Genomic DNA, 72,089 nt, shown 5'->3' on the forward strand with positions numbered 1-72,089 from the left:
TTTTATCTGAGTAATAATCTAAAATAAAAATCCTACATTTTAGCACTAATGTCCTCTAAAATTCCATCATGGCTTTGGACATGTTAATTTTACTGGGAGAAAGCCAGTTTCAAAGTATTTTCCATTGTTATGAATATCTTTAAAATGTTTTGGTCTACACAGGAATGTACAGATCATTTATGTTATTTTTCTCCTTTCTTTGAGTTGACTCTATATTTATATTTCTCACTGGGGAATATGTAGAATGTCCCAGACAATTAGTGGGAAAATAGAGCCAATTTTCTGAGTCTCTCAGATGAATTAGGCAAAATAATCTGCAAAGATTACATGTAACTTCCCAGGTGGCATTACAAAGAGGGAGGAAAACTATAGATTCTTCCTACCTAAAGAAAAAGGAAGAAAAGTTTGGGATATGAAAATTCAATTTCTCTGTAAAGATATGCGAATAACAAGGTACATGACTCTTGGCTTCTCACTGCAGACACTGTGGGTCTCAGCTGAAGCACACTGCAAAAATTAAAGATATCCCCTGTTAATTGGGCTTTGTTGGAGCTGGTCTTAGCCAGGGTTGGAACAGAAATGAAAATTGATGTGAATGTTGATATTTAAAACAAAACAAAACAAAACTCAATCATATTCGTTCACATTGATATGGATGTGAGAATGTTAGCAAAGAAGAGTATTTTTAAAACAATAAAAAATTTTCAGAGCTCACCTTAATATATGTTGAATATTTCTTTCTTCTACCAATCAACATGGAGAAATGGAGACTGGGTTTAATCTTTCATTTAAACTAGAAAAACGAAACCAAAACAAAACAAATGAAAACATATAAGATACATTTATTTTCAAAAAATGACACCAGGCAATAAAAGACAGTTTCTCTAAGTGATGAAAACCAAAGGAAGTGATTCCTGTGATATCTCCACCTTTTTGGCTTCAGAATGACTGAGGGATGCCTAAAAGAATACTGAGGGGAAGATACAAAGCTGAGAACCTGATAAAATAAATTAGCTAGAATTTGCAACAAAACAAAACAAAAACTAAAACCCCAAAATGCATCAAGCTTCAGAGAGATAGCTTGATTATTTTCAGGATAACTATCCTCAAGTAATCAACAGGTGACTGAATGGCACATGCAAATGGCATCCATCCAAAACTGAAGAAAACTCATCTAAACATTGAAAAGAACAGTGTCCAACACTCATAGACAATATGTCAGGGGGAATTAAGTATAGCACTCAAAAAAAAAAATAAAAGCTTATTTCAATAGAGCAGAATAAGTTGCCCTAGAATACTCACTACTCTAGACTCATCTAAGAAATCATGAAAGCAATATCCAAAAGGATTGTTTCCAATTAACTGTATACCACAACAAAGCTCAATAATGTTTATGAAAAAACAGAATTATTCAGGGTACAAAAATCAAAATCACAAAGTATGGGATGCATTTAATTATTTTTAAGCATATGAAGAATCTGGAAATTTTAAAGCATGCTGGGTAGAATAATCAATGAGAATGGACCAAGATAGCTCGGGATGCAGGTCAATAGAGAGTATTTTGCTAGCTTGCAAGAAATTCTAGCTGGTTTATTTTTATTAGTGACCAATAACTGACACACATTACTACTATCAAACAAAGACATTAAATTTCTATGACACTTTATTCTTCCAAATTTGTTAAGTAGAGACACAGATGATATTAGCAACAGAAATTGAACTGCTAAAGATCAATGTATAACGCCCAAGAAGAAAAGTGTTTATTAGTGTATTCACAGCAGTTTAAACACTGTAGAAGAAAGCATAAGCAAAGTTGTTGCTATAACAATGAAAATATCAAAGTGAAGGCCAAAAGAGCTAAAGAAATGGGGGAAAAGAAAGAAAGGAGAAACAACTTCAGGAAGCTAAGCACATTTATAAGTTACTTTCCTAACAAGATGATTAAAATAATTTAAAATGACAATTTCACAAATGTTAAAAATTTGCATGTATAAATATATCACAACAAATTTCACTTTCACATATATTCATCAAACACTTCAATTTAAAAATATAAATAAATAGAGGAAAGGCCAAGAAAGGATAACAGATTGAGTTAGTGTACTGTATTCTTGGTAATCAAAAATACTCTTGTAATTTTGGGATTCTGAATTGGTGAATATTCATGATGTGTGGAAAGCATGACACACACACTAAGATCACAATCACACAAAATGGGATGTTGTGTATATATAGGTATGACCTGGAGGGACATATCCAACTAAGCTGCTTGTGACTGGATGACTTTTTTTTTCCTTCTGTCTTCATTTTTTCTATAATCCAAATGTTAACATTCAAAAGAATAAAGCTATTTAAAAAAAGAAACAAATACTGCATTAAGAATTAAACATTCATTAAAAATAATCTCTCTGAGTTTATATAGTAGTGGGTAAAATACAATTTTGAAAAGTTGTTCAGTTTGACCAGTAAAGTATTTAAAATTAAGTGGCACCTAGTACTTTGACATGATATTTGCTACTAATTCCAGAAAGAGGTGTAATATTGAGATACAAAAAGTTCCTAGAAATGGTTTGAAGTAGCAAAACATCAGAATAGAGATAAATATCAAAGGGTATAAATAGAAAATGAATTACGTAAAATGCTACAATTAATGTATAAAATATGAAATAACATACTGTTTAAGAAAGTTTAAAATGATAGTCAATTCCATACATCAATATTGTCAGAAAAAAATACACAATTTTGGAATATATCTAGGTCCTAAGTCACAAACTTATTAGTACTTAAACTTTAATATGAATGTAGCCAAAAAAAGGGAACTAAAAACCTGATTTACAATAGTCATTTAACTGATTGACCATCCAGGTTTCTCCTATGTCAAGCTCCTATTATTTTTCTTCTTAAAAACACTGTACTTCTGAATAGTTTAAACAATCCATGATTATTTATTTGGAGTGGTAGAGTGGGACATTAATGTCAATACCAGCTTTTAACAGTAAAATCAAAATATTGCATTATTCTGCAGCATAATTTTCTAGAAAAAGTTTCTAGAAATAAAGGCGGTTTTTTTCCCTTGAGTATAAACATCACTATTACATTCCTAACACATGACAGCAGTGGGAAGAAGTTAAATCAATAACAGCCAAGTTTCAATAAGTTGTGTTTGATGCATGAAAGTTGTCCATGGGCTTTTTACATGCACCATGATTGGACATGCACAAAGTGAAAACTAACACTCAATATGTATGGAAGGTGCAGTGAAACATGGATATTCATTTACTCATGGAGATTTTGCATGTTAGTGCATCCAAAAAGAATAAAACATTAAAACATATAAGAATAGAAAGTGTAAATACAGCTTCATATAGAAACTTTTGGAGTTTTTAAAGACAGATGTGTTTTTTTAATCGGGAGACTGTTAATATTGAACTTCTTTCCATTTTACCAAGTATTCTTCTTTCCATTTTACCAACTCTTATCAAAGCCCATTTTATACACTTGTTCTTCAGGCTATAGATAAATGGATTCATCATGGGGCTCACAAAAAACTGCCACAATTCCCTTGCTCAACATATCACTCATTTGCTGGTCTCTGATACGTACAGAAGAGGGATCCATAGAACATAGTGACAGCTGTCAGGTAAGAGCCATAGGCAGAGAAGGTTTTTTTTTTTTTTTTTTTTTTTGTTGTTGTTGTTGTTTTTTTGCTATTCTCCTTTGGAATGTATCCTCATAATGGTGATGAATATGAAGATGTAGGAGATGAGGATAATGAGTAGGGAATCTGTGAGATTAACCTCTGAAGATTAGAACATGGTGGTTTGCTTTATGTGAGTGACAAAACATACTAACATTAAGAGAGGATAGAAATGATTGATGCTGTTGGGTCCACAAAAGGACAAGACAGAGGTCAATATCACCTGCCTCATGTCCACCACAGAAACCCAGGGGTAAGGAAAAATGAGTAGGAAGTTGCAAACTGACCCAGACATTTTGTTGCTATAATGTAGATTATGGAAGATTGTCGTGTATCTGTCATAGGCCAAGGCACCAAGCATGTAATAGTAAGGAAGAGAGTCACAAAATCAAAACACTGGGCCAAACAACCAGTGAAGGAATGGTTTTCTTTTTAGACAAGAACTTAGGAAGCTTCTGAGGGGAAACATTATTGGAATAAAAATTATCTCTGCATGCTACATGGGTCAGAAAAAGTACATGGGGGTTCACATGGACAATGAATCTGATTAGTAAAATGCTTTCCAAGTTCCCAGATGGAGTGATGAGGTAAATCAGGAGAAACACCATGAACAGAATGGGCTGCAGCTCTGCCAGCCTGCCCAGGTCCAGCAGGATGATCTCAATCACCTCAATGTCATTGTGTCCAGGTCTATCCTCATCATCACATTCTCTAACAGGAAAAAAAAAAGAGAGAGAGAGAGAGAATATATATACAATCTGAGAAGAACCCCAATCAACAAACACTGAAACAAACTGGAAAAGCCTCAAAAGATATCTGCAAGTGATTTGTGAAGCTGATTAAACCAGGCCATATTGGAGATTTTTTTTTTTTAAGTTCTTGCATGGTGTCTTTTTGCAGTTCCCACATGGACTCTGCTAATATATCAGTGATTTAATTTGCATATCAGTGTTGCTAATTGGGGTACAGAATCAGGACTCCTGATCCTCCATCATGGTTGCTGCCATAGTCTGATGAGGGAATGGGGCCAATAGGTACTCATGCATAAACTGGTTTTTAACATTGCCAGCTAAAGCAAATCTTCTATAAATTGGGGTGTGAATCTTTCTTGAGAGTATATCCTGTGCATTCAGCTTCTATTTCTTCCTCCTTTCTTACTTACTATTCCACAGCAATGAAAACCTACCTCCCTGATGCTTTGGGTTCTGTTCATTCCAGCTCCTTTGTTCCAAATCAACAACTGCTAATTTGGATTGTTTCTTTGCCTAAATATCCATGTCTGATCTTGCAAATCTCCTTTTATCTCACAACATTCCATTTTAATTCCATATTCCATGTTGATACTTTAATTTGTCTCATATTCTTTAACTCAAACTTTAAATCTGATCCATCAGGAAGTCATGTCATCTCTGTTATCTATCCTTTCTAAGGCAAAATTACCTCCTGTTTAAGCTCCTGCAATGATTTCTCTCCTTTCACAACTAAAATTCCATATTCTCCAACAGTGGCTAGTGGTAAGAGATAAAATGAATCACATCGTGATATTCACTTGGTAAAATAGTCCAAGTTTTACTATCATGCTTGGACTAATATCTACACTTTCTAGGGACCTATGCGATGTCTTCCTACCATGTCTCCTAACTCATCAAATTTTCTTCTCCTGTCATGTTGACCTTCTAGTTGTTCTGAGATTATCCTGAGCACACCTCACCACAGGGTCTTGGCATATGCAGTTATTCTGCCTAGAGTATTCTTTACCCAGATCTTTGAGTGTCTGGTTACCAACTATGCTTTAAAGAAATAAATAATAGCTTATTCTGAATCAAATATGAATGACCTTAGTTTAGGAATATAGATGCACCAAAATTGTGTATATGATTATGTATTTTTATATAACAGTGAAGGCCATAAATCAATACATTCCACAGATTTTTTGGTGGAGGCATTAAGTAGGTGGCCACACAGAGCAAGGGAATTTTTTTCTGATGGTTTCAAATGTTATGACATTTTGGATTTAGGGTCAATGAAGGATACAGGTCTTTTAAGCTTTAACAATATACTCTGTGAGATTTACCTAAAAGTTACAGGAATGTTCGGCTAGATGCAAAGGTTAAAAGTGAATAGTTTTCTTAAGGGCCTAAGATCATTTGGCTCTTTTCTCACCTCATTCCACCTCTCCACAGTCATGGTGTTCTACTTAGGTGAAACTTCTGCAGGACCTTTAATGCACATTAGGTTTCTTAGTAGAACTTCAGCTTCACAGACTCATTGCATACTTTTATTTAAATGACTCTTCTAGTGATACAGTCATCTAATTACTGACTTAGATGGTGAACAAGTGAAGCATAATTGAAGGCTCCTGGCTCTGAATCCAAAGCATGCTGTTCTCCTACATGTTGGATATGGATGTTGAGGCTGATCATGGCCCTGGAAAGAGAAGAGGGAGCAAGAATTATTCTGTTGCTCTCCTGTGTCTATATGTTATCAATTCAAAAGAAAGGAGCAGAAAAGCATGCCTAAGCCACACTGACAAACTCAAATTAACTGCAATACTCTTTGCAATTATAATATCTCATTTCTAAAGTCTTCAATTGAGTTCAGATGCAAAAATATGATGTTTCCCTGGCCTCGGAAGCTCTAACATTGGTGAACCCAGTAATATGCAGAATCTTCTTCTTTTATTAAGAGAGAGAGAAAGAATTTTTTAAAAATATTTATTTTTCAGTTTTCGGCAGACACAACATCTTTATTTTATGTGGTGCTAAGGATCTAACCCAGCACCCCTTGCATGCCAGGTGAGCGCGTTACCACTTGAGCCACATTCCCAGCCCTATCCTAAATCTTTAGCAACAAAAATATTACTATTATGCCTGCTATTACCTCTATTGCAATCTCAGTTGAGTAACTATTGGGACTCATTCTGGCCTAGGTCAGAGAGTTAGAACAAAATTCTGCTCAGATGGGTAAACTTAAGGGCACTAGTGAAAAATATTGAGAATAAAAGAAAAATTAAAGACAACCATTGAAGGAAATTGAAGGTACTGTGGCTAATGATAGGAAACACAATGCATTTCTAGTTATGAGTTATTATTTCTATTAAAAATATAAATATACAAGGTTCTAAATCAGCAAGTAACTAGCCCAGGTACATGACAAGTAAATCGAAATTTCTGTGCTTTCCAGATTTCACAACTTTCTCCGTATGCCATACAGTATTCTGTTTTACAGATTATAAATAAGAAAACTTTATATTTTCTGAAGTTAGTGAATATTAAGATGGCATGAACTAAAATGAATAATGAGCCCTATTGCTTCATCATCCTTGGGAGATTTGATTCTCTGGTGATTGTGGGAATTGAGCAAAGATCAAGTTCTTAATAAGTTGAGAATTTTCAGAATAGCAAGATTGGTGATAGATTATAATCAAATGGTTTTCTGTGTGATATAATTGGACCATAGGGATTAGAATACTCCCTTATAAACTCTTCAGATTCTTCATATGAATCCTGTCATTGTGAAACCACCCACCTTTTCAGGTAGGAGTAGACATATTTTAAATTTTGTATCCAGAAATAAACATTTAAATTGATATAAAATAAACTGAGCTAGATTCTAGTCTCATGAATTTGCAAATTAATTTATTAAAATGATGCTATTGTTCTCAGAACAAGGTACATATAAATAAATGTACAGTAGAATGTTGTTTCTGTAGGGTAAGAAAATGAGGCCAAAGAGAACATCAATTTCATCAATAATTATTGACTTTTCCCATTGGGAAGATACTGATCTAGATGTTAGTCTGTCTGATTGCTGATTAGATACAATTCTTGGCCCTAAAGAGTTTGTGCTTTGAGGCTGGATTTTATACTAGAATATTCTTTCCTCATTCATCATAATACCCGTAGGCATAGATTTTTTTAATGCTTTTACATGCCAGACATATCTTGAAATTATATAATTACCTCCCATAGAAGCAATCACTGTTACTAACCAAATTTCATCAATACCATAATTGAGGCACAGAGAGATTAATAATTTCCTGGAGGCCACACAACTAGGAAGCAGAGAAACATTGTGCATCCACAATGTGGTAATGCAAACTTCCTGTAACTGCTACTTGGTTGACTTTCAATAATTAAACAGCACTGCTCTCTCTTGCTTCATGCAAGAGAAGCAAATTAATGGGTGGTATTAAGTAAAATTTATGATTCCTTCTAAGTTCACCAATTTACTTTATAATTATAAGCATTGTGTATTATAATGTCTGTAACTCTTGTTTGAGAAATAGCCACTTTGGGTTTAAAATCCATATTGATTATTTAAGGTTAGTTAAAAGATACACTTAATGAAGGCTACTTCTTCAAATTTATCTTTCTACTTTAAACTGAGCCATGAAAACATGCCAAGGAGACAATACCTTTATTCAAGCTGAAGACTAGTGGTTTAGATTCTTTCTGGGACTGAGAAGTAGCAGGAAGCATTCTCATGACAGAGTCTCAGAATAATGTCAATGTCAGGAGGGCAAAGCCTGGGATGCCTCCAGAGCCACTTATGCTGCTTGTAAATGCTTTTCTCTGAGTTTTCCTGACAGAAATCATGGAGGATGTTGGGTACTTTTTCTTAAAAGGAAAGCTTTTTACTATAAAGTACTCTGTTAAGCTATCTAGAATGCTTACTGCTTGAATGACTTAAATTCTTCAAAGTAAAGAATAAATAGATATGTTAATTGTTTTCAATATTGATTAACATTTCAATAAAGACATGAAAAACACCTTTCAGCAACAAATATCTGTTTACCTCTTTGGCAATTATTGTGATAAAAATCAGTGGGACCTTGTGTGCCTAAAAGAATAATAAAGGTTTAGTTTAAATATAATTAAAATTCAATAATTTAAATATTTCATTCTGTTAGATGACAGTTTTGCATCTTCTTACCCTGGCCCTTAAGTTCAAAGTTCTCATGTGTGGAATAGGATAATGCAATGAGCAAAAATACTTAAAAGTCAACTTAAAGAAGTGCTTTGCAAAGTGACCTGTTTCCATCATGAAACTGAAGTTACTAAACTAAAGTCATATAACATAAACTCAACTGAGTACACATCATCAAAGGAGAATATTAGTTTTCCATGATGGTCTTCATGGTCAATTCTATCTTGCCTAAATGTTAGAAGATACACTTTATGATATGCAAAGTATGCTCTCAGTTATATAATAATTAATATTGCTATTATTTCTCTATGATGTAAAGTATGAATAGTTTATGTTTTAAGGTAACTATAATATGTTTGTTATAGCATTTACAATTTTTTTTTGCAAGAAATAGAATGAGGCAAAATTATAGCAAACCAATACTCTCGAATTTCATTTATCTTTCTTTGCTTTATTGTCTCCCCTACCATCCTACCATAGCCTATTAATACATTATGTTTTTACTTACATGCTTCATTATGAGTCTTTAATACTGCCAATATAGTTGTGTGCAGAATCAAATGAATAATGTTCATGTGCTGTATATATCTTGTTTTTTTTTTTTTTTTCAAAATAGCTGTTTTATTTTATTTTATTTTTTTTTTTTTCTTTCAGGTCAAGAGAAGAATGTCTTTCTAATAGCTGTTTGTTTTCTTCCAGGTCAAGAGAAGAATGTCTTTCTGACTCTTTACTCTTTTCTGAAGACCTTACTTCGTTATGTCAACCCACTTTTCATAACCTTCCTTTGTTGGAAGGGAACCATAGTTATATCTGCAAGACCACTTTTGCCATATAAGGTAACATAATCAAGTTATTATTTTTTTCTTTTTTTCTTTTTTTTATTGGTTGATCAAAACATTACAAAGCTCTTGACATATCATATTTCATGCATTAGATTCAAGTTGGTTATGAACTCCCAATTTTACCCCAAATACAGATTGCAGAATCACATTGGTTACACATCCACATTTTTACATAATGCCCTATTAGTAACTGTTGTATTCTGTTACCTTTCCTATCATCAACTATCCCCCCTCCCCTCCCCTCCCATCTTCTCTCTCTACCCCATCTACTGTAATTCATTTCTCTCCTTGTTTATTTTCCCATTCCCCTCACTACCTCTTATATGTAATTTTGTATAACAATGAGGGTCTCCCTCCATTACCATGCAATTTCCCTTTTCTCTCCCTTTGCCTCCCACCTCATGTCTCTGTTTAATGTTAATCTTTTCTTCCTGCTCTTCCTCCCTGCTCTGTTCTTAGTTGCTCTCATTATATCAAAGAAGACATTTGTTATTTGTTTTTTAGGGATTGGCTAGCTTCACTAAGCATAATCTGCTCTAGTGCCATCCATTTCCCTGCAAATTCCATGATTTTGTCATTTTTTAGTGCTGCGTAATGCTCCGTGGTGTATAAATGCCACATTATTTTTATCCATTCATCTATTGAAGGGCATCTGGGTTGGTTCCACAGTCTAGCAATTGTGAATTGTGCTGCTATGAACATCGATGTGGCAGTATCCCTGTAGTACGCTCTTTTAAGGTCTTCAGGGAATAGTCTGAGAAGGGCAATAGCTGGGTCAAATGGTGGTTCCATTCCCAGCTTTCCCAGAAATCTCCATACTGCTTTCCAAATTAGCTGCACCAATTTGCAGTCCCACCAGCAATGTACAAGAGTACCCTTTTCCCCACATCCTCGCCAGCACTTGTTGTTTGACTTCATAATGGCTGACAATCTTACTGGAGTGAGATGGTATCTTAGGGTGGTTTTGATTTGCATTTCTCTGACTGCTAGAGATGGTGAGCATTTTTTCATGTACTTGTTGAGTGATTGTATGTCGTCCTCTGAGAAGTGTCTGTTCAGGTCCTTGGCCCATTTGTTGACTGGGTTATTTGTTATATTATTGTCTAATTTTTTGAGTTCTTTGTATACTCTGGATATTAGGGCTCTATCTGAATTGTGAGGAGTAAAAATTTGTTCCCATGATGTAGGCTCCCTATTTACCTCTCTTATTGTTTCTCTTACTGAGAAAAAACTTTTCAGTTTCAGATTTACTTTTGTGGCAGGTAGAGTGGTCCACACCTGTAATCCAGTCAACTCGAGAGGCTGAGACAGGGGAATTCCAAGTTCAAGGCCATCCTGGGAAACTTAGAGAAATACTTGGAAATTTTGTGTGGCTTAGATTTGGGAAAAAAAGAGACTGAAAATGCAGCTCAATGATAAAGCAGCCCTAAGACTAAAAAAAAAACAAAAAAAAAAACAGACTTACTTTTGATATTTTGAATTTTGTTGCCCCCCAAACAATTATATTTTTCCAGCTGGGCAAAAAGGAAAAATTTGATGTTATAAAGACCACCTGAGGAGACTAGATGGAAAAGGTTACCATATATTACATGCTAAAAGGACAGTTTTAAATTGATCTTGGGTTCAGAGGGTGAAGGAAACAAATTCTAGTTCTAGAAGGATGTGCATGATCACTCAGTTTCACTTTTCTTAAGTTCATTAAACTGTGAAAAGGTACATAAGTTTCAATGGCTGGCATTTTGATACCATATCCAAAGTGTATGATAAACAAAGAATTAAAGTTTTGGAGAAGCAACATTCATACACACACATTCAAGGAAATTGTAGATGAACAGATATCACAAAGACATGAAAAATTATAAAGTCTCCTCAAATATGAAAAGACCTGCAGAAAGCTCTGGGAGAGACCTATTTAAAAATCTGACTGTGGAGCTCCATAACACTTTAATTTAACACATCAGTCACATGGTTATTGGGTTTTCTTCTTATGGCACATGCCAAAGATAGAGAGAAGAGAGAATTATCAGATATGAAGGAAGTCTCATATGAAAAAAGACAGAAACAATTTTAATTCCTTTTCTTTAGGCCTTATTTAGAGCCAAGAAAACAGAATGTTGAAGAAAAACCACACAGTGGTGGCTGAGTTTATCCTGCTGGGACTGACAGATCGAGCAGAGCTGCAGCCTGTCCTTTTTGTGGTGTTCTTAGTCATCTACCTCATCACAGTAACCGGCAATGGGACCATGATTTTCTTAATCAGAGCTGACTCAAAGCTTCACACCCCAATGTACTTCTTCCTCAGCCACCTGTCCTTTGTAGATCTCTGTTATGCCATGAACATCACCCCTCAGATGCTGGTTAACTTCCTGTCCAAGAGAAAAACCATTTCCTTCACTGGTTGCTTTATACAATTCCACTTTTTCATTGCTCTGGTGATCACAGACTATTATATGCTCACAGTGATGGTCTATGACTGCTACATGGCCATCTGCAAGCCCTTGCTATATGGTAGCAAGATGTCCAGGCGTGTGTGTCTCTCTCTTGTGGCGGCTACTTATGTTTATGGGTTTGCAAATGGTCTGGCCCAGACCATCCTGATGCTTCGTCTGTCCTTCTGTGGACCCAATGAGATTAATCACTTTTATTGTGCAGACCCCCCTCTCCTGGTGCTGGCCTGCTCAGATACCTATGTCAAAGAGACTACCATGTTTGTGGGGGCTGGATCCAACCTCACCTGCTCCCTCACCATCATCCTCATCTCCTATGTTTTCATCTTTGCTGCCATTCTTCGAATCCGCTCTGCTGAGGGCAGGAAGAAGGCCTTCTCTACCTGTGGGTCCCACCTGACGGCCGTCACAGTTTTTTATGGAACATTGTTCTGTATGTACCTGCGACCCCCTTCTGAGACATCTGTGGAACAGGGGAAAATTGTGGCTGTATTTTACATCTTTGTGAGTCCCATGTTAAACCCTTTGATCTACAGCCTGAGGAACAAAGATGTTAAAATGGCAATAATGAAAGTTATCAAAAAGTAATTGTTTGGTTAATAAGCTGGTGTAATATATTTTTATTATGTGACCAATTTATGAGCACTTTAAGAAATTATTTTGTGTTGATTATTTTTGCTCTCTTATAATTCACATGCAAAAGTTTAAGAATATGTTATTCTCTAGGGTTTAGTTGTATTTTTTGATAAAAAGCATAGAAAGTGAATGTCAAACCAGTACCATTTATAATGCTTTATAAAGTCATTAAAGAACTGAAAATGTCATCCATGGTACTCCCACTGTTAGAAAGTTGTAGAAGATGAAATGAAGAAATTCGGTAGTATGTAATTAATCTTATTTTTCCACGTGTACAGATTGCAGGATCACATTGGTTATACAGCCATGTTTATACATAGGGCCATACTAGTGTCTAAGATTACGTACCCCATTTGAATCAAATATATGATATTTCAAGATCATTGTAATGTTTTGAGCAACTAATAAAAAATTTAAAAAAAAAGCAATTCGGTAGTTACGCCAATTCATCAAATTTTTATGGATCTTAATGTCCATATATCTTCCACCAAAACAACTGTATTAGTTGTGTTTATTTCTTTAATTCATATTATATGGTAATTAATATCTTTTGGGCATATCTCAGATAATTATTCTAAGAAATATCTTTAAACGATTTTTCTGATCCATTGGAGTTCACGCTCATGAGATTAATGGTGGAAATATCCAGAGGATTGTGGGTTGTGTGGGTGGTGCTGGAAATTGTAGAGAGTACTTGCATGGCAGACAAGAGCTCTGCCACTGAGCCACAACCAAGCCTTGGTTCATGGTTTTTCTTATGCATATGCATTCCTATTTATCATTGACCTGTCCTCTCCTCTTTCTTTTTCATTGCCTATTATTTTCTACATAGAGATTTTGTTTTATGTCCTAGGCACATAATATATGGATTTTATATGCATTTGTAAAATTCACAATAAGGGATAACTTTCATTTATTCATTGCTTATTCAAATTTCTCTCATGACAAATCTATATTATTTGCTTTCCTTGTGTTAAAACTGTAAAGTTTATATTTTTAATTTTAGACTTCTTTGTAAAGATATACATCGTTTATTTCTATGCCCCTATGTAATATCTGTTTTCATTTTTCTCTGTTTTTAATGTCATATTTTTGAAATGCTAAGATTTTATTATTTTTACATATTGTTAAATGATTTACATTTCACTCTGTTTTGTCGTTCTTTCCTCTTAGGAAATTAAACTGTTTTTGACAGATGAATAAGTTGATATTTACCTGTATTATTACTAATCATTAGGACTTAACTTATTAAATTCCATAATAAACTGTTTTTAGGCTATAACCAAAAATAGAAAGTAATTTAAAACCCTCCTCTGTTGGCACAACTAATCATTAAATCTTTACATGTCGTATTTGTTTTGGATGCTCACATATTCCCTACATAATTTTCTGCTTCTTTCCCCATTTCCTACAGTAGAAACTAATAAGAATTTAATGCTTCTAATATATTTGTAAAGTTACATCATTTTCCAAGTGTGTATATATCTACAGAATTAATTAGTATTAATTTGGCTAAATTTAAATTGATAGAAATGAAATCACTTTACATATTTTGTGTAATTCATGTAATTTTTTAGTAACATTGGTTTTGTTTTTCAATGTTAATTCATGCAGCAGTGATTTTTATTAACAAAGGCTATGCCAGTATATAAATGTGTCATGATACATGCATCTATTCAACTACCAATGGACAATTATATTTTCCAAATATTTTTCATATTTCCTGAGAATATGGAAAACAAGTGATAACATTGCTTGTAGAATTCTCAAATATGTACCAGTGAGAATGTCTCATGAAGTTTGGTTACTTCTGGGTCATAAAATATAAACATCTTTAAATTTACTACATATTTTCACTTTGTCAGTTTGCACACCTGCCAACTCTCCGTGAATGTTCTCTTTTTTCCACATTCCTGCCAACACAAGGTTGTCAGACTGAAATTTTTCCTAGTATGACGAATGTAAAGTGCATTTTAATTTCTTCTTTAAGGTTGAGTCATCACTACAAATGAAATTAAGTGTTTTCATGTGTATTGACATTAATAGAAGATTTCTCTCCTCTTTTCAGTTTTTTTGGCCACATTCTTTATGTACATTTCTGCTGAATTATTTTATATTTATTTCATCCATTTGTAATAACTCCTATGTATTCTGTACTAGGTCCAAATTTTTGGTGTTATATGCATTACAAACATCTTCAGCCTGTTTATACCTTGTGTTTTATCTTTTTGCATGACATATTTAGTGGTTGACTATTATAGTTCTGTTTTGTATTGTTTTGTTTATTAAGGTGCAGTGATCCAACAGAGATGTATGGCTGCTAGAAAAGTGCTTTGCCACTTGCCGACTTCTTCAGCTCAACATTTCAAATTTAACCGCATTCTCATTGTACTCTCTATCTTATCTAAACAATTATTTTTTATAAGTATATTCCCTGCATTTTCATCCAGTGCTTTCGGGTTTTGCTCTTGCATATTAAACACTTTATTTCTCTTAGTATTGCCAGATTTTCAGAATAAAATAAAATACCACTTAAAATTAATAACATATTTTCTACTTTTTGAATACCTCTTACTTACCTAATTAGTTTTGAGAGCCAAATGTGCCTTATGAGAAGCTTTTAATATTCAGATCAGTCTGCTTATGTGATCTTTATTCTTGGATCAATATGTTATCCCCTTCATCAATAAAAATTATCTTAATATAAGTAGTTTAAGACCACTTGTCTAGAAGTTTGCATTATAGCATTTAAAAAGTATCCCTGAGAGAAATTATCTTTAAAATATATGCAAACATCTGTACCCTGACTCAAGTCAAAATCCATCATGTGGTCGAAAGGCTTATCAAACCTACTTTCATGCAGCGCTGGTGTTGAAGTGAAAGGGAAAGGAAAACAAATTTAGTTGTGGCACATATTTAGTGCTGTATCTACTAAAAACATCTGGTGGCTTAAGATATTTCAGAATTTATAGTGTTTTGCAAATATCAAACTTCAAAAGAAAAAAGGCGAGATGCTTAAATATAGTTTGGAAGACCAGATTATATTGTTCTATTTTATGCATGTATAAATGTGTAACAATGAGTCCAACTATTAGAGACTATTAGGTATAATTATAACACACCAATTTTAAAGAGAGAAGGCTGATGTGTTCCCTTGAATCCAGAAGCAGAGTTTCCTATTGTTGTGGAATTCACTTATCATGTCTTAATCCTGCCACAGTGGATTCCTTATGCCATGTGCATCTTCACTGGAACTATATATATCTTAAAATGGGAAAGAGAAAAATCCCACTCCCCCCAAACCATTGAATAAAATAAAAGAAAATTAATAAATAACATTACTTCTGTTGGACATTTGTTAAGGTCAGAAGATAAAATTTAATATCACTGATTCCCAAACTTCATTTATAAATTAAGAATAATTTAACATCGTTCAATTTCCTGTAAATAACGTAAGAGGGATGATGTTTGACATGTCTTTTTTTTAGAGAGAGAGAGAGAGAGAGAGGGAATTTTTTAAATATTTATTTTTTAGTTTTCGGTGGACACACATCTTTATTTTATTTTTATGAGGTGCTGAGGGTCGAACCCAGCACCTCACGCATACCAGGCGAGCGCACTACCACTTGAGCCACATCCCCAGACCCTGACATGCCTTTTTAAATGCAATACAAATGCTATCTTATTCTGTTTCATTGAATTAAATTTAAATTATGTACACAATGGAAGAAGCAGAATCATAAAAGCAATACAAATTGGATTCTTTATACACACATATACATACATAGAATATATATGTATTACAGAATATGATTCCATTTATGACAGTTCATATGTATGTTATATATCTACACACATATAGCAGTATTAGGTAGATATTATGTACATATCATATAGATATATAATGTACACATAATGTACACATTATGACTGCATTTCTGAACTTAAGGAAACCTCACTTAAAAATTGAGAATACAGGCAAGATTCAAGAAATAAGTCAAAGGAGGTGAAGGGGCAGGGGCTAATGGAAAAAAACAAAAACAACTAAACAAACCAAGAAGCCAACAAAACAAAAAATACTTCTACTCTTCTGGCCAAAGAAGCTAGGGAAATGATTATTGTCACGCTGAGATTTAGAACAAGAAGAAAATCCCTTGCAACCTTCTTCCCCAGGATACAGCCAGTTAGAATTTTCTTAGATGGCTGTGTTCACTCTTATTCATACTGACGCAGGGGAGTTTGAGAAAGAGATAGGACTCTTCTCTGTCCTCTCCACATTTCATTGCTTGCTGATTGGCCAATACCAATTTTAAACTCTATACCAAAGGAGCTTTGCTGATGATGTCCTTAATTTCAAATACATAAAATAAAGTAGAGAAAAATAGACAAGGCCCTTAATGGAAGAAGAGGGGTAAAGGGAGGATCCCCCACACACCTGTATTGTCTGGAAATGCACAATGTTCCTATGGCTATGAAATATTAATTCAATTTAAAGAGATAAAGACATAAGGCCAGATCTGTCAATAGATAATTCAGGAAAAGTAAATTATTTTCCAAGGTTTTCCAAACTCCAAAACTTTCTCCTTATACTACATACCATTCTATTTTGTAGGTTATAGACAGGAGAACTTAATATTTCCCTAAATAAAACAAATATTAAAACACTCACCATAAACTAAAATACGTAATTCCCCTGGCTCCACTATTCTTGGGAGATTTTATTCCCTAATGAAGTGGGGAGTTGGAAAAATTAAAGATCTTAATGAGTTTAAGCTTTCCAGAATGACAGAATTGTGATTTTTTCATAATCTAGATAAATTTCTGTGAGAAATAATTGAACCATAGAGATTTGGTCCCTATGAGGTGATTTTATTATAAGCTATTCAGTTTGTTAACATCAATGCTGTTGATGTGAAATCACTCTCCATTTTGAGGTAGGATTAGGCTTGTTTCTTTTAAAGTTTTTAATCCAGAAATAAACATACCAATTGATAAAAATAAATTGGGCTGAATCCTAATTTCATGAATTAGCTAACTAATCTATTTCAAGATTACTCTTCTTCCTAAAGTGAGATACTTACTAAGAAATGTATATTTGAGTAAGGGTTTATAGTATTAAAATGCCTTAAAAGGTGTATTTCATGAAGGTGCCTTCTTTCAATTTATTTTTCTCACTCAAATTGAGTTATGACCACATGCCAAGAAGATACTACCTTCATTAAAACCAAAAGGAAATGGGTTAGATACTGTGGGAGGCAGAGCAGTGGCAGAAAACATGAGAGAACTTCAGGGTAATGTGAATTTCAAGAGTGCAAAGCCTAAAACGCCCTTAGCTCCACTGATGTCCATTGTAAATGCTGCTCTCTGAGATTGCTGACTTAAACCATCTAGGATGTTTGGTGCATTCTCTTGAAACGAAGGCTAATTTTCTAAAATACTCTGTTAAATTATCTAGCATGCCAATATTTTGCTTGCATTATCGCATTTCCCATAGCAAAATATGAATAGAGATGCTAATTCTTTTGAATATTTATTAGCATTCCATAAATATAGAGAATAAAAGTATCATTCCATCACCAAAAGTGCATTTGTCTCTTTGACAATTGTTTTAGTAAAATTCACTTGGACCTTATGGGCTTAAAAGAAGAAAAACATAAAATATTTTGAATTTCCATTGAGATAGGTGAGTTCTGCCTCTTTCTCTAGCCAATTGTCCAAAGAACACTTCAGTGTTAAATTTATATGTTTTCTTGCAGCTTAACTTTTTTTCCATCATTGTTTTTTTTCAGCTTCTTAAAAGGAGTCATTTTACCATGATCACATGTAGGTATGTGTCATTAAAGAAGGATGTGGGTTTTCCATGGTTGTTCTCCATGGTCCCTGCTATTCTCCCCAAATGTGGGGAGATGTACTTCATGATATTTTAAGTGCTCTCCCATTTGTATAATTATTATGATTATTATTTGACTATGATGCAAATAATATATATTTTATGCTTTGAGGGAGCTGCATTGAATTTGTGATATAGCATTTTTAACCATTTATCCAGAAGTTAGAATAAGGAAGAATGACAGCAAATAGTTATGGTATAGGGATTACTCGTTCAGTTTTTCATCATTATTCTTCTTCTACCTTACCGTAGCCCCTTGTTGCAATGTTTTCCTCAAAACAACTGCATCATGAATATTTAATACCCTCAACATATGTGTATGTAAATGTGTGCTGTTTATGAATTTATAGAAAGATATTTATACATATTCTGTATACACTCAGATGACTGAGATTTATCTTTTCCACTTTAACCTATTCTATTAACCTATTCAACACCCTGCTTCATTTCCCTAAGTTCATTTAGCTGTGGAAAACCTACATAAGTTTCAATGGTAGATAATTTAGAAACTTCACCCAAAGCTATATAATAAGAAAAAGGATTGTGGTTTCAAGGAAAATTATCTTTTGCTACCCTATGTTCCAGAATATTTTGAGTGAATAAATATGAAAAACAATTGCCAAAGATAGGGCCTCTTTAAACATAAAAAGACATGATAAGAGAAATTCATAAATCCATTTAAAATATGAATGTCTGTTTTATATATATATATATATATATATATATTTATGTGTGGAGTCTCATATTAATTTACATGTTTCAAATATTGAACACATGCTATACTGGCTTTTCCTTTGTGGCACATGAATGTGTAAGCCTGAAATAAGGGGAAGAATTATCAGATGGCATGATGGAAGTAACTTATATATGACAAAATTCAGATGCATTTTCCTTTCCTGTCCTTTAGAACTTATTTGCAATCAAGAAAAGATAATGTTAAAGAAAAACTACACCGTGGTGACTGAGTTTATTCTGCTGGGACTCACAGATCGAGCAGAGCTGCAGCCTGTCCTTTTTGTGGTGTTTTTAGTCATCTACCTTATCACAGTAATTGGCAATGTGACAATGATTTTCTTAATCAGAGCTGACTCAAAGCTTCACACCCCAATGTACTTCTTCCTCAGCCACCTGTCCTTTGTAGATCTCTGTTATGCCACTACTGTTGCTCCTCAGATGCTGGTTAACTTCTTGTCCAAGAGAAAAACCATTTCCTTCATTGGCTGCATAATACAATTCCATTTTTTCATTGCCCTGGTGATAACTGATTATTATATGCTTGCAGTGATGGCTTATGACCGCTACATGGCCATCTGCAAGCCCTTGTTATACAGTAGCAAAATGTCCAGGCGTGTGTGTCTCTCTCTTGTTGTTGCTGATTATGTTTATGGCTTTGCAAATGGCCTGGTGCAGACCATCCTGATGCTTCATCTGTCCTTTTGTGGACCCAATGAGATTAATCACTTTTATTGTGCAGATCCCCCTTTAATGGTGCTAGCCTGCTCAGATACCTATGCCAAGAGAATGGCCATGTTTGTGGTGGCTGGGTCCAACCTCACCTGCTCTCTCACCATCATCCTCATCTCCTACATTTTCATCTTTGCTGCCATTCTTCGAATCCGCTCTGCTGAGGGCAGGCAGAAGGCCTTCTCTACCTGTGGGTCCCATCTCACTGCTGTCACTATATTTTATGGGACATTGTTCTGCATGCACCTGCGGGCCCCTTCTGAGACATCTGTAGAGCAAGGGAAAATTGTGGCTGTATTTTATATCTTTGTGAGTCCCATGCTAAACCCTATGATCTATAGCCTGAGGAACAAAGATGTTAAAATAGCAATAAGAAAAGTTTTTAAAAAAGAATTGTTTGCTAAATAAACATGTCAAAGCTACATGAGATTTCTTTATTATCCAATTTGTGAGTACTTTAATAAATCATTTTCTTTCACTGATTTTTCTTTGTCTCTTTCAATTCATATATAGAATTATAAGTATGGAGGCCAGGCAATGGTGGAACACACCTGTAATTTCAGTGGCCGAGGAGGCTGAGACAGGAGTTCAACGCCAGCCTCAGCAACAGTGAGGTGCTAAGAAACTTAGTGAGACCCTGTCTCTAAATAAAATACAAAATAGTGCTGGGGATGTGGCTCAGTGGTTGAGCTCCCCTGAGTTCAATCCCTGGTACCCCCTACCCCTCAAAAAAAGAATTGTAAGTATTTTGTAAGTTATCATCTAGAATTTGTAGCACCATCTCAGTGAATGTTAAATATAGTATAGAAATTAAAATATAAAATCAGAGGCAAGTATTGTTCTCTACATCTGTGAAGAACTCATAATTCTGTGCATAGTGCTCACACTGGTACGAATTCTAAAACAGAACTACCAATTGCCAGATCAATAACAATTATTAGATACCAACAGTGCTTAATAACTTCCAAACTATTTCCAAAATGTTGTCAATCATAGACGGTGATGATATTTTCCTTTTATTCAAATTATATGCATTAATTAAAATTTTTCTAAATGTCATAGGTTATTTCAAATCACATATATTTCAAGTGATATTACTGATTAAATAGAATACTCATGTGAAGTGATTTATAAAAATGTTAAATTTCATTTCAGAGTTTTGTATTTATTTGTTATGAATACACATAATCTTCAATATGTAACCTCTCCTCCTCTAATTCCTTACCATTGAAAGTGTGTTCTTTTTACATAAATAGTTTTGTTTTTGCATATAACATTTTAGCCGTGTAAGTCTATGGGTATTCATATGTGTGTATAAAATTGATTGTAACACTTTTGCTGCTGCTTATTCAATTTTATCTTGTGACAAATCCTTATTTTTTATTTTGACTGTTGACTTTTAAAAATTTCTCTATATTTATGTAGATGTTTTTATATACAAATGTTTTTGCCATTTATTTTGCCATTTACTTTGAAATGCTAACATTTTATTGTTTTTGATTATTGTAAACAGATTTACATTTAATTTTATTGCTTAATCCTTTGCTGTTAGAAATATTTTTCCACGTGTAATTAAGTTCATCCTTACTTATGTCAACAAATTAGTTTTATGATTTCACTTGTTATATTTTATAATAAACTATTTCAAACCTCCTGTAAAAATAGAAAAAAATCCTTTGTGAGCAGAACTAATTACTATTGAAAGTTCACACAAGGTCATATATATTTCAGATATTTGGATATTATAGGGTTGAATCTTCCCCTGCCTGATTCTACTTCTTTCCCCATTTATGGCAATAAATGTTACTATGAATTTAAAGTTTCTCATCCCGAGACTGGGTTACAATATTTTCCAGTGTTTATGTGCTTATAGTTTTATATAGTATGGTTTTACTAGGTTTAAAAGGTGATATAAATGAAATAAATCTGTTTATGAATTTTTAAATTTTTTGCTAGCATTATTAGAATTTTTTCCCATTCTGCTTCACATAACAGTGATTTTTATTACTATAGTCTATGCCAAAGACACAACAAAGGTAACCATGCAACGATTCACAGGCAAATTACATTTTCCACTTCCTTGATAATGGAAAAACCTGGTGACAAGTTCTCTTCTGAAATTTTAAGTATGTACCAGTAAAAGAGTTATCCTGTGTGTCAGTCGTTTCTAGGTCATAGGATATGAGGATTTCTAAACTTACTGTACAGTGTGCGTTTGTTTAGAAGCATATACTCCTGTAAACAGTGTGTGAATGCTCTCATTAGTCCACATTCTTACCAAAAATAGGTATTTTCAGACTTCTTAATTATTTCCCAGTCTGATCAATGAAAAGTGAATTTTAAGTTTGGATCATTACAGTTGATATTAAATAGTTTTAAATGAATTGATTATGAAATAAATCAAGATTTATTTTTGTAAGTGATGTGCCAATATTCTTAGTACATTTTCAGCTGGATTGTTTTGTCATTATTTCATCCATTTGAAATGTATTCCTATATATTCTGTAGTAGCTACAAATCTTTAGATGTTATATGCAATGTGAGTATCTAAAAACTGTTTATAACTTATATTTCATTTTTTGTGCATGATATATTTGATAGTGAAAGTGATTCATTTAAACATGTTAAAATTTATTAATCTTTTCATTCACGTTTTGTTTGTGTTGTTAGAAAGTCTTTCCTTTGATAAAGATATTCTTTAATGTTTTCTTCCAATGTTTTGGGCATGACTTTTGCATACTGAGAACTTTATTTTTTCTAGTATTTCCATTTGTGCATAACATAATAGGAGTGTGCTTTTTAATTTAAAAAATCACCAATTGATTATTTCTTGAATACTCTTTAATTTTCTCATAGAATATGTAGAGTAAATTCTCCATTATCAAGTTTTCATGTATGTATCTGGGTTTTTGTGAAATTTTTATTTTAGAATCAATTTCTCAATTCTTTTGTCAATAAAATTACCCTAATGAAACTATCTTTATCATCCCTTACAGAAATGCATTCATTAATGGATTTTCCTGAAGGATTTCTTAGAAAAGTCACCTTTAAAATAGGTGCCTATACTATATTCCCTCAAGTCCACGTCTATGGTTTCTTCAAAAGGCGCCTTCATTCACCCAGTCGTTATGTTGAAGAGACTAAGTAAGAAATGTAAGTTAATTGCAGTGTATATGTCCTCCTGTATCTCATTTTGGTGGCTACCACTACAGTATTCCCTTCTTATGGTTTAATGTCTTCCATGATGAATGTCATCAGTTTTACATGTTTGATCATCCTTTCTTTCCCACATAAACAGGTTCAATTCCCAAATCAGAAGATATGAGTGTTTGACATGGACATTAGAGGTGCTTTGGAGAAAAATAAAGCAGGGTATGGTTAGGGAGTAGTGGAGTCAGGGTAGGACCCTCTGTGTACATCATATCTGAGCAAGGCCTGAATGAGGAAGTAGCACCTAAGTGTCTGTGGAAGAGTTTTCCAGGCACCCACACAGTAACACAAGAGCCCCAATATATAATAATGCTCTTGATTTTTTAAAAGGTAAATCAAGGAGACAAATATATGTGGACCAGAGTAAGAAATTAAAGAGAAGATAACTTCAATCCCTCAGGAATATGTTTAGAAGAAGTGTCAGATCACATAGGACTTAACTTTTCAGGTCAGCATGTAATCATTGTCTCCCTCCAATTCTAGACTGTAAGCTGCATAAAGGAAGGAACAATTCTGATTTTTCTGGCTGCTCTACAAAAACCCAGCATAGTACCTTTTTTATTAAACAATATCAACTCAATATTTATTGAATGAATGGATAAGCTGATGAATAAAATGAAATGTATGTTCTAGTACTAATGAGTAGGGATTATAGTTTAACTGGAATTTTGAAGAAGGTAGAAGGCAGGGTCTGATCATTTCTTTTGGCTGTAATTCAATGCTGTGCTCAATGGGGCACAGCACATAAAATTGACATTAATAAATCATATTCCACATGATACAACACCTTTAGTTGCCAAGAGAGAGGCAGAGTGGTAGAATGGCAGGTGAAGGAGGCAGGAGGATCAAGGCAAGTAGAGAAAATCTAGAGTTCCATGTCAATTTAGAGTTTCATGTCAGAAAAGTGAAATATTTTTTTTTGTTTTGTTTTTAAGTTCCTAAGTCAGTCAGCTAAGTATAAGTGGTTCGCTAGAGACCATTTAGTGCAATTACTGCAATGAGAAATGTGCGTTTTTATTGTGGATTAAAGGAATATTAAATATCAAAAGTGTACATAAAATTGACATCAATAAATCATATTCTACATGATATATATGCATGCATATGTATGTGAATATCAAGGAAGCCATTTGTTCTGCTTTTGTATCTCTGCTTTTCTATAATATGCACATAACATATTTAAATTAGATTAAATATTTTTGGAGGGGTACGTAGATACATATATACAGACAAGCCTATATATATGCTAAAAAGGGACATTAAATAATGGGTGTAAATTGCTTAAAGTGGTTACTTCACTTGTGATAGCAGAGACAGGAAGATCCATTTAGACCATTTTGGCTCTGATCTTCTTGAATAGGGATGTTGGGACTTGGTGGGAGGAAAAGAGGTAGCAGGTGGTAGTTGGCTTATGGGTAATATTTTAAGGTAAAAGTAACAGAATTATCTTATGAACTGTTATGGAGTGTCTGAAAATGATGAAACAATTTCTGATAATTTCTCCAAAATGCACATATCTGTTTATTTATCTTTGTCTGCAAAAATGAACATAGTACTTTCATTGACTTGAGATGGGGATGCAATGTCTGGAGAATATTAGGTGAAGCCATGAGGAGTTCAGTTGCTATTGATGTTATGTTGGAAATGTAAGCAGTTAAATCCTAAGTTTGGAGTTTGGAAAAGAGGTCAGGTTTCAATATTTAATTTCAGCCTATGTAGTTTTTAGTTGGTATTTTAAACCAGGAAACTGAATAAGATTACCAAAATAGACTAATTATAAAAGAAAGGAGCATCAACAACTGAGCTCTGAGCTACCTAAACATGAAAGTCACAGAAAAAGAGGGAATAAACAAAGCCATGAGGACAAAATCATGTGGTACAAGGAAAATTTAGAGTCCCATGTCATGGGATATAAGAGAAGAAAACTGCTCAAGAAGAAGTTAGTGATCAGTGAAGCCAAATGTTATTGGACGGACAAGAAAGCTGAGCATAGAGACCACAGCAGTGGAATAAGCCGTGTAAAGGCCCCCCGGAGACTTTCACAAGAGCAGTTTCATGGAGTGAAGGAGGGAAAACGGGGTTCAAGTGAGCTTGAAGAAAACAGCACAGGAGACCTGCACAGGACAAGTCCATTCAGCTGTTGTCAACACCTTTAGTTGCCAAGGGGGAGGCCGAGTGGTAGAATGGCAGGTGAGGGAGGCAGGAGGATCAAGGCAAGAAGAGAGAAGAACCAGGAGGATGGTGGGATGTGGGCAAATAAGGGCCACGCACCAAAGACCTCAGACAAGCACACAAATGTAGATTAAGTTTTAAATAAAATATTTTACTGAGGTTTCTTTTGGATTTTTTTTTTACATCAAAAAGTTAAACCCATGTTTCTCAAAAGTAATCTATGTTACCGAATAAAATACCCGATTTTTCATTTCTTTTTAGTTACAATGCATTGTGTTGGTCTCCTTATCTCAGTAAAGGAATCAAACACTCTGAGACATAAGTATGAGCAATCATATAATGGTAACTATGCGTTGTCTTGGAATTCAGGGATAATCAAGAACCAGTGGGATGCGTGTGTGGGTGGGTCCTTGTTTTTCTAATCATCTTCATGATCACTACAGTCAAAATTTTGGCCAATTTCTACTATTCAGGACTGACTTAGAGTTCCACACTGTATTGTTATTTCTCATCAGTAACATGCTCCTTGTTGGCTTCTGTTGTTCTTCTATCATTGGCAATAATAGGCTGTCAATTTCTGGGTAGAGAATCTAGTCATTTCAAATAATACATGTGTCATGCAGTTCTTTTTGGTTGCTGGCATCAAGGTCTGTCATAATCTCTGATCATTTTGTGGACATCTGAAGCCTTCTCCCATCAGTCATGATGTGCTCCCATCCATCATCCCTAGTGTTGGGCACCTACATTGCAGCCTTCATTAATACTGTTATTCACACTGCATTTGCCTAATGCATTTCTTGCTGCTGAGTTATCAATGATTTTTTCTGTCACACTGCCTCATTCTGAAACCCCCCTTGTCTTCAACACCCATCACTAAGTTGTCCTTCCTGCTGTTGCCAGTTTTTATGAATTGAACTTTTTCCTCAGGATTCTCATTTCCCAACTCTCCATCCTCACTGTCCAGAGGATGAGGGTTCATTTTGCAGAAGGGAGGTGCAAAGCCTTCTCTACCTGAACTTCTCATTGGTGGTGCCCCCTCTTCTTTTGAACAGTCAGGTTACTGTATTCACTCTTTAACTCCAGCTATTGAATGGACCAAAACAAACAGTGTCTGGGTTTTATTGAGTGATGGTCTCATGGCAAGTACTCTCATGTGAAATCTGAGAAACAAGGAGGTAGATAATTTAATAAGTAATAATTAAAAAAACTTCTTTATATTTCAGAAAGCTACAAAAATGAGTTTAATTATTTTCATGAGGAAATGGTAAATGTTTGAGAAGATATAAATATATAACATAAACACTGACAATGAACACATAAATCAAAGCAACACATGGAACCTTACTAGTACATACCATTTCTAAGTTTCTATGTATCAGTTAAAAATAAATTAAATGAAAATGAAAAACCCTTCTTTTACTTCCATATTTGGAATCAATAAAGCATAGAATTTCATAATTACTTAGAAAATGTCAGAAATAAGCAAATTCTCCTCCATTCCCTCTGGGTCCATTTGATCCATCCATGAGGCCTTTTTAATGGTAACAGGGATGAACGAAATGGTTCAAACATCCAGAAGAATGTCATCACTCTGAATAAATGCCACTTATTCCTCTGAACCTAAGTGCATTAACATAAATCAAATATTATATTTTAACACTCCATTCATAAAATTTAAAGGTGGCAGTGACAGAGAAAGACTGAATGCCAACAGGAATTATTCCATATTCTTCAACATTAATGGCTTAAAATTGGGGGGTTTAAATGCCAGAGGAGACGTGATGAAGGGTAGGCTGACCAGGATATGACCCGGGACTGAAACAGAGCTAAGAGTGTGCCTCTTGCTCTTAGTGAACCAGAAAGAAATATCAGAACTAAATTGTGATAGTATTGTTGAAGTCAAGAGATCCTAACATTGGAAGGTAATCTAGGATTCTGAGATCATAATGGGAATCAACTACAGAGTTAAACTGAAATAATATGTGAATTGAAATAATAACATCTAAATGATCATTGTGCAGAAGGTTCTGGTATTCAGAAAAGAAATGTGCTTCATAATTCCTCACCATAAACTCTTCAATTGTTTGATTTTTGCATAGGTAAGCAATTTAACCTTAACTATCTAGGTAAAGACGAACATCCTCTCCTTTGTGCATTGCCAAATAGACATACACATCTACTTTATGGATACATGCAGTTTCATTGGAACAAGTAAAGGTTTCAGTTGATTTTACTGAGACTTTCATTATTGGTATAGTTTTCTTTCTCTCTCTCCCTTTCTCCTCTCTCTCTCTCTTTCTCTTTCTTTCTTCTTTCTTATATTGGGAAATAATACAGAGGTCCTTTACCACAGAGCTATACTCCCAACTCTTTATTTTTATTTAGGATCTCTTTATGTTGCTGAGACTAGCCTCAAACATGTGATTCTTTCAAAATCACTGGGATTATAGGCCTGCACCACCATACTCAGATCAGTATATGTATTTTATGCAATAGGACTGATATTCTTTACACATAGTGAACACTGAAATATGCCCATAAAATATTGGAAAGGTTCTGGAGAAATTACAACCCTTGCACATGATTAATGGGGATGGTGAAGTGGCTATGGAAAATACTTGAAGCTTCCTCAAAATTTGAATACAGACAGTATCATCCAACAATCTACCTTCTGGGTACATGTACAAAAGAACTGAAATCAGAAACTTGATTTTTACGTTGATTGCATTATTAATAACATAGCCAAGAAATGGAAACAAATTATATGTCTATTGTTGGATGGATAGATAAGAGAATGTAGTGTGTAAACATAGTGCATTATTATTAGGCATTATAAACAAAGGCAATTATGCTCTATGTAACAACATGGATGGATCCTGAGACCATTATACTAAGTGAAGTAAGTCAGTCACAGAAATACAAATACTATAAGATTCTATCTAGTAATTTAAAAGAAGCTCAAAGTCAAAGAAGCCCAGTGTGAAAAAGTAGTTGCCAGGGACTATAGAAATGTAGACATTGGGAGCTCCTTTTCAATGTGTATAAAATTTTATTTATGCAAGATGGTTAGGTTTCTTATAACCAATATTTAAAACGTTTGTAAAACATATTTGGCTGAGTGATATTCAACAACTTTTTGACCTACAAAAATGTTAATTTCACTTGGCTCAACTTATAAGACCTTACCAGATACATGGTCCCAGATTATTAGTCAAAAATACAAATGGCTTTAAACAGAAAAATAAGTCATTTTACCAAAAATCAAATCAACTCAACTAAAAAAGCAAAAGATATCCATTTTCATCTATCATGAACTACAGAAATGTTTATAGAGCATGTAGGAAAACAAGTGTCCCTTTACAGTGCAGAGCAAATGTAATTTGGCACACATTTTTAAAAAAATATTTTATTGGCTTTAATTAGTTATACATGAGAGTAGAATGCATTTATGCACTTTGATATATCATACATAGATGGGGTATAATTTCTCATTTTTCTGAGTGTACATGTTATAGAATTACATTGGTCATGCAGTCACATATACATAAAGTAATAATGTTTGTTTTATTCTACTATCCTTCTGATTCCTACATCCCCTCCCTTCCAGCAAAATTAAGTTTCAGATTTGAAGATGAAATTAAATCTTTCATGATAAACAAAAATTAAAAGAATTCACAACTAGAAAGCCTACGCTACAGAACATTGTCAACAAAGTATTCCATGAGGATGAAATGAAAAAATAAAAAGTGAAAAACCAAGAAAGGGAGGATCTGAACTAAAGGAATATTCAACCAAAGGAGAAACTAAGTCAAATTGATAACCATAAATAAATCAAAATGACAAGGAATACAAATCATATCAATAATAACCTTGAATGTTAATAGCCTAAACTCATCAATCAAAAGACTTAGAATGGCAGATTGAATTAAAAATTAAGACCCAACAATATGCTGTCTTCAAGAGACTCACTTCATGGACAAAGACATCCACAGGCTGAAAGTGAAAAGATGGTAAGACTTATCACTCATACTGATTGCATAAACAAGCAGGGGTTTCCATCTTCATTTCAAAGTAGACTTCAAACCAAAGTTAATCAGAAGAGACAAAAAAGGGCATTTCATACTTCTTAAGGGAAGTATGTATCAGCAGAACATAACAACTGCAAATATTTATGCCCCAAATAATGAAACATCTATGTACATAAAACAAAGCCTTCTCAATTTCAAGAGTCACATAGACCACAATACAATAATACTGGGTGACTTTAACACACCTCTAGTGCTACCAGACAGAACTTCCAAACAAAAATTAAATAAAGAAACTATCAAACTAAATAACACAATTGATAATTTAGATTTAACAGACATAATTAGAATGTTTCATTCATTAATGAGCAAATAGACTTTATTCTCAGCAGCACATGGCTCCTTCTCTAAAATAGACTGTATCTTATGCCACAAAGCAACTCTTAGAAAATACAAAAAAAGAGAGATAATACCCTGCATTCTATCAGATCACAATGGAATATAATTAGAAATCAATGATAAAATTAAAAAAAAAAATAGAAGCTACTGAAACAAATGGAGACTAAATATTACTCTGTGGAATGATGAAAGGATGAAATAAAAAAATTCTCAGAGGAGAATGAGAACTTTGATACAACATATCAAAATGTCTGGGAGACTATGAAGGCAGTACTAAGAGGAAAGTTTATTGCATTTAGCACATTCATTAAAAGAATAAAAAGTCAACAAATAAATGACCTAACATTATGTCTCAAAGCCATAGAAAAAGAAGAACAAATCAACACCAAAAGCAGTAGAAGACAGGAAATAATTAAAATCAGAGCTGAAATCAATGAAATCAAAACAAAAGTAAAAATTGACAAAATAAAATATTGGTTCTTTGAAAAATAAATAAAATAGATTAATTCCTGGACATGCTAGTGAAGAGAAAAAGGGAGAAAACCCAAATTACTAAAATACAAGATGAAGAAGAAAATATCATGAGAGACATGTCTGAAATACAGAGGATAATAAGAAACTATTTTGAAGATGTACACTCCAATATAATAGAACATATCAAAGACATCGACAAATTTCTAGAGATATGTGACCGACCCAAATTAAATAAAGAGGTCATGCACCATTTAATTAGATCAATTTCAAGTAATGAAATAGAAATGCCATGAAATGCCTACCAACAAGGAAAAGCCCAGGATGAGGGGGAATTCTCAGCCTAATTCTATAAGACTTTCAAAGAAGAATTAACACCAATACTCCTCAAAGTATTCCATGAAATAGCAAAGGAGGGAACCCTTCCAAACTCATTCTATAAGACTAATCTCACCCTGAAACCAAATCCAGATAAAGACACATCAAGGAAAGAAAATTTCAGACCAATATCACTGATGTAAAAAGTCTCAATAAAATTCTGCCAAATCACATACAAAAAATATTAAAAACATAGTGCACCACAATCATGTTGGGTTCATCCCAAAGATGCAGGGTTGGTTCAACATATGGACATCAATAAACATAATTCATCATATTAATAGACTAAAAAACAAGAATTATATGATCTTCACAATAGATGCAGAAAAAACATTTGACAAAATACAGCATACCCTCATGTTTAAAACACTAGAAATACTAGGAATAGTGGGAACATATCTCAACATTGTAAAAGCTATAAATGTTAAACTCAAGGCTAGCATCATTCTCAATGGAGAAAAATTGAAAACTTTTCCACTAAAAACTGGAACAAGACAAGAATGTCCTCTTTTACCACTTATATTCAACATCATCTTTGAAATTCTGGCCAGAGCAATCAGACAAAATAAATAAATAGATAGATAAATAAAATGTTACAAATAGGAAAAGAAGAACTCAAACTATCATTATTTGCTGACAACATGATTCTATATCTAGAAGATCCAAAAAATTGCACCAGAAAACTTTTAAAACTAATAAATGAATTCAGCAAAGTACCATAAAATCAACACCCATAAATCAAATGAGATTTTATACATCAGTGACAAATCCACTGAAAGAGAAATTGGGAAAACTACCCCAACCAAAATAGCTTCAAAAAATAAAAATTTAAAAATTTAAAAAACTGAGAATCAGTCCAACAAAAGATGTGAAAGATCTCTACAATGAAAACTACAGAACATTAAAGAAAGAAATTGAAGAAAACCTCAGACAATGGAAAGATCTCTTGTGCTCCTGGATACTCAGAATTAATATTGTCAAATGGCCATACTACCAAAAGCATTATACAAATTTAATACAATTCCTATTAAAATCCCAATGACTTTCTTCATAGAAGTAAAAAAAAATCATAAAATTTATTTGAAAATATAAGAGACCCAAAATAGCTAAAGCAATCTTTAGCAAGAAAAATGAAGCAATATCAGTACTTAAACTATACTACAGAGATATAGTAACAAAAATGGCATGGTGTTGGCACCAAAATAGACTTGTAGACCAATGATGCAGAATAGAGGGCATAGAGACAAATCTACAGAAATACAGTTATGTCATAGTAGACAAAAGTGACAAAAACATTCACTGGAGAAAAGACAGCCTATTTAACAAATGGTGATGTCAAAACTGGAAATTCATGTGTAGCAAAATGAAATTAAATCTCTATCTCTCACTCTGCACAAAAATCAACTCAAAGTGGATCAAAGACTTAGCACCAGAACAGAGACTCTGCACCAAATGGAAGAAAAAAATAGGCCCAAATCTTCACCATGTCAGCTAGGAGCTGACTTCCTTAACAAGACTCCTAAAGCACAAGAAGTAAAATCAAAAGTCAATAAATGAAATGGACTCAAGTTAAAAAGCTTCTTCTCAGCAAAGGAAACAATCCATAATGTGAGGAGAGAGGCTACGAATTGCAAGAAAATCTTTACCACATGCACCTCCAACAAAGCATTAATCTCTAGGATATACAAAGAACTCAGAAAACTTAACACCAAAAAACAAATGAACATGGTGGCAGGAAGCAGAGAGAGAGCCCCACTTACATCTAAACTGTAAATCCTAAGGACACACCCCAATGACCTACCTTCTCCACCCTACCTGCCTACAGTCACCACTCACTATGTTAATCACCACCAGGGAATCAACACAGTGATTAGGTTAAGGGTCTCAGAGCCCAATCATTTCACTTGTTAACTTCCTTGCATTGTCTCAAACATTGAGCTTTTGGAGGACACCTCATTAAATCATAACACACATATTAACCAAGAAATCAAGATAAACATCTTTGTGCCCTTAACAGAACTAGTAGTGCAAAAGCTGATAGATTTGAAATTTTGGAAATGTGACGTAGACAATTAGGTTCCTGTTTCAATTAAAACAGAGAGATGATTCCCAATACTACTATTCTTAAGTCCCTCTGAGAATTACCTTGGGTGGCTCCCCATCTCCCACTTGTGTGTATAAATAGGACTACATTTAACAGTTTATAGGAACATCAAGAAAATTCCATAATCAGAGTCTGGGAGAGTAGATGATTATCAGAACCAGAAGTAAGTCCTTGTTCTTTGGCCTCGTTATCATATTACTTTTTAGTAAAGAGGAAATTATGCTGCTGTTTCAGATTGAGGACAATAAATGATCTATACTTGCCATTCTTAAAAAGCAGGGTTTCTGGAGTTTCAAATTAGTGGGGAACAGGAATCTTGATGTCTACCTCTGAACAATGTGCCTTCTCTCAATGGCTGTGTACAAAGAAGCAGATCTGTGTGTAAGAGCTCTAGGACAAATTTAACTTTAGTTTGCCTTATTTCCTAGGAGCATACATATACTCTCTTTGCTGCCTATGGTTACAGAGTTGGAACTTGACTTAATTTATCTGACAATAGGTTTACTTACATTTACTGTGAGCACTTTGGTTGGTATTTTATAGCAGGATCTCTGATGCAAAACCACCAGAAAAAGCAAATGCCCCACCAACTACGTGAAATGTAAAGCCATTTCAGATGTGGAATGAAGCTTACTCTGGGTAGAGGAGCTTGTAAACTTAGGTCCACATGAGCTATGAGCTCCTTATACTTTTGGGGTAAGATCTGGAGCATAGACATTAACCTTCTTGAAGACTCTTAGTCTCATTTGAATTTTCAAGTAATTAATTTTACAAATAAATAAATGAAATAATCCCCCAAATGCTTAAGATTCATTCTAACAATGATTTCTTGCTAAAAGTTTTTTTTTTCATTTTATTTTCTTCTAAATTCCTTTTATATAGGGCAATATAATTATTCACAATATTGGGGTTCATGCTGGCATAATTATATTATATATATGATTATTAATATTATATAATTACATAAGAATTTGCTTCAGTTCAGTCCCCAGTTCTTTCTCTTTCCCTTCTTTCCTTATTTCCATTAACTTTCCTCTGTTCTACTGGTCTTTCTTCTATTGATTTATGTTTTTTATCTTAATTAATGCAGTATAGATATATATAAAGTGAAATTCATTGTGGTATATTTATAAATGTATATAAAATAATTTTATCAGTTTTCTGAACATGTTTTCCTACTCACTTGTAAATTAGCAGATTACAGAATTTCTCCTAATAGCTAACTCCTTGAAAATGGTTATCCCCTAGAACATTCTCACCTGTGCTAAAACTCTTTCTTTGGGGCATCTTTTTATTCTTTTGTTTTTGTTTGCATTTTAACATGAGAGTTCTAGGCTTCAAAGTTGTAGGCTTGACTGGGTAATAAATGAAGAAGTTTGTGAAATTACAACTGTGCTTAGAACGGTTTCAAACTTACTTTAATGCTCTACTCTCATGGACTTGAAGTTTCTAGATTTTTGAACAAGGATTTTACATTTTTTTTTTATCATACTGCACCTGGTGCATTCTGTAGCTGGTCCTGGTTCCAGGTTTTATATTGCCTGGTTTTCTTCTCTCCTTGAGCTACCTCTCTGCTGGTTCTTGGTTGTTGAGTAAGGGCTCCGCTGGTGTAACTAGCACTCCCAGGACTTCCTTTTCAGTTCTCCTTTTCTGTTGACAATATACAAGTAATAAGCCCTGCTGGGATTTTCCTTTTTGTGTACTTACTCATAGTTGTTTTTGCTTATCTCTCTTTCTCTAAATATTCTGCTCTACTTCATTTGGATATTCCTAGATTCCACCTGAGTAAAGTTATCAAATTAGTTTAAAATAACACAGGCAACAAATGATTCCTCTTGCAAGTGAACTCAAACATAATTTTTGGCTCTTTTTCTAATTTGAACTTCTCACATCCTGTTTATCTTCCTTCCCTTTTCCTCTGTTCCAGTAACCACCATCTATTTCCTTTCTGAGGCTTCTCAGGTACAAAGGACTATGAAAAAAAAAAAAAACCTGTGGCTCTTGCTGATGCCATCCAATGAAAATATATATATATATATTTAAGAATATTGCCTGCTTGATGTTCTTCAAGAGTAGCTTCAAATAAACACTGATCCCTGTTCCCCAATAAAGGCTGTTAAATTTGCTTACAGGAAAGTTATAGGTAGTGATAGAGAAGATTTTCAAAGAAGGCAACAAACTCTCAGTTGGAATTTTCTGCATTGTTTACATGAAATCTACAATCACACAATCACTAACACATTCAAAGAGAAATCACAAGGTATCTTGGCATCTTTTCTTTACCCTCACTGGGAAACTTCTTAAAATATTCTTTTTATCAGTTCACTATTAAAGAAAAAAAGTCACCTTTAGAGCAAGCTCTTCCTATTTGTTATTTGAAACATCATTTTTTGGCTTTCTCTTCTATTGGTCTCTGTCCACTAAAAAGAATTCAGAAGGCAGAACCTTTTAGGATTCTTTCATTTCTGTGCCTACACTATATAATCACACTGTCTGTTGAGTATGGAAAAGTTTTCTTCATGAATATTTATTGTGATGAAAAAAAAATTCATTTTGAAGGGTAAAATTTAAGAAAATATGTATTTTTAATGCTCATCCTTTTGTATCTTCATGTCTGCTTAATATCAATAATTGAAGGACATACCATGATTCTCAGAAAATGACCACAAGAAATGGCAGTGTGATAACAGAATTCGTTTTGCTAGGGCTCACGGATCGCCCAGAGCTCCAGCCTGTCCTCTTTGTGCTGTTTCTGGCCCTCTACCTCATCACCCTCTCTGGGAACCTGGGCATGGTAGTGTTGATCCAACTGGACTCTCACCTTCACATGCCCATGTACTTCTTCCTCAGTAACTTGGCCTTTGTGGACTTGTGTTACACCTGCAATGCAACCCCACATATGCTGAAGAATTTCTTATCAGAGAAGAAGACCATCTCCTATGTGGGCTGCTTTACACAGTGCTACATTTTCATTGCCCTTCTCCTCACAGAGTTTTACATGCTCGCTGCAATGGCCTATGACCGCTGTGTGGCCATATGTGATCCTCTGCGCTACAGTGTGAAGATGTCCAGGAGAGTGTGCATCTGCTTGGCCACATGTCCTTATGTGTATGGGTTCTCAGATGGACTCTTCCAGAGCATCCTGACCTTCCACATGACCTTCTGTAGGTCCAATGTCATCAATCATTTCTACTGTGCTGACCCACCACTCATCAAGCTCTCCTGCTCTGACACGTATGTCAAAGAGCATGCCATGCTCATCTCAGCTGGCTTCAATCTCTCCAGCTCCCTCACCATCATCCTGGTGTCCTATGCCTTCATCATGGCTGCCATCCTCAGGATCAAATCAGCAGAGGGAAGGCACAAGGCATTCTCCACCTGTGGCTCCCACATGATGGCTGTCACCTTGTTTTATGGGACCCTGTTCTGCATGTATGTAAGACAACCAACAGACAAGACTGTTGAGGACTCCAAAATAATCGCTGTCTTCTACACTTTTGTAACCCCTTTGCTTAATCCCTTGATCTACAGTCTGCGGAACAAAGATGTAAAGCAGGCCTTGAAGAATGTCCTCAGAAGAAATATCATCAGGACATTGTCAATACCTCCACTTGGCCATAAACCATAACTATAAAGTTTTTGCTCAAATATATTTGCATTTTGATAATGAATTCCAGTATTCTCTGTGGATATTTTAGGAGTTTCAGCTAAATTGCTATTTAGAAAATATTGAGTTTCCTTCATTTTTTGTAAGCCTGCCCCCTTAGCATGTATACATGGACTGGAGGCATTGGCATTATTTTGGAGGCTGTAAGAAGCGCAGAAATACATTCTTGATCTTAGAACTGTTACCTTGAAATCCATGTGTTAATCCAATCCTCAAGTGATCTGTAGGCTTATAAACTTTTGAGAACCTGTGCTCTAAGTGAGAACTTTGAATTCATAGGCTTTAGGACACTGGTGTCCTCTCATTATTTACAACAGTAGGTAAGATAACATGTTCTCAGCTCAGAGCCCTCCAATCATCTTCTAATTTGTATTTTTTATTAAAGAATCTTTAAGTAACAAAACTTTGAGTATTCCTCTCCTGAGTCACTAAGTGTAACCAGAAATTGTGTGTCATGATAGTGGTTTCCTGTTTCTTTTGAATCTGCTTATGTGGTGAAGAGGGCAAGAGGTAAAATGTGGGAAAAACTGTTTGTATTTTTTCCCAAACTTGAGTTTTTGAATCTAGCTGGGTGACACAAACTCATCCCTTCCTTTGACCTCCAGCCTAGGGGATTGCTCTCTGTTTCATCTGCTTTTCAGAATTTAGAAGTAGATTGATTAGAGAGTAAATCATATAATTAAAAGCTGAAATACAGAAACTGTATTTGCAATAAGTCCTACAGAAAAACTACCTTGCTTTAACTTACACTTCTCAATCACATTAGTAACTAAAACTTGGGCCTGGCACATGGCCTTTGTATGTATATGTGGATGTAAAGATGTTTTTCTAGGAAAAGGAGGAAATCATTTTGACATTTTCAGAAACTCCAAGAAAGCATGATAAATTTTTCTTCAGGATTTGTGATAAATTGAATGAAGGGAGAAATAAGGATTCTTCTTCTACCAGACTATAGGTGGTCTTTAAAAAAGAGATTTATTAGGGATTTAACTTGGAAATTCCTATAGAAAAATATATAAGTTTTGGTGTTCAGTTAAGGTCTACTGATGAGTTTTTGAATGCATAACTATTCAATCATGTTAGGTAAATTAAATAACTTCAAAGATCAAGTTCATCATTTTTATTAGTGACCCAATATTGTCTCTCCTCATGAATAAAAGACCACAGTACAAGGAATTGCTTTTCAGCTTCTGGGATCTAATCCAAGATTAGTTTAAATGAATTTCGTTTAGTTAGATGTGTTAGCACAGACTAGTTAGACAAAATATGTTCTGTTTATTATGTCAAGACATTTTAACTTACACAATATTACCTCTATGGATCCTATCTAAAATAGCATTTGTACCAGAGTATTTCTGAGCCAGGTACATAATAACACTATTATGAATAACCATGCTATAATATAAATATTGTCAAAATTGAAATCAGAACAAGTTAGAAAACGTCAAGTGTTTATTGTGCTCACAAATTAAGACAGGAGATGGAACTGAATGTTTCCAGAAAGCCTCCTCAAAGCAGTTGCAGCATAGTTTACAAATAAAATTGGAAGAAATATTTTGACCTTTCTCAAAGTTTTCTTTAACAAGTCTTCCCTCCTAATCATTCTCCTGGTTGATCTGAGAATGTGGGGAACTGTTTCATCTATGTAGCATGAATCTGTCACTCCATGCTGTTTCTCTTCTGTAGACATTCTAGGTCACAAACTAGAATATTTCCACGATTATGTCGTATTCTACTTCTTGTTTGATCCACAAGGAATCATCTCTGAAGTGGTCGGTGGAAAACACTGAAGACTCTTGAGAGGATACAACTCATGGGAGAGATTATTAAAATGACTAAGGAAATAATAGAGAGTGTTTGAATACTTAAAATAAAGTTATCACATTTTTTCCAGAGAGTTCAAAATCTTTTGCACCTGCTGGAACTTACCATGGACCTTGGTACCTTGAGATGCCAGGTTAGCTATAGAAGTTAACGGCTTCTGTTACAGGACCCAGGGAAACACCAATTCTTACTCCCCTTGCTGAACAGGAAAAAATGGCTCACTAATAAGCTTCAGCAAACAAATTCAAGTACAGGTAACACAGTGAGAATATTCAAAATGTCAAAAATACTGAATTTGGCTCAGAGAGACCCATGGAGTCCCCACATGGTGAGAAAGCAAAGAATGTGAGTGGACCTGGGGGCTGGAACTGGTTGCTCACCCCACTCAGGACTCATGAGGGGTGTGGTGAGCCGCTTCTGCCGTTTCTGCAGATTATGGTCGCCATTACAAGATGGCGCTGGCTCCGCTGTGGTCTGTGACAAACAACTTCTTATCTGGGAAAGTTGGCACATAATTTTTCACCACCCTGTGAGAAAGCTCCACGCGGCAGCTTTGCATTGGGGCTTGGGATGCTTTATTAAGGCTGGGAGGGGCATCCGAGAGAGAGAAGAAGAAATATCAAGGGCCTGAATAAACTGCTGAAAGAAGATTCCCGAGTTGCGTCTTCCTTGCAGGCAAGGGGTCGCGACAAGTGGTGCCGAGACCCGGGAACCAGAACTTTCAACAGTCAGGGGTGGTGCACCTGTTAGTCCCAGGTAAGTGGGATCCGCGATCAAAGCGGGGTTAGTCCCAGGTAAGTGGGATCCGCGATCAAAGCGGGGTTAGTCCCTAGTAAGTGGGATCCGCGACCAAAGCGGGACAGCTCCTCTGTAATGAAAGAGAGAGCCTTACATTTTATTGCAGCTGCACTGTGTACTTTTGCTCCTACTTTCGCTTTCTTTTTTTTGTGCTTCCTTTGTTGTTGTGTCATGGGTGCCGCATCTTCAAGTCCGCTTCTCCTGGCCCTAGATGGCCTGTTACGTTCCAAGGGACTGGAAGTGAAACGTAGTACTTTACAGAGATTTTTACAGAAGATAGATATCGCTGCACCGTGGTTTGCATTTTCGGGCAGCCTTACTGTGCCTAGTTGGGATAAATTAGGCAAAGATCTTGACTTTGCTTCTGAGCAGGGCATATTAGAGGGTGGGGTGATACCCCTTTGGAAAATGGTCCGTGGTTGCCTTACAGATGACAGATGTCAGGAAGCACTTACTAAAGGACAGGAGGTTTTAGAGCAACTGCATGAGGAAAAATCTGAAGGATCATGTAGTGAAGTGGCAGAGAGTATTAAAAGTAACAGTAGTGAGAAGGCAAAAGAGCCTGAAGATAAAAATAGGAGAAGGCTCTACCCAGACTTGACCGAATTAAAAATGCCTGAGAACACAAGCGACTCAGAGAGTTCTGAGGACCTTGATATATTGTTACAACAACTACATAAGATAAAAATGAAAAAGAAGAAAAAGGAGACACAGGGCACGCAGGCCTACTGTAAGAAAGGGAAGGGAGTTAACATCGGTCAACAAAACTCTGAGGAGGAGGAGGTAGAATACCTAGAAGAAGATATGGTGCGGATTGCCCCACCTCCATATGTGGGGGGGAGCCAAGGTTCCGGGAGATCTTTTCATGCACAAGTTTGGAGGACAGTTAATACAGATATGGGACTTGCATACCCTGTATTTCAGGACAATAACAGGGGAAGATATCATGAGCCTTTAGACTTTAAGCTAATTAAAACCTTGGCAGAATCTGTCCGCACTTATGGCATAGATGCCGCTTTCACTCTCACTCAGGTGGAGGGACTTACTAGATTTTGCATGACTCCCTCAGATTGGGCTAGTCTAGTCCGCGCTTGTGTTTCCCCAGGGAAATATTAGGAGTCCAAAGTTGGCTGTTTAATGTTTCTGGCAGTACCCAAGACTCGGAGCGAGGTAGGAGGCTTAAAATTTCTGCAAATAATTCACAATTATCTAATGCTACATTACCCTCCGCAGCAGTCCGTCTCCAATCTCCGTTCCTGTTTCTTTTGGCTAATGTTACATTACAGGGGATGCTTAATTGTTCTAATATTACCTGTTATTTGTCTGCGTGTTGGAATGGCTCCTGGACTACGGCAATAGTTATGAAATTTCCAACCTTTGTCCCGATCCCGGTTACTGCAGATCCAGAGTCTTTTCCTATTGTTGAACTGATTGGAGCCCGTAGAGATTTTGGAATTACGGCAGCTATAGTGACAGCTGTGGCGGTGTCTGCTGCTGCAGCAGTTATAGCTGGAGTAGCCATGGCCAGCCAGGTACAAACTGCTGCCACTATTAATCAGGTTATTCAACAAACATCCACCATACTTGAGTCTCAAAGTAAAATTAATCAACACACTTTATCTGGGATTCTGGCTGCTAATCAAAGGATAGATCTGCTTCAAGCTCAAGTTGAGGAATTGTCTGACCTAGTACATTTGGGTTGTGTTGATCAACGTGCACATTTATGTATAACCTCTGTCAGATTTTATGATTCCAGAAATGCCTCCCGCATCATTGGAGAGTATCTATCCGGAACCTGGTCCATGGAAGCAGAAAACTTGATCCAGTCTCAACTAACTCAGATTGCTGTTTTGAATAGTACCCGTGTTGAACCAGTGACTTTGGGTCAATTCACCGATTGGATATCTTCTGCTTTTTCCTTCTTCAAAGAGTGGGTGGGAGTAGGCATTTTTGGTGCAATGTGTTGCTTCGGTGTTGTACTTTGTTTGTGGCTTCTCTGTCGCCTTAAAACTCGCCATGCACAAGAAAAGGCTATGATCATACAAGCTCTTGCAGCTTTAGAAAATGGCAACTCGCCTCAAGTCTGGCTTGCGCATCTTAAGCAGTAAACCTTTGTCATGGTCGTTACACCCCAAGTTATTATAACATTGCACTGGGATCGACATGACTTTCCTTGTTATTCTCTTAGTGTTGGAAAGCCCTTGCACTCTGCCGGTCTTACTGCCATTGCACGCAGATGGGTTTCCACACTAGTGCTTTTCTATCGTCTTGAAGTTCGTGCCTTTCTTTCAGGGTGCTGTCAACTTGTTTGTCATTATAAACAGCCACAGTTCAGCCTCAGCTATCCCCCTTCATCCACCATCGTCACGATACAGGATGCGAGGCAAGGCACTGCACTTGAGTGATCCTTGACGTGGACCTCAAGGAGAGCATGTCCTATTGCATGCGGGTTAGACGCGTTCACGCCCCGCCCCACGAAAAAAGGCGTCGGCTGATATGGCTTCAGATCTGGGGAAGGCGCCTCCTTAGGACTAAGTCATACTATGCAGCCACTTCTGCACAGTGGGATAGGACCTCTACTCTCGCCTGTATTGTTTTAAGAAAACAGAAAGGGGGAACTGTGGTGAGCCGCTTCTGCCGTTTCTGCAGACTATGGTCGCCATTACAAGATGGCGCTGGCTCCGCTGTGGTCTGTGACAAACAACTTCTTATCTGGGAAAGTTGGCACATGATTTTTCACCACCCTGTGAGAAAGCTCCACGCGGCAGCTTTGCATTGGGGCTTGGGATGCTTTATTAAGGCTGGGAGGGGCATCCGAGAGAGAGAAGAAGAAATATCAAGGGCCTGAATAAACTGCTGAAAGAAGATTCCCGAGTTGCGTCTTCCTTGCAGGCAAGGGGTCGCGACAGAGGGGTCTTTTTTTTAACCCACTTCTGAAAACAGAACTGTTAAAAAATAATTCTGATCCAGTTAAACAATCTTGAAAAGATTTCTTGCACATGCAATGGGACAACCTGTGTACTGGAAGATCAAACAAAACCTGTGAAGAAGCCAGGCCAGGCACAGGACAGTTGCACAACATTTCACCAAACATAAAAGTCAAAGCATTGTCATCTTTCTTGTGATTTCTGTCACATGTTAGCATACCTTTTAAGGTAAGCAGAGCTGCTGAGGCTCAGTTTTATGCTGACCAAGTCTTAAAGCTCTTACCTTGTGTTTCCTTCATGATTATGGAAGGCATTTGAGCAATAGTATGACTAAAGTTTGTGGAGTCAGGCAAGTGGCCTCGGTGTTGGCTCCATTTCATTTATCAACACAGCATTTCATCTTCTGTAGACTAAGCCAATCTTCCTCTTATGAACAATTTGCATCAATGATTGGCAAATAGAAAAATGTACATTTTGATGGAGAAAATAAAATAAAAAGTGATCTAGAGGTTCAATAGAATCCTTATTAAGATCTCATTGCTTGCTTTATGAAATATTAAAATCTCTCCTAAAATTCATGAGGAATGAATGGCTCCCCAAAGAGCCAATGTCATCTTAAGAAAGAATAAATCTGGTAGCATCTCACTTTTTTATTATTTGAAAGTATTACAAAACTGTATCAATTAAAACACTGGTATAAAATATATATATAAATGACACTGGTATAATAACAGAAATACAGACCAATGGAAAAGAATAGATGGACTTGAAAAACACCCATGAACATTTGCTAAACTGATTTTTGACAAAGATGCCAAAAATGCAGAATGCAAGAAGGGTAGTCTCTTCAACAAATGCTGGTGGGAAAATTGGATGGCCACATCCAAAGAATGAGTAAAATTGGACCTTTATTGCATACCAAGTACAAAAATCAACTCCAAATGAATTGAAGGTTTAAATATAAGTTCTGATACTGTAAAACTCCTTAAAGAAAAGTTAAGGGAAAATCTTTATGACCTTGGGCATTGCAATGATTTCTTGATCTCACATCAAAGTACAAACAACAAAAGGAAAAAATTAACAAGTGGCATGTCATCAAAATAAACATTTCTGGAGTTCTGAGACCAGTGGGACACAATAAAACCCTTTCTCTAAGTAAATAAATAAGTAAATTAAAAGGAACTACCTCAACCAATTGAAAAAGCAATCTATAGAATCAGAGAAAATAGCTGGGTATGGTGGTCGATGCCTATAATCCAGCTATTTGGGAGGCTGAGGCAGGAGGATGACAAATTGAGGGCCAGCCTGAGCATCTTAGTGAGACCTTGTGTCAAAATAAAATTAAACAGTAGGGCTTGGGATGTAGCTCAGTGGTAGAGTACTCTGAGTTCAATCCTCAGTACCAAAAACAAAATAATAATAAAAAAAATCTAGAGAAAATATTTTGAACCATGTATCTGATAAAGGGGTTACTATCCAAAGTATATTGGGAACTCCTGTACTCAATAGCAAATAAACGAACAGGGGAACAAATACTCAGCAACAAAGAACCCCATTGAAAAATGGGTTAAGGATTTGAACAGAAATTCTTTTTCAGAACAAAATATTCAAATGTCTTACAGATTTAGGAAACTATATTTGACATTTCCAGGCATCAAGAAAATGTCAATCAAAATTATGAGATATTGTCTCACATGAGTTAGAAGGGCTATACTCTGAACAAAAGAAAATAACAGACACTAAGTGGTAGCTAGGATGTGGAGAAATCATAGTGTTTGTAAATGTTTGGTGGGAACACAGAATGTTATATCAGCTATGGAAAACAACATGGAGGTTTCTCAGAAAATCAAAAATAGAGCTTCCATATTTTCTAGCTCTCCCACTTCCAGATATATATCCAAAAATTTGAAACAGGGATCCTCAAGTGTAATATATCTGCACTTCTACACTGATAGCAGCATTATTCATAATAGCTAAGATATGGAAATAATCTAAATGTTCATCAACGAATGAATCGATGAAGAACATATGGTACATGGTGGATTGTTAATCAGTGTTTAATTTAAAAAGGATTTTCCTGACTTTTTCTTTCAAAAAGAAAGACATGGGAAGTTCCAGGCTAATAAGCAATTTCTGTAGAGCAAGATGAGAAAGTTCTAGAAAGATGCTCTGAAATATTGTGCCTGGTGTGAAAAATACTGAGTTGTGCATCCAAAGGTTTAGGAAGGTAGATCTAGGGTTAAGTGATTTTATGAAACAAATAGAGAAAAAAAAGCAGATCAAATGATAAAACAAGATAAAATGTATTTGTGTGCCTCCCACGGAGTTCATAGGAAAAACACTAGCAAATTTAAAATTATATCCCTAGTGCTTTTGTTAAACCCAAGTGGCGTGAATTAAAATTAGCACTCAACACTGTGGGTCCTCAGTTCTTCTGAGATTTGCCTTAAGAAATAATTACCATCTCTCATATTCTGAAATAAATACAACCAGATTTTTCTGCTTAAAGAAGTCTTAAGAATCTGCCTTAATCAGAGGTTGAGAAAGTACTGCCATACTAACCCAGAAGTAAGTTCCTGTGCTTTTAATTTCTTGATTTTCAATCAAAAGAAAATTGTATTAAAGGTTCTTACTGAAGCCCGTGGCTTATAGGTGTTGACAGTTGACATCCTTGAGAGTTAGGTTTTCATTGGCTTTGTGAATCAGTATGTCATATAAACTTTGACATTTAGCTCAAGAAAATAGACACAACTTTTCTCAAGGGCTTTAGGCAGAGAAGTAAAGAGGGGTGATAAGTTATAGAAGGTGTTAATTCTATTTTGGACAATAGTCATTACAAGCTCATTTCATGCAAAATGTTAGTTTCCAAGTACTTGAAATGAATTCACTATTTTGTCCTTCTGATGACCCGTTTCACATTTACAGCAGAAAAGTAAAGATCAGGTAGGTGAGTTAAACTTGGTACCCATGTGAAGTTAGAATTCATAACTAGTGGAGTGAAAACCAAAATCATTTGTTGTAAATACTTTCACAAATTTTGACTTTCTAAATTCTGAAGTGTCAACCTACTTCAGTATGGCAGAACAGTTTCAACTTTTTAAATTATTTATTTCTTTTGCAAAAGCTGCAACTGAGCTAAGTGTTATCCAAGTTCATTCAGAGAATTTATTGGTGTCAAGGTTGTGTGTAAATTCCAGAACCATCCAAAACTATTGCTGATGTAAGTAGATAACTGAGCTCCCTGAAAAAGCTCATTGAGTTATTATTATTTTAGGTGCAAACTGGTTATTTGTATTGACTTTTCAGGGCCATCCAGAAGATGAGCTTGCTATTTGAATCTAATTATAATCAAGGCTGAATTTGTGAACATTAACACAACATAATTTTTTTTTCTTTTTCTATGTATTTCTTTTCTATTGGTTCTTTTTACTTACTCATAACATTAAAATTCCTTTTGACATAATTTAAAAATTAATAAATTTATTTATTCTAATTTAGTCCCCAGTACTTCCCTTTTTCCTCCTCATGTGGATTTTATTTATGGAACCTGCACAAGTCACAGAGCTTTTTAGTCAAAACTGTTTCAGATCCCTCCCATGGTCATCAAGTGACATAAAATGTCATCCTCCTGAAAATGAATCGATCATGTATAATTAATTGCTTTCTCTTTTGTAAGTCTGAAATTCATATATCCTGATCATTTCACTTCCAATTTTGTCTATTCTTGTATTCTCCATCAAGTTTTACTTCGGTGTTTCTTAGGTGCAAAGGAGCAGGAGGAGAACATCTCCTACACTCCCCGCTGCTGTCATATGAATGAATATAAAAATTTCAGAACTCTTTCTGCTAGACCCTCTTGAAAGGAAGCTTCTATTAATCCTGATCCCTGTGCTCCACTGAATCCTGTTGATTTTCTTGATGGGATAGTCATATATAGAAAAGAATTAGACTTTCAATAAAATAAAACATTTCTATATGAGGGAACCTCCCAGGTAGAGTTTTCTGCTCTCCTTTGCATTAACTCTGCACACACAAATCATTAGCAGTTCCCAAGAAGATTGCAAATGATATTGTTGCATTTGCTCTTTATCATTCCAAGGACACCATTCTAAAAATATCCTTTAACTTGTCTTTTTTTTTCCTTCTCCTCCAGCTTTTTTTCCTCAAATCTCGTATCCTCTCAGGGATCTCTTCCTTGCTTTTCTGCTTTAAAATTTAAATACCTATTCTCCAAAACTCCTTTCTTTTTCTCATAGTTCTGTTATTTAAAATACTATTTATACACTTAGGATATCCTCAATCAATATCCATCAGGAATTTTGAAAATGTTCATTGCTGCATCTGCATTGTCGAATCCCAAACTATGCACAGTGACAGGAAGCCTTGTTTTATGAATATCTGATCTGATATCTACACTTACTTGAGAGGGAGCCAGGATAGATTTCTATTTTCTACTACAAAGAGAGAAATGGAGAAGCTTGTTTATAAATTCAAATCTATAAAATTGTAGGTGCAACATGAAATGCAAGGCTCTCAACTGATTCTTATTCCCGAACTTTGTCATTGCTTCTAAGTAATGATATCCCTTGCTGTCATGGTACAGTCTATCTCAGGGTGTAAATGATCCACATAAGAGAAAACAATGGTGTAGGGGGAAGATGTGACACAGCTCTGTGCTCCATGCTGCACCTCATTGGGATGACATTCTTGTCCTCCTTCCAGCAGTTCCTTGTCATCAAACATCTCAATTCTTTCCAGATTCACAGGGAACTTTGTTCTAACTTTATAAAAGTTATAGCAGTTTTGCAAGAATTGGGCAAATTATAAAAGTGTTAGACTTGAGAAAAAAGGCAGAGTATAAAAAGCATCTTGAGTGAAAGAAAGATAGGATTCAGCATTAGATGTGCTGTGAAGAGAAATTAAAAGCAAAATGGAGGGCAGGGGCATAGCTGGGAACATAGATCAATGGTAGAATATGGAAAAAAAGGATGTGTTCAGTAGCTTAAATGTAAACTATACTAACGGAATTTCTTTTAAGAAAAGAATAACAGAACTCTTTTCTATAATCATCCTCAAAATACTGAGTGGGAATTAATTTTGAAGATGCTTTAAAATTTCATTTGGCAAAGGTTTATGGAACTGGAAAATCCTTCATTATATTCCTATTGATAATTAATAGATATGAAGATCCAAATATTCCACAGAAGACATTCTGAAACACATTAAACTTATTTGATTAACAAATCTTGCAAGCAATTTCTTTTCACACAAAATTTCAATAAGCACTAAATTCTACTAAATTTCTGACCTCTTTCAAACCTCTTTTAGGATACAGAGTGCAGTCAAATGCAGCAGGTGATCTATGCTCTCAGTCATATATTATTTTAAATTTTTCTTCTAATAAATAATCCAGTATATAACTTATGCTGGGTAGTCATGATACAATAATAAACTGGATTTTCTATCAGCTATGGAAGAACTAATGTATGACGATTAGAAAGTAGACAAATATCCTGGTTTCATAGGCTAAAGAATAAATGCATATTTATAGAGTGTGCTGGAAACAAGGAACAGAAAGGGATTGAATCACTCATTAAGAGGGAAAAGGTGAGAAATATTTCATAAAGCAGTAGGTTTTAATCTGGGTCTTATAGGATAATTTGGAATTAAAGGACAAAATAATAATAATACCAGAAGAAGAAATGTAACTTACGTGCAATTGTATGTGATTATGTATGTATGTATGTATGAATGTATGTATGTATTTATCTATCTATCTATCTATCTATCTATCTATCATTGAATGGTATGTGTATAGATACGGAGACAGAAATGTTAAGTTGAAAAAAGAAATGAGATAATAATTTAGAAGTTAAAAAAAACACAATTTGATGGTAGAACCCACTGTGTGATATATTCTTTGGAGAAAAGTGATTTCAACTCTCATTGAAACTTTAGGCCTGCTTGTTTTATGTAGTTTCAAGGCAGACGGTGACTATCCAGAAATGCCCACCATAAATGGCAGTGTGATAACAGAATTCGTTTTGCTAGGGCTCACAGATGGCCCAGAGCTCCAACCTGCCCTCTTCGTGCTGTTTCTGGCCCTCTACCTCATCACCCTCTCTGGGAACCTGGGCATGGTAGTGTTGATCCAACTGGACTCTCGCCTTCACATGCCCATGTACTTCTTCCTCAGTAACTTGGCCTTTGTGGACTTGTGTTACACCTGCAATGCAACCCCACAGATGCTGAAGAATTTCTTATCAGAGAAGAAGACCATCTCCTATGTGGGATGCTTTACACAGTGCTACATTTTCATTGCCCTTCTCCTCACAGAGTTTTACATGCTCGCTGCAATGGCCTATGACCGCTGTGTGGCCATATGTGATCCTCTGCGCTACAGTGTGAAGATGTCCAGGAGAGTGTGCATCTGCTTGGCTACATATCCTTACGTGTACGGGTTCTCTGATGGACTCTTCCAGAGCATCCTGACCTTCCGCATGACCTTCTGTAGGTCCAATGTCATCAATCACTTCTACTGTGCTGACCCACCACTCATCAAGCTCTCCTGCTCTGACACATATATCAAAGAGCATGCCATGCTCATCTCAGCTGGCTTCAACCTCTCCAGCTCCCTTACCATCATCTTGGTGTCCTATGCCTTCATCATGTCTGCCATCCTCAGGATCAAATCAGCAGAGGGAAGGCACAAGGCATTCTCCACCTGTGGCTCCCACATGATGGCTGTCACCTTGTTTTATGGGACCCTGTTCTGCATGTATGTAAGACCACCAACAGACAAGACTGTTGAGGAATCCAAAATAATCGCTGTCTTCTACAGCTTTGTCAACCCAGTGCTTAATCCCTTGATCTACAGTCTGCGGAACAAAGATGTAAAGCAGGCCTTGAAGAATGTCCTTAGAAGAAATATTATTAGGACAATGTCACTACCTCCATTTGGCCATAAACCATAACTCTAAAATTTTGGTCCAAATGTTCTTCCAACAATATGGTCAGAAAGGTAAGTTAGTACATCCATTATGAAAAACAATATGGATTTTTCTCAAATAGTCAAAGATAGAACCAAGTATTCTGGATTTTCTATATCCAGGTATAGATTTAAGGAAATAAAATCAGTATGTACAGGAAATATGTATGCTTCCATGCTATTTGCAGATTTATTCACAATAATCAAGACATGTAACCAAGACATGTGTTCATCAGTGAATCAATGGAAAAAGAAAATGTGCTTTATTTTCAGTCTGAAGAAAGAGGGAAGTATTGTCATTTGTGTCAATGTGGTGAAATGAACCAGGCACAGAAAAAAATAATAATAATGCTGCAAGTTTTCACTTGTACTTAGAGTCTGAAATATGTAACTCATATAAACAGAGTGGTCATCAAGGATTGGTGAGGGATGAGGCCTAGGAAATATTGTTCCAAGGATACAAAATTTTCTTTCAGGAAGAATAAAGCCAAGATATCTATGGCATGACATGGTAACCTAGTAACAATATGCTTTCCACTTGAAAATTGCTCAGAGTAGTTTTAAATGTTTGCATTGTGTCAGGAGCCATCCATGGGCTGAGTGTGAGCTATGTGCAGTGGAACTATATAAGAAGACTGATCTGGAATTGCAGGCTGATTGAGCTTTGGGATGCAAGTATGCCTTTCCTCTTGCCCTGCTTGTGATCCCATACAGTACCTGAAGTGGGTGTGACTTGCCAAGATATCAATCAATCTGCTGACCACAAGACATCACAAAGCAAGACTCCACCTTTGAAACATCCCTCTTGCCTTATTTGGGTACAATTTTCTATCAAAGATCTTTCCCTAATAAATAGAAAGGTTCCCGGTACATTCTGTCTCTCTTGCCTCCCAGCATGAAAGAAGACCCTTGAGGTCACCGAGAAGTCCCACTCTTGACCTGAGAAACTCATGTCCGTATGTTGCATGGTTTCCTCACCATTTTCTTAGTTTAATGTTGCAGCCAGCTCCTTTGAACCCAACTCATCTCCATCAGTGCAGGCAGCTGGCGAGAGCACTGGAAGGAAAATAATGAGTATTAGCTTGACCTTAGATGGGGATGTAGCTCAGAGGCAAAGCAACCCTGAGTTCAGTTCCCAGTATCAAAATAAAATTAACTTAATAATGCATTTTTTGTGTTTTGAAAATGAGTTTTAGACATAATGAATCTGTATTTCAACCAGACCAGGTGATTTGTAGGCACATTAAATCTTGGAAAATATTGCTCCAGGAGAGCCGCCCCCTCCCCCTGTGCCGGCAAGGTAGAGGGAACTGTGACCACCCACAGAGCAGGCCCAGCGGCCTGCTGAGGGGCAGAGCCGCCCCCTCCCCCCGCGCCTGCAAGGTAAACGGAACTGTGACCACCACCAGAACAGGCCAGACCTGCAACCGACAGACAGAACAGGCCCAGTGGCCTGAGGAAGGGTAGAGCTGCACCCCCCCCGCACCTGCAAGGTAGGCGGACCTGTGACCCACTGGCAGAACAGCCCCAGAGGCCTGCAGAGGGGCAGTGCCTCTGCATGCGCCTGCAAAGTAGGCAGAACTGCGAACACCGACAGAACAAGCCTAGCGGCCCGCAGAGAGACAGAACCGCCGCCCGCGCCTGCAAGGTAGGCGGACCTGCTACCGACCGGCAGAGCAGGCCCAGCGGCCTGCTGACGTGGTAGGCACATTGCCCCAATTGGAGGAGGGGCAGAGCCGCCACCCGCACCTGCAAGGGAGACTTTGCAACTATACAAGACCAATATAAATATATAGGGGGAAAATTCAATAGCGCAACAGTTTCACCAAGTAGAAAGGAATGCGAACAGTATGAAGAGACAAGGAAAGAAAGGACCACAAGCAATGAGGGTCAACTCAACGTTAGAAGAGGTAATAGCTGCAGCAGATGGAATGTCAGATAAAGAATTCAGGATATACATGCTTCAGATGATCTGGAGTCTCAAGGAATACATCAGACAACAAAATCAGACAATGAAAGATCACTTCAACAATGAATTACATAAACAAATCCAAGAAGCAAAAGATCAGCTATACAGGGAAATAGAGGTTATAAAAAACAAACAAACATAAATCCTAGAAATGCAGGAAGCAATAAACCAACTTAAAAACTCAATTGAGAATACTACCAGCAGAGTATAACACTTAGAAGATAGAACATCAGACAATGAAGATAAAGTATTTCAACTTGAAAAGAACATAGACAGCTCAGCAAGACTGTTAAGAAACCATGAGCAGAACATCCAAGAAATATGGGATAACATCAAGAGACCAAAGTTAAGAGTCATTGGGATACAGGAAGGGACACAGTTTCAAACCAAAGGAATGAGCAATCTATTCAATGAAATAATACGAGAAAACTTCCCAGTCTTGAAGAACGAGACAGAATCCCAAATCCTAGAAGCCTACAGGACGCCGAATGTGCAAAATCATAAGAGACCCACACCTAGACACATTATAATGAAGATGCCCAACATACAGAATAAGGAGAGAATTTTAAAAGCTACAAGAGAAAGGAAGCAGATCACATTTAGGGGTAAGCCAATCAGGATAACAGCTGATCTTTCAACACAGACTCTGAAAGCTAGAAGATCCTGGAATAACATATTTCAAACACTGAAAGAAAATGGGTTCCAACCAAGAATTGTGTATCCAGTGAAATTAAGCTTCAGGATGGAAGATGAAACTAAAACCTTCCACGATAAAAAAAAGTTAAAAGAATTTGCAGCTAGAAACCCATCTCTTCAAAACATCCTTGGCAAAACATTACAGGAAGAGGAAATGGAAAATAACAATGAAAACCAACAGTGGGAGGTAGGACAGTAAAGGGGGGAAAAATAATCAAAGAGGAAAACAAACCATGTTTAGTAACATAAATAAACAAATATGGCTGGAAGAACAACCCATATCTCAATAATAACCCTAAATGTTAATGGCTTAAACTCACCAATTAAGAGACACAGGCTAGTAGAATGGATCACAAAACAAGACCCAACAATATGCTGCCTACAGGAGACACATTTGATAGGAAAAGACATACATAGGCTGAAGGTGAAAGGTTGGGAAAAATCATATCACTGATATGGACTTCGGAAACAAGCAGGAGTGTCCATACTCATATCAAATAAAATAGATTTCAAGCCAAAGTTAATCAAAAGGGATAAAGAGGGACACTACATACTGCTTAAGGGAAACATACACCAACAAGACATAACAATCATAAATATATATGCCCCAAACAATGGTGCAGCTATGTTCATCAAACAAACTCTTCTCAAGTTCAAGAGTCTAATAGACCACCATACAATAATCATGGGAGACTTCAACACACCTCTCTCGCAATTGGACAGATCTTCCAAACAAAAGTTGAATAAGGAAACTATAGAACTCAATAACACAATTAATAACCTAGACTTAATTGACATATATAGAATATACCACCCAACATCAAGCAGTTACACTTTTTTCTCAGCAGCACATGGATCCTTCTCAAAAATAGATCACATATTATGTCACAGGGCAACTCTTAGACAATATAGAGGAGTAGAGATAATACCATGCATCCTATCTGATCATAATGGAATGGAACTGAAAATCAACGATAAAAGAAGGAAGGAAAAAGCATACATCACTTGGAGAATGAACAATAGATTACTGAATGATCAATGGGTTATAGAAGACATCAAGGAGGAAATTAAAAAATTCTTAGAGATTAATGAAAACACAGACACAACATATCGGAATCTATGGGACACATTGAAAGCAGTTCTAAGAGGAAAATTCATTGCTTGGAGTTCATTCCTTAAAAAAAGAAAAAAACAACAAATAAATGATCTCATACTTCATCTCAAAATCCTAGAAAAAGAAGAGCAAAACAACAGCAAAAGAAGTAGAAGGCAAGAAATAATGAAAATCAGAGCTGAAATTAATGAAATCGAAACAAAAGAAATAATTGAAAAAATTGACAAAACTAAAAGTTGGTTCTTTGAAAAAATAAACAAAATCGACAGACCCTTAGCCATGCTAGTGAAGAGAAGAAGAGAGAGAACTCAAATTACTAGCATATGGGATGAAAAAGGCAATACCACAACAGACATTTCAGATATACAGAAGATAATCAAAAATTATTTTGAATCCTTATACTCCAACAAATTAGAAGATAGTGAAGGCATCGATAAATTTCTTAAGTCATATGATCTGCCCAGATTGAGTCAGGAGGATATAGACAACCTAAACAGACCAATATCAATTGAGGAAATTGAAGAAACCATCAAAAGACTACCAATTAAGAAAAGCCCAGGACCGGATGGGTATACAGCAGAGTTTTACAAAACCTTTAAAGAGGAACTAATACCAATACTTTTCAAGCTACTTCAGGAAATAGAAAAAGAGGGAGAACTTCCAAATTCATTCTTTGAGGCCAACATCACCCTGATACCTAAACCAGACAAAGACACTTCAAAGAAAGAAAAGTACAGACCAATATCTCTAATGAACCTAGATGCAAAAATCCTCAACAAAATTCTGGCGAATCGGATAAAAAAACATATCAAAAAAATTGTGCACCATGATCAAGTAGGATTCATCCCTGGGGTGCAAGGCTGGTTCAATATACGGAAATCAATAAATGTTATTCACCACATCAATAGACTTAAAAATAAGAACCATATGATCATCTCGATAGATGCGGAAAAAGCATTCGACAAAGTACAGCATCCCTTTATGTTCAAAACTCTAGAAAAACTAGGGATAACAGGAACATACCTCAATATTGTAAAAGCAATCTATGCTAAGCCTCAGGCTAGCATCATTCTGAATGGAGAAAAACTGAAGGCATTCCCTCTAAAATCTGGAACAAGACAGGGATGCCCTCTCTCACCACTTCTGTTCAACATAGTCCTCGAAACACTGGCCAGAGCAATTAGACAGACGAAAGAAATTAAAGGCATCAAAATAGGAAAAGAAGAACTTAAATTATCACTATTTGCAGATGACATGATTCTATACCTAGCAGACCCAAAAGAGTCTACAAAGAAACTATTAGAGCTAATAAATGAATTCAGCAAAGTGGCAGGATATAAAATCAACATGCATAAATCAAAGGCATTCCTGTATATCAGTGACAAATCCTCTGAAATGGAAATGAGGACAACCACTCCATTCACAATATCTTCAAAAAAAAATAAAATACTTGGGAATCAACCTAACAAAAGAGGTGAAAGACTTATACAATGAAAAATACAGAACCCTAAAGAGAGAAATAGAAGATCTTAGAAGATGGAAAAATATACCCTGTTCATGGATAGGCAGAACTAACATCATCAAAATGGCGATATTACCAAAAGTTCTCTATAGGTTTAATGCAATGCCAATCAAAATCCCAATGGCATTTCTTGTAGAAATAGAGAAAGCAATCATGAAATTCATATGGAAAAATAAACGACCCAGAATAGCAAAAACAATGCTAAGCAGGAAGTGTGAATCAGGCGGTATAGCGATACCAGACTTCAAACTATACTACAGAGCAATAGTAACAAAAACAGCATGGTACTGGTACCAAAACAGGCCGGTGGACCAATGGTACAGAATAGAGGACACAGAAAGCAATCCACAAAACTACAACTATCTTATATTTGATAAAGGGGCTAAAAGCATGCAATGGAGGAAGGATAGCATCTTCAACAAATGGTGCTGGGAAAACTGGAAATCCATATGCAACAAAATGAAACTGAATCCCTTTCTCTTGCCATGCACAAAAGTTAATTCAAAATGGATCAAGGAGCTTGATATCAAATCAGAGACACGGCGTCTGATAGAAGAAAAAGTTGGCTACGATCTACATACTGTGGGGTCGGGCTCCAAATTCCTCAATAGGACACCCATAGCACAAAAGTTAATAACTAGAATCAACAAATGGGACTTAATCAAACTAAAAAGTTTTTTCTCAGCAAAAGAAACAATAAGAGAGGTAAATAGAGAGCCTACATCCTGGGAACAAATCTTTACTCCTCACACTTCAGATAGAGCCCTAATATCCAGAGTATACAAAGAACTCAAAAAATTAGACAATAAGAGAACAAACAACCCAATCAACAAATGGGCCAAGGACCTGAACAGACACTTCTCAGAGGACGACATACAATCAATCAACAAGTACATGAAAAAATGCTCACCATCTCTAGCTGTCAGAGAAATGCAAATCAAAACCACCCTAAGATACCATCTCACTCCAGTTAGATTGGCAGCCATTATGAAGTCAAACAACAACAAGTGCTGGGGAGGATGTGGGGAAAAGGGTAAACTTGTACATTGCTGGTGGGACTGCAAATTGGTGCAGCCAATTTGGAAAGAAGTATGGAGATTTCTTGGAAAGCTGGGAATGGAGCCACCATTTGACCCAGCTATTCCCCTTCTCGGTCTATTCCCTAAAGACCTAAAAAGAGCATGCTACAGGGACACTGCTACATCGATGTTCATAGCAGCACAATTCACAATACCAAGACTGTGGAACCAACCTAGATGCCCTTCAATAGATGAATGGATAAAAAAAAACGTGGCATTTATACACAATGGAGTATTACTCTGCATTAAAAAATGACAAAATCATAGAATTTACAGGGAAATGGATGGCATTAGAGCAGATTATGCTAAGTGAAGCTAGCCAATCCCTAAAAAACAAATGCCAAATGTCTTCTTTGATATAAGGAGAGTAACTAAGAACAGAGTAGGGACAAAGAGCAGGAGAAGATGATTAACATTAAACAGGGATGAGAGGTGGGAGGGAAAGGGAGAGAGAAGGGAAATTGCATGGAAATGGAAGGAGACCCTCAGAGTTATACAAAAGTACATACAAGAGGAAGTGAGGGGAAAGGGAAAAATAATACAAGGGGGACAAATGAATGTCAGTAGAGGGGGCAGAGAGAGAAAAGGGGAGGGGAGGGGAGGGTAGGGGGGATAGTAGAGGATAGGAAAGGCAGCAGAACACAACAGACACTAGTATGGCAATATGTAAATCAATGGATGTGTAACTGATGTGATTCTGCAATCTGTATATGGGGTAAAAATGGGAGCTCATAACCCACTTGAATCAAAGTGTGAAATATGATATATCAAGAACTATGTAATGTTTTGAACAACCAACAACAAAAAATTAAAAAAAAATATTGCTCCAGGTGAAATTTCTCAAAAATTATTGCCCAGAACACTGATGGACTGTTACTAATTACAATGGTAAGCAGGACAAACAAGCTCTATGACTTTTGAATTGGGCAATCTTATGAAACAATCTTCTATTCTTTTTTCTTTGACTCAAAAAGTAAAATGAGAAGCAATAGATCATGATCTATTTCTCACGATTATGTTATGACTGATGACAGTAGAAATGAAAAGGAGCGAATGATGGTAATTTAGTGTGACCTGGGCTATGAATCTAGGCCTGAGCTTTAGGGACCTAACTCCTGTCTCTGGCCTATAGACCTTCAGAGGATGCTTTCTGTATCACTTGCATTTGAATCATCTGGGACAAAGTGCTGGGAGGAAAGACTAAAATTAAGGAAGGAAATAAAGTAGGAATGGATTATCCCATATGGATTATCTACTTTGATTTGAATATTCCTCCTATCCCTAATTATGTGTGGTTAAGTAATGTTAATTCTTTCCTTCCTGAATATAGACCCAATTCATAGCCAGTTAAAGTGTACCATGGGAGTGATAGTATTATCTGGAGGAGAAAATGAAATTGCTCTCTGCTCTTCCAAATGCTGAACAATATCAACTACATTTGACTTCAGGAGATATATTTAAATGAATGATTTAAAGGCAAATGAAAATTTCTTCTGCTCTCCAAATAACTAGTGCCCTCTTATTGATCTAAAATGCAAATATTTCATAAATTCTTTTCTTGGTATAACCTGTTATTCTATCATAAGAAAATTAAAATATTGTATGTACATAAATATGTATTAAACTTATCACAAAATATATTAGGGAAAGTCTGTTTCTCTGTTTTTCTTTTTACAAACAATGAAAAATTCTTAAATAAGATAAGGTAAAATGCTAATTTCTTATAAGCATAATAATATCTCATTTCATCCCAGGAGTACAACTGGATCTTTAGAACCAGAATGTGGGATTCTATAGCCAGATTCTATAGCCAGAATTTGGGATTCTGGTGGGATTCTTGCTTCATTCTCCACCTATATCTATCTATCTATATTTTTTGGCCAGGCTTTATGATAATGAGGTTTCTTTTTTTCTGATAATAAAATAGAGGAATATTTGGAATGTCAAGAAAATATCTGAAACTTTATTTTTTCTATAATTACAGATTGATGTTCATTTAACAGGATAATAATTATTTCATAAAACCTCCATGAGGTAAAAAGAAAAGATATCAAACTACTGTCTTCCTGTATATTTAACTCATGCTGTGCACTAGGAAACCCCACAGCATGCTAGGCAAGCTTAGTGACTGTTGAAAATATCCCCAGGATAAGGCTGTTAGGACACTCAGTATAGTGTTAACTATATGAAAAAATAAAAAGACACTGAATGATTTTTAAGACACATATTGTTCAGCCTTACATTTCATTTTTTTTAAAATTAGTGATTTGTGTAAAGGAGGTTTAACTGCTTTACAAACAAGAAAAATAAATCTGTGCTACAACCAGCTTATTCATCACCATGATCTTCCTCCTTTTCTTCCTTTCTTTGCTTTTTTCTGCCTTGATAACACCTTTTTTGTTGTTGTTGTTGCGTTTGGGATTTCTTTTAGCTAAGCATGCAGTGGTGTGTTTTCCTTCTCGGCAGCCTTCTTTTTCAAACTGCTTGTCATTTGTAGCAGTGTTATTCCACATCTCTCCCAGTTTCTTTGCAACCTCATCAAAGGAATGTTAGGGTTATTCTCAGAAGAGAAGAGGAAAAAGGCTCACAAAGAAGCAAGCATCTGATGTTTCCTCTTCTTTTCTCCTTAAGGTTTTCACAAAAGAATGTATATGAGGTCATTTTGCTTCTCAGCTCCTGGGGTTCAAGTTTGCTCATGGTTAGTTATTTTTCATAGTGGAACACAAAGCCACCCATTGTCCATCTGATTCTAACTTGCTCCAGGGATGTCTCTAAGAAGTTCAATGTACAGCAAGGGCTATGAGAGGGGGAGACAGATGCTGATAATGGATTTTTAATATGAGCCTTTTCCCTTGAGATCTTGCTAATTTCTCTGTTGATTCTAGGTTTCTTGTGATGCATCATTTTCCCCAAATAGTTGCTCCATGCCATCTACAAATTAAGACTTCTTTCCAATATTTGTGAGTTTTTTATTGTGTGTCAGACTAATGTAAGTTTCAAAATTAACACAAATATGCTTTCTGGGGCAAAAAGTAGAGTCTTCCACTCAGCCAACAGGAGCACAGGAACCTATGTGATTAGGACAATGCACAACTGTGGCTTCTGCTCTTGCAATTTCAGGATATAAGTTGTTGTCTCCTCCCCCTTCTCCTTCCCCTCCTCCTCCTCCTTTTTCTTCTTCTTTCTCCCTCCCCTAATTATGTCATCTTAGCGCTATTGTCATCATGTATGTGATCTTTTGCTGACCTTTTTTAGGCAGAAGTGATCATTTTCTCTACACTGTCCTACTTTGACTCTGTAACTAGAAAATCTAATCCATTCTGCACTACATACATTTCTGTGACCCAAAACACAAAGTCCTGAAGTTGAGCTCATTACTGTAGGACAATAAAGCATGCTTAGAGGTTTTTGTCAAACCGTGGAGCATTGGCCTTTTAATGGGAGGAATCTGCTATTCATTTCTGATCACTTGCTTCCCTGTCAGCAAACCAAGAGAAGTCAGATTATTGTTATTTTTATAAGAATTTCCTAATATTATAATTAATTTGAAATTTTTAAACATCATGTGAATAAAAACAAAATGTCTGTGGGTAAAATCAAGCTCCATTCATTAATGATAAATTCACTGAATAAATATTTGTGATCACTCAACCCAATCTAGATACTTGTTCTGGTTTAGATATGGGGTGGTCCCCAGAAGCTCTTGTGTGAGACAGTGCAAGGAAGATAAGAGGTGATATGATTGGGTTTTGAGAGATTCCCCATAATCAGTGCACTAATCTGCTGATAAGGATTAACTAGGTGGTAACTGTAGGTGAGGCAGGTCTGGCTGGAGGAGGTGGGTATATTAGGGGCCAGCCTCTGGGGCACATATTTCTTCCCTGTGAGTCTTGCATTTTCTCTGCTTCCTGGCAGCCGTGCCCTAAGCTGCTTTCCTTTTCCACCAGGATATTCTGCCTCACCTTTGGGCCCAGAGCAATGGAGCCAAGTATTGAAGGACAGAAACCTCTGAAACCCTGAGCCAAAATGGACTATTTTTCCTCTAAAATTGTTCTAATCAGATTTTTTTTGGCCACAGAAATGAAAAAGCTGACTAAACAACACTGTTCTGAGTGCTATGTGGACTGTAGTTACATAATATCAGTTCCCTTTTCTCTTGGGCAATGGTTTGGAAAGGAAGGTATTATCAATAAATTAAACCACATTAAAAATTAAGATTGCAACATGTGTCATTACAAAATCACTGAACTTGAAAGAGGACTATTATGCTGTTTTTATGTAAATTTATTTATTTATTTAAAATTTTTTATTTAATTTTTTAATTTTTTTATTATTAGTTGTTCAAAACATTACAAAGCTCTTGACATATCATATTTCATACATTTGATTCAAGCAGATGCATATAGAAATAGTGTTCCCTTAAGGATTATCATCTAAGCCCACATCTGAATATAGAAGGCAAAACTGGAGAAAGTTTTAGAGAAATAGAATTCACATCAGTGCATGAGGACTTATGGTGAGGATCTGAGTTTGAAAAGAGTTTGGCTCAACTCAGTGAATGAAGGAGGGAATGACGGAAAAGAGGACATAGATGAAGACTATGGTGAGATCTCTGATTCCAATATGTCATTTGGAAAATATGCCTCTGATTAAGTATTTTTTTAATTTTTTATTGTTGGTTGTTCAAAACATTACATAGTTCTTGATATATCATATTTCACACTTTGATTCAAGTGGGTTATGAACTCCCATTTTTACCCCATATACAGATTGCAGAATCACATCAGTTACACATCCGTTGATTTACATATTGCCATACTAGTGTCTGTTGTGTTCTGCTGCCTTTCCTATCCTCTACTATCCCCCCTCCCCTCCCCTCCCCTCCCCTCTTCTCTCTCTACCCCCTCTACTGTCATTCATTTGTCCCCCTTGTATTATTTTTCCCTTTCCCCTCACTTCCTCTTGTATGTACTTTTGTATAACCTTGAGGGTCTCCTTCCATTTCCATGCAATTTCCCTTCTCTCGCCCTTTCCCTCCCACCTCTCATCCCTGTTTAATGTTAATCATCTTCTCCTGCTCTTTGTCCCTACTCTGTTCTTAGTTACTCTCCTTATATCAAAGAAGACATTTGGCATTTGTTTTTTAGGGATTGGCTAGCTTCACTTAGCATAATCTGCTCTAATGCCATCCATTTCCCTGCAAATTCTATGATTTTGTCATTTTTTAATGCAGAGTAATACTCCATTGTGTATAAATGCCACATTTTTTTTTATCCATTCGTCTATTGAAGGGCATCTAGGTTGGTTCCACAGTCTTGCTATTGTGAATTGTGCTGCTTTGCTCACCATCTCTAGCTGTCAGAGAAATGCAAATCAAAACCACCCTAAGATACCATCTCACTCCAGTAAGATTGGCAGCTATTATGAAGTCAAACAACAACAAGTGCTGGCGAGGATGTGGGGAAAAGGGTACACTTGTACATTGCTGGTGGGACTGCAAATTGGTACAGCCAATTTGGAAAGCAGTATGGAGATTTCTTGGAAAGCTGGGAATGGACCCACCATTTGACCCAGCTATTCCCCTTCTCTGTCTATTCCCTAAAGACCTTAAAACAGCATGCTACAGGGACACCGCTACATCGATGTTCTGATTAAGTATTTATATGTCTATTTTTGCCTTTATAATTGTACTAAATATTATTTGAGCAAATGTGCCATATCTAGCTTATATTTGTAACGCTTAGATAAGTTTAAGAGTTGGTAAAAGGAAGTAAAAGTCAGGCAGAATATTTCAATCTTTCCCCTTTGTTTACATGATTTGGCAACTAAATACTACTAAGCATATGCTTATCAGATTATCCACAAAATATCACTTCCCAGCACCTGACTCTAATATCTTGAACTAACTCTTCTTCTATAACTCATTATGTTGACTTGTTCAGATTATTTTACTGATTGGATTTATAATTTACTCATGTTATTCAAGCCCCTTTTTGGAAAGTGTTGGGCAATACAGGATTCAGACAGGAAAGAAACTCAAAAACATCAGAGTTCATGAATTATGCCAATATTAAATATCTTTATTAATTGCTATCTTCATTAATTAGAATAAATGGTAATCAATAATACAAAAATCCTGTGAGACTATAGAATAAATTTCTGATCACTTAAAGCAATCAGCTCAAGGTGATTATAAACTGATGAAATCACATTGCTTAATTCCCAGGACTCTAGTGGAAATAAGCCTAAACCAATTACTAACTTTCCCCTAGAGCTATCTTTTGTAGTTACATTGTAATTATGTCTTTAGGGTGTGTTAAAATATTTTAGGAATAAAAACTCCAAATTGCAAGTGGATATAAATCTTCTGCAACTCATATCTTGGACCACTAGTGTCTCTGAGAGAATCTTTCCTGGGATCAGGTAGGAATAAAAATTCTCAATTTTATACTTGCACTTTCTTTTCTTGTTTTATATTTAGATTTATTAGTAGTGGACAGGTGACAGCAATAGCAGCTTTAAATGATAGCTTAGTTCCTTAGCCAGTTAATATAAATCAGTGTGCATTTGTTATTTGGATACATCATGGGAGAATATTAAAAATTATTAAACTCATGTGTTCATAATAATTGTTGTACTTTCAAATATCGTTCTCACCATTCATACAAGTATTTAACATATATTAAGAAAACCACATTTAGACAATACAGATTAGACAACACACATTTAGATCATCAATGGAGTAAATACTTCCATTGATCATGGTATTAATATATTTAGAATAATACCCATTGAAAGGACAATCCCCTGATCCCCAAAAAATATTTTATCAGAAATTCAAAAGAAAGGTAAATTAAGCAGGAATAATATTTATTCTAGGAATCATATATATCTATACCTAATCTATCTATATATAAACATATGTATATTCAATATTTATAGAATATTAAAAACCCTTTTTTAAATTATTAGAGAAAATTGGGAGGTAAATATAATATTAACTAAGAGAAACATTACTACCAATGAGTGTAGGTTTGGTAAACCCCTGAGTGTAATATCAGAAGTTTGGGGATACTGGACACCTTGGGAACTAGTCAAACTCTGATGCTGAATAGCCTTGAAATCCCATGGAAATAGTCACTGCATCTAGGCAAAGAGACTATTTTCTAAATAAAGATTCAAAAGAATCTTCCCTGAGAAGCACTAAAAAGTACACTGCACAAAATGACCTGGAACTCAGGTTCCTGCATTGTAACAAGGTAATGTTCCCTGCTCTCGTATTTGTGAGACACTGGAATGGAAAACTAAAGGGAAGGAAGGCGCTGGAGTCCATCAAGGAAAGAGCTCCTTCCTGGAAAATTAATATCCACAGCCTGGCTGCTTATCTCTGTTCCCTACCAGAGTTTTTTTTTTTTTTTTTTTTTTTTAATTTCCCAGACTTAGTTTGTCTTATTACCCAGTAGACGTAGTTTAGGGGCTTAATGACTGAAATTAAACTTCAGTAACACTTCTATTTTCTTGGGCCTTTTCCTTGGCATCAACCTCCTCTAGTCTCCCACTGAATCCATTTAACAGGAACCATGTGACGCTGTGCTCAAGGACTAGTCAGTAACTGACAGCAGTTGCAGGCTAGCCCAGTCCCTCTGACACTTGCATTTTAACAAGCCTGAAAGAAGACACACTTACCCATAAATGGACATTTCCAAAAGTAGTATTTCAGGTACCAATGACATTTGTAGAAATGTGTTTTTGCTGATTGTGTTTCTGACTATCATTAGTTGTGATTTCTTTCTTTATTTTTTTGAGCTTCGAGGATTGGGAATTCTTGGAACTTCCATCTTCGCCTAAATACATATCATGCTTACCAATTCCCCATAAATGGCACCCCTTATATTTTGCTTAATGACAGAACCCTAACAACATGCCAAGTGACAAGTAATGTGGGTTTAATTTTTGAGTCTTCCCATAATAAAAAATAACCATATGTATTTATAGATATCCTGTGAATCCAATTCATTAAGTGGACAAATCTGTGTTGGGTTTATTGTCTTGTTTATCTTTATCATTCTAACACAGAGGAAAGCAATTTCACATTATCAAGCCAGTGAAACCTCACATGTAACTTCATTTCTATTGTATGGTTCAAGAAGGAATATAGACATTTAAAAACTCTTTGCTATACTTGCTAACTCCACATCACCCAGATTTTTCATATAGGACACTGGTGTTCTGGGGAAACCTCTGTTGAGAGGGATCTCTACTGCTCTTCCCCACTGTGGTTTAATTGTTTTTCTATATGCTATTTCTACAAAGAACAAAACGGTCTGGCTCCTACAAAACTGACTTGTCAATTTCTCTCATGTTTTAATGACTTATTCTATATTGGCATAGGAATTAGAGAATGGTAAGAGTCATGGCAGATAAATTTTGCTGTTGCTTACATAAGCATTGAATGAATAAGCAATCTTTCTAACCACAGGGCACACTGCGTACAGTAAACAGTGAGGGGTGCTTTAAGTTTGTTTGGCTATGTACTGCTTCTTAAATTTCTTATTTGTAACAGTTGAAAACTCACCTCGTTTCCATGTGAAATATCTCTGATTTCTCTTAAGTGTCTCCTTAGAAAAGTCTCTGCATGTGCTGTTTATACTACAGAAATATTTGCCCACTCTTGTCCAAAACCATTCCCACGTTTTTCTTTAAGTTGCAGTTAAAGGTTATTGTTCTTTAACACCTAACCTGATTTCTCAATACATTGCTCAAGATGTACTGAACTAATATGATTATTAGTTCAAATTCTTTCTTATTGAACTAAGCATATTTCACTATAATTTTCATCTCCCCTAACACGAAGACACCAAGCCGCTCTTCAAAGACAAGCACTGTTATGGGTTTTCTTTATTTTCTCAGGGAAACAGCTTGCATGTTTGAGACTATGTTTGATGCTGCTTCTGTACAAGTTTATCTCATCTAATGATAAGATTATGCAGCATTCTGAGAGCACCAGAGTCAAAATAACTAAATCACATTCATGTATGTATGTGACTGTCTTTCTAGGAATAGTTTACATAGTGGAAGTACAGAGCTGGTGACATTGGTATTGCATGAAATTGTTGTTTGTAATCACAGAAGATCATGCCTACACACTTCTGTTCTCTGCCCTTGTTAAAGATAGGTTTAAAACTAAATTTAATTGCCAGTGCTATGTTTTTTTTGTAGAGTTTACATGAATTTAATGAATTCTGACACTTAAAATCTGTTAAGATCTTATAACAGGGGCCATGTGTTACCACATAGCAGAGATTATATTACATATTTGGAGCCTCTTTATACTGGAACCACACTTTGGTTCCCTTTAGTTAACTCTCACACCAACCCCTTCATTCCTTCATATTGTCTCAATGGCTATCATAGGCAACTAAGTTTTGATCCCTTACCTCTTATGAAATAACAAGGGATAACTTTGGAAATACAAAATGAAAATATATTATCTAAAATTCCAGGACAATAATTTTCAAATTTTTTAAATTCACTGTAACTAGTATCACCTGAAAACTCTGTTCTAAGAATAATTATTTCTTCATTAGTTTTCATTTTATAATTCTGGATATTATAATAGTATAGTGAAGATGGTTGAATCATTTGTACATGCTTTTGGCAAAGTTTACAGTTCAATTTATATTCTATCAGCAGTATAAATTGGTCAAGGGTTTTTTTTTTTTTTTTTTTGGTGGTGGTTCTGGGCTGGAACCCAGGGACTTGTGAATGTGAGGCAAGCACTCTACCAACTGAGCTATATCCCCAGACCCCAAGTTTTGCTATACTTCAAATACCCTTACATGTTTTCTGGGATACATCAGAAAAAAAGATAAATAGATGAGCAAATGAAACTATGCTTTAATTTTTGGTGTCTTCTTTGCCATTTTTCTATGTCTCATCATGCCATATTCATGCAAACTCATGTAACTAAAATTTTATTCTTTTGTTATTCAAATAGGCTTTTGTTATTTTAAAATTTGGAACCTTACCTTGGTATATTTTCATATGAAAGTTGTGCTCCTAAGTCTAACAAATTTAGCACTAAAACTTATTCCAGAGAATTTCCTTCAAGAAGCTCTAATTCTGGGCTTATATAGATCATAGAGAATTAAATTCTCAAAAATGAAGCTTCTAAATATGCACACACTGGTGGTGACAGCAATATATATATATATATATATATATATATATATATATATATATATATATATTCTACACAAATTGTACAGAAGCAGCATCAAGCACAAATTTTAGATCCCCATGGTTTTATAAAGGGAAGCTGGAGATTCAGTCTGATATTGTACAAACTTTAACTCATAAATCTCCCATTCACATACACATTGGTGGCTCAGGAGACACTGTAGGGATCATCTGCACAATGTATACTCAGCTATTTGAGCCCAAGACCTTCTTAAGATAATCGTCCCCTATGTTCTCAGACTTTCTCCAATAATAGTGTGAGGGTAATGAGAAAGGAAGAGTAGAAGAGAGGGAGAATAAGTGGGAGAAACTAAACCTCTGAGAGACATCTTATTCACCACCTCCATTCATTTCATTCAGCCAAGTGAACATGTTGGTATCTAAGAAAATGGTCAGAGGAAATTCCACCTTGGTGACAGAATTCATTCTCTTGGGATTGACGGATGGCCCAGAGCTTCAGTCCATCCTCTTTGTGCTATTCTTGGCGATCTACCTGATCACTGTTGGGGGTAACCTTGGGATGGTGGTGTTGATCAAAGTGGACTCCCACCTACACACTCCCATGTACTACTTTCTCGCCAGTTTGTCCTGCTTGGACTTGTGCTATTCCACTAATGTGACTCCCAAGATGTTGGTGAACTTTTTATCAGAGAAGAAAACCATTTCCTATGCTGCCTGCTTAGTGCAGTGCTATTTTTTCATTGCCATGGTGATTACTGAATATTATATGCTAGCTGTGATGGCCTACGACAGGTACATGGCCATCTGTAACCCTTTGCTTTACAGCAGCAAGATGTCCAAAGGAGTCTGTGCTCGCCTGATTGCTGGTCCCTACATCTATGGGTTCCTTAGTGGCCTGATGGAAACCATGTGGACTTACCGCTTGACCTTCTGTGACTCCAATATCATTAACCACTTCTATTGCGCAGATCCCCCCCTCATCCAGCTCTCCTGCTCTGACACGTTCATTAAGGAAACATCCATGTTTGTGGTAGCAGGGTTTAATCTCTCCACCTCCCTCCTCATTATCCTCATCTCCTACATCTTCATTCTCATGGCCATTCTGAGGATGCGTTCTGCCGAAGGCAGGCACAAAGCCTTTTCTACCTGTGGGTCCCACCTGGTGGCAGTGACTGTGTTTTATGGGACCCTGTTCTGCATGTATGTTAGACCTCCCACGGACAAGTCAGTCGAACAGTCCAAAATCATTGCTGTTTTCTACACTTTTGTCAGCCCTATGTTGAATCCCATCCTTTATAGTCTGAGAAACAAGGATGTGAATGAAACAAGCTTTTCGGAAACTCATCAGAAGAAATGTGCTCTCTAAATAAAGTCATCGAGTATCTTTCTTTCCATAAATCAGAGATCTATTTGTAAGAACTGTATCCAAATTTAATAGAGTTTATAGTAAAGCTAATTTTATTGCCATAATGAAAATACATAATCTATCAGCAAAACACAAAAGACATAGGTACAAAAGACTTATCATTTTCATGACGTATAAGGGTAATGTTTGTGTGAACAGGGAGGAGGTGTACATTTAGGTATGGAAAATAAATATTCTTCTTTTGTATACTTTTGTATCTATAAATTTATACAATATATTTAAAAATTATACATTTTATAATAAGACATCTAGAGTAAAACATTTCTTTCCCATATCCTGATCTTAAAGTTTTACTTCCAGATTTACTACTATTAACAATTTCTTAAGTTTTCAGAAAAAAAAAATTGTACCAGGGATTGAACCCAGAGGTGCTTAAACACTGAGACACATCTCCAGCCCTTTTGATTTTTTATTTTGAGACAGGGTCTCGCTATATTGCTGAGGCTGGCTATTTTGATCCTCCTGTCTCAGCCTCCTGAGCCACTGGGATTACAGGCATGCACCACCATGATTGGCTTCCAGAAATTTTTTTATATATCTACGAAGAAAGGTATGATTATGTGTATACTTTTACACAAAATGGGTAAAACACATTGACTCTCATGAGCTGATTTTTAGTGGCTTATCATTCTATAATATTTACTGCATAGGGATTCAATCTTGTATTTCAAAGGATTGTCCCCACCTCTGTGGAGGAGAACTACTTTGTTTCACCTCTGGCGAAACATTTTATACTAATACTTCATGTCCATTCTGAAATCAACTTATTTCTCTCACTTGGGAGAATAACTTTTAATAAGACACCTTCTTCTTTCTGCCACAACAGAATACTGGAATGATTTTACAGATAGCTACTTTTAGATATTAACTTCTTTGGCTCCTACAAGGGCATAGGGCTGTCCTCAAACAATTGTGACTTCTGTAGAGCTCATCAGTGACATTTCTGGGGCCAGGAATTCTCATGCCTTCCATCATCTCTCTTTTATTAAACATTTTTCTGGATGGATCTGAAATCTGTTATTTGTTACAGTTTAAATTTTACTTATAGTTGTTCTTTTCTACCATTGCTTATTTACGGATCTAATTTTAGAGTGAAACACGTTGACTTGTTTGCAAGTATTTAAATGCTAAATGAAACAATAACAAGTTGATTTTTTTAAAAGATGTAAAATCCTAGTAAATGTGAAGTCACTTATTATCAGCAAAGTTGACACAATTTTAAAGTACCTCTATAAGCCACACGTTGCTTTCTGTACCAAGGAGTTTTTCAGGAGGTTCATTATGGTACAATTATGTAGGGATTGTGAAAGTGCAAAGAGCAATCAACACAATCTGTTATATGGTCTAATGTAAGAATGCAGAAGTACTGATGCACCCGAAGAAAAAGCAATTGAGTCTGAGTGAATAAAAGTTCAGTGATTGTGGTATGCATCCTTTATGCGCTCTCCCCAGCCCACCCAGCTGCTACACAAGGTTACAACAGACCTGGCAAAACGTCTGTTAGAACCAATTTGTGTTCACATCTGTACACCTGTCTTTCAATGAAAAAGGAAAGCCACAGACTGTAAATGGACAACGTATCAAATATAAATATTTTTTCTCAGTTTTCTTTGTATCTTAAGCGTGGATTTCTGCTCAGTACTTCCCACCAGGTAACATTTTTCCAATTCATTCATTCTATTTTACTCTATACAATTATTGTAACTAGATGTTGTTGTACAAACATCTTCATATGGAACATCTTCATATTGAATTGCCCAAGGATTCTATAAAATGCACATATTAAACAAAGAACTGTTTTTCTCTTGGTATACATAATTAATAGTTTGTGAAATTCTACTTCAACATACACTTGGATGTATTACTACCTCACCACACACACATATTTAGTTTTACAAACCCACCCCATTTATTATTCCAATTTATTTTTTCTGATTTCAGTCTTTATGCTTTTATCTTTACAGCCTAACTTGGAACCAAATAAAAGTACAATGATGATTTCTTGTAAAATAGTAAACAAATCTTCATTGTCAAAATCAGCTCTCTGCCCCTATTTTTTGGAGATTTAAGAACAGCTTCTTTGAATGGACCAACAAAAGAGTTCAAGGAACTATATTATTAGTTATATTTATATTATTAGTCATAAGTCAATGGTGGTACTTTTCAGAAATACAAGTGACAATAAATCATTGTCATTTAGGAATGACTCGAGCAATCTGAAACCCATAAAGATGCCCAGATACACACAAGTTTAAGATAAATGAATAATCACACTAAGTGACTTCATGAATTGACAGGCTGGCTGAAATCACACTGTTTACTTGTTAATACCATCTATTTTATAGTCCATTTTATAGTGTGTAGGACATATAATAAGTATATGCTCATCTACTGGATACTTTATTTATTGAGAAAATTTGGAAATATGATAAAAATATAGAAGAAAATAGAGAATATTTACTATACTTCCTAAGAAATAATTATCAGAAGATAGTTTACATTTCCCCCCTACTTTATTAAAAGAGTCATACTTTAGTATTTCTTTAGTAAAATATACATATGTATTAAAATTGTTTTATAGATTTGCAATTTTATAAGCCTGATATATATATATATATATATATATATATATATATATATATATATACATATACATATATATTTCAAACATCTGTTAGAATTCTGTAAAATGCACATATATGTATCATATATATCATGTGTGTATATATGTATCAAATATATATATATATATATATATATATATATATATATATATATATCAATAATAAGACACTCACATGCACACAAAAAAGAGAGTAACAATTTTTACCAAAGGTTAAGCATTGTTTTAACATATGTTGTTTTGTTTACTCTGCCTGTAAATATCATGGGGTCAGTGTTGTAAACTGTGTTTTAAAGATGAGGAACTAAAGACTCATAATCTCATTATTAACCTAAAATCACATAGGTCTGAATGCAAGTTCAAATCTGTCTAACATTAAAGTTTATACCCATATCGCCTTTTAAAATTCTTACTATACTCAGAATTGAACCAATGAGGTACATTTCCAGCTCTTCTTATATTTTATTTTTAGATAGGTTCTCACTAAAGTTGTGGCCAGGTGATTCTCCTGCCCTAGTGTGGAGTAGCTAGAATTACAAGTGTGAGTATTGTGTTCCTTCCCCCCCTATTTTCATAATATTCTTTTCCCAACTATTCTTCATTTAAGGAAAAAGTCATGAAATGAATACTAGAATCATTTTCTGTCTTTCAAAAGCATTCTTTTTTAATTTTAATTTTTTTGCACCTGGGATTGAACTCACACAATCACTGAGCTATCCCCAGCCCTATTTTGTATTTCTATTTAGAGATTAGGTCTCACTGAGTTGCTTAGTACTTTGCTTTTGCTGAGGCTGGCTTTGTCAAAAGCATTCTTGATCAGATTTAATACTTACATGGACACTAAATAACATGATCTCCTACAAGGAAACATCTTTCTTTATAATGTGTTGACAAATTCAACTTGTTCAATAAAGTGAGTTTATGGTCAGGTCTTGAATCCATCATTTTTCTATTAAATTAATAGGTAAAAGCATGGAATCAAACATAGTTGGCACATTACTCAACTTCTCTCTCCCGCAATTTCTTCCTTTTGGAAACATACATTATTTTATCTTAGGGATGCAATGTAGAAGAACCTATGGATTTGTACTTATAAAGTACTTGAGACAGCACAGTATTTACTACATTTTCCTTCATTGAAGCTATCTTTCCTCAGATATAATGGATGTCTGTGTCCCCTATGACAGTGTAAATGCCACAAGGTCAGAAAAGATGCTTTGGGAGTAATTCCTTTCTTTGCTTAGTTTACATAGTTTGTGCTACTTAAAAAATGATAAATGCAAAAATACCTTAAAATTGAGATATTACTATTACCTTTATAAGGTGATGGTATGTTTCTGTAGAACATGAAACATTGAGGGAATCTCAAATGTATAAATTAAATGTGCATAATTCATATATAATCAGTCTGCTTTTATTTCCTTTCAACAGAAGAATTCATCTGGAAATGTTCAGAATAAACCAGACTGGGGAGAAGGAATTTAGCTTCCTGAGGTTGACCACTTGTCCAGAGTTGCACCCCGCCTTCTTGGTCTTATTTTTTGCATTATGTACTCTTGTTGTTGTGGAAGACTTGGGCACACATCTGGAGACCACATCGTCAGTCTGTCTCCTCACCCATTGGTCAACACCACAAATTCTGATTAGCTTTTTATTTGAGAAGTTCTTTTTCATAGTCGGTTTATGTCAACACTATAACATGATTGCATTCCTGTCGACTTGGTGTTTTGTCCCTGCGGGCATCTGTGGCAATCACATTCGCATGGTCATCTGCCTTCCATGCAGTTACAACACAGAGTCTAGAGTCCTCCATATGTACGTGGCTGCCGTTGCCAGTATGTGTGGTTTCACATAGACTTGTTTAGCATCATAGCCGCCTTCTTCAGCAATATCAGAGGTCTTCGTTGTGTTTTTCCAGGTTGACGCTACTCAGATTAAAAAAAAAAAAGTATTTTACTATAAAACATGTTGTACCTCAAGAATATTCTTTAGGAGTGTATACAACTCCCAAATTTACATTTTACCAACAAATTTGGAATCTTTCTATTTTGTAAATTAGCAAAATCTTTCTCTTTTTTCCTGTTTTTTTTTTTTCTTTTTTAAATTCTACCTTATAACTATGATGTGGAAATAGCATCTCATGGAAGGAATCAGTAGTAAACTAAAATACTATCAGCTGTATAGGTTTGTGACTTTTCCTCTGAACCATCAAATAAAAGAAAGGAAGAATGCAATTCTGGAAAAAAAATGAGAGAGAGAGAGAGAGAGAGAGAGAGAGAGAGAGAGAGTTAATTTTATGTGTGAACTTCACTGGGCTAACGGTTTCCTAGATGGTTGGCAAAACATTATTTTGGGTGTGTCTATGAATATTTTTTCTGGAGGAGATTGCAAGATTAGTTGGTAGACTTGAAGAAGATCTTTCTCATCATGTGTGTTGACTTATCCAGTCTGTTGAGGGACTGCCGGGAACAAAAAGACAAAGGAACGGCAAGTTTTTTTCATTCTGTTTGATCTGAAGCACCATGTTCTATCTTCAGAAGTTGTTTATTCTGGTTCCTAGATCTTAAGGTTGCATCAGAATTTATACAGTCA

General features: G+C 35.6%; 5 protein-coding genes across 5 annotated transcripts; all 5 read left to right on the forward strand.

Moving 5' to 3' along the window:
* The first annotated feature begins 11,579 nt into the window (after positions 1–11,579).
* LOC124092916 (olfactory receptor 5M5-like) lies at positions 11,580–12,503 on the forward strand. Its single transcript, XM_046444844.1, has one exon. The coding sequence runs from the start codon at positions 11,580–11,582 to the stop codon at positions 12,501–12,503; it is 924 nt and encodes a 307-aa protein (XP_046300800.1).
* A 6,871-nt stretch (positions 12,504–19,374) lies between these two features.
* Positions 19,375–20,313, forward strand: LOC124092839 (olfactory receptor 5M5-like). Its single transcript, XM_046444648.1, has one exon. The coding sequence runs from the start codon at positions 19,375–19,377 to the stop codon at positions 20,311–20,313; it is 939 nt and encodes a 312-aa protein (XP_046300604.1).
* Positions 20,314–35,323: 15,010 nt separating this feature from the next.
* On the forward strand, positions 35,324–36,292 carry LOC124092765 (olfactory receptor 5M11-like). The gene has a single exon (XM_046444567.1). The coding sequence runs from the start codon at positions 35,324–35,326 to the stop codon at positions 36,290–36,292; it is 969 nt and encodes a 322-aa protein (XP_046300523.1).
* Positions 36,293–47,885: 11,593 nt separating this feature from the next.
* LOC124092766 (olfactory receptor 5M11) lies at positions 47,886–48,854 on the forward strand. The gene has a single exon (XM_046444568.1). The coding sequence runs from the start codon at positions 47,886–47,888 to the stop codon at positions 48,852–48,854; it is 969 nt and encodes a 322-aa protein (XP_046300524.1).
* A 17,003-nt stretch (positions 48,855–65,857) lies between these two features.
* On the forward strand, positions 65,858–66,814 carry LOC124092838 (olfactory receptor 5M5). The gene has a single exon (XM_046444647.1). The coding sequence runs from the start codon at positions 65,858–65,860 to the stop codon at positions 66,812–66,814; it is 957 nt and encodes a 318-aa protein (XP_046300603.1).
* Positions 66,815–72,089: the final 5,275 nt, after the last annotated feature.

Source organism: Marmota monax, unplaced genomic scaffold (assembly GCF_021218885.2).
Source record: "Marmota monax isolate L192 unplaced genomic scaffold, Marmota_monax_Labrador192_F-V1.1 WCK01_AAM20220418_F8-fsc00038, whole genome shotgun sequence".
Lineage (NCBI taxonomy): Eukaryota > Metazoa > Chordata > Mammalia > Rodentia > Sciuridae > Marmota > Marmota monax.

What these genes read in the sequence shown, in the direction of transcription:
- LOC124092916 (XM_046444844.1), top strand. Translation starts at nt 11,580, where the DNA reads ATGTTGAAGAAAAACCACACAGTGGTGGCTGAGTTTATCCTGCTGGGA.
- LOC124092839 (XM_046444648.1), top strand. Translation starts at nt 19,375, where the DNA reads ATGTTAAAGAAAAACTACACCGTGGTGACTGAGTTTATTCTGCTGGGA.
- LOC124092765 (XM_046444567.1), top strand. Translation starts at nt 35,324, where the DNA reads ATGACCACAAGAAATGGCAGTGTGATAACAGAATTCGTTTTGCTAGGG.
- LOC124092766 (XM_046444568.1), top strand. Translation starts at nt 47,886, where the DNA reads ATGCCCACCATAAATGGCAGTGTGATAACAGAATTCGTTTTGCTAGGG.
- LOC124092838 (XM_046444647.1), top strand. Translation starts at nt 65,858, where the DNA reads ATGTTGGTATCTAAGAAAATGGTCAGAGGAAATTCCACCTTGGTGACA.